Source organism: Ruditapes philippinarum, unplaced genomic scaffold, assembly GCF_026571515.1.
Source record: "Ruditapes philippinarum isolate M1 unplaced genomic scaffold, ASM2657151v2 ctg1667_1_1_1_1, whole genome shotgun sequence".
In the NCBI taxonomy this organism is placed as follows: Eukaryota; Metazoa; Mollusca; class Bivalvia; order Venerida; family Veneridae; genus Ruditapes; species Ruditapes philippinarum.
This window is the reverse complement of record NW_026866442.1, coordinates 207,311-279,399: the sequence shown is the minus strand read 5'-3', so window position 1 is coordinate 279,399 and position 72,089 is coordinate 207,311. Positions and strand designations below refer to the sequence as shown.

Below are 72,089 nucleotides of genomic sequence, written 5' to 3'. Positions count from 1 at the left end.
AGTGTAAGCTTATTTTGTATGCTGATGACAGCACTATACTTTTTTCTCATCATGATCCTGATTTTATTTCACAGAAATTAGGTAAAGCTCTAGAATCTTGTTCAGATTGGCTAGTTGATAATAAACTGTCTCTCCACTTAGGAAAAACTGAATGTATGATTTTTGGTCCAAAGAAAAAACTTAAAAAAGATTAATAATTTTAATATTATTTGTAATGGTCACACTATTGAATCTACTAAGACAGTCAAATATCTTGGTTTTGAAAATTGAAAATCTTCTGTCTGGAGAAGAAATTGTTAATACAGTCATATCTAAAGTAAACACTAAACTTAATTTTTTGTACAGAAACAGTAAATGTCTATCATTTAACTGTAGAAAATTGCTTTGTTCTGCTTTAATCCAATGTCATTTTGACTATTCTTGTTCGTCCTGGTACGAAAGTTTAAATAAAAGTCTGAAAAAGAAACTGCAGAGTAGCTCAAAAACAAAGTCATAAAGGTTTTATAAAAAGATTACCATCCAAGAACTAGTTTAACTCCTGATTTTACAGATGTTAAACATGTTTAAATTTGAAACAGAGTTAAACAAAACTGAGACTTAATCATATGCATCAAGATTTTTTATAAAAAGTGTCCAACTTACATGAAAAAATTTTGTTCTCTCGGATGTCCTGATATAACCAACTAACCAGACTAGATCAAATAAGTTTTTAATTTTTTCAAAATTCCTCTTTGTAATAAGACATGTAATAGCACCTTTTTCTTATAATGGTATTAAAGATTGGAATAGTTTGCCAGAATGAATGTAAAATGTAATATCAAAAATGCAAAAACTTTTATAATAAAAATTCTGTTAAAACCATCTTGCTTCAATATGGGCTGCGCAAACATCAAAAGTGATTTTTTATATATTACTAAGTGGCGACATATGTTCGCCAAACTTTATTGTTTTTAGTTATCTTATTTTTTCCTGTGCCTTTCTTTCTGTGATAATGCAAAACTACTGTGGTTGAATAATTTGAAAGGTTATCTCATTGTCTATTTTTTATTTGAGGAATGAATGTCTCTCTGGTTTCATCTTGTTTCCATCTATTTTGGTTAACAGGACCCCATTGGAAATAAGCACACCAGCTTAATGGCTATCCTTGTAACCATAGATCACTATTTAACAAACCCTTTGTATTGAAATTTTATTGAAATTCTTTTATTTCTTTTATATCATGTTTATCAGTAAACTTTAAACAATATTCTGTGATAATTATAATTCTGACTATTGTAGTCTTAAAACCTGTGATTTTATTAATTTATTATTTGGCTTCTTTTATTAAATACATTTATCCAATGCCTCATCTGATCTCAGTCATAAACTAAATTTGCTTTATTTATTATTAATATGAAATGAATATTTTAAATTTGGATAAACTGTTATTTTATATATATTTATTTAATATATATATATTATATATATCTTATTATGTAACTGTGGTCTATGTTGTTTGCTAAAATAAAAAAATAAATAAAATAAAAAAAAAAAATAAATAAATAAAAGATTCTGGAAGCTTTTCCTTTAATGTTATCCATTTCCCTTAATGTTATCCGTGGTAGAATCCTGTGTTTTTAATTTGTTTTCGTGTTTCTGTCAAATATTTAATTCCTTTATTTTACACTCAAGATTATAGTTTCGATTGTTATGATGCAGCCTCACTTAATATTAAGATTTGCCTCATAAATCCATCTGAATTTAATTGTTAGCAAATGTATATTTATGAAAATTTTCAATTTAAATTTTTTTAACCCAATTTGGGCTAACGGGAGAATTTCGTAGTGAATGCAAGGGAAAAAGTTTTTTACCCATTGCGCATAAAAAGGAAAACTTACCCAAACTTTTTTTCCTTTCGATTTAAACGCAAAAGATAGTTTTTAAATTTTGGGGGGCGATCGTTGCAAAATTTCCCGACAAAGTAAGGGGTTCTTTTTTAAAAAACTTTTTTAAAAAAGCGAACGGGGGAATTTTCTAGCAATTTTTAATTTTTATTCGTGCCCCAGGGAAATGATATGCCTCTAAAACCCGTTTTAAAAATTTAAGGACCCCCTTTCAAGTTTTCCCCTGGGGAACTTTTCAACTGAAATAAAATTGAGAAAAAACAAAATTTAAAAAGTTTGAAACTTTCCCCATAACACCACTTGTTTAACTATTGTACTGAAAAAATACAATGAAATGTTTAAAACTCGATACAGAAAATAGAACTTAAATAAAACGGAGAATTTCCTTTTTGCAATCGGTGGACAGGATTTCCTTGTCAAAAGGTTATGGCACCACTAAAAATCCGATTTCTAAGTTATTTCGGCCCCTAGCATTTCATAAACCCAATTAAAAATGAGCCCTTTTCACATCGGACCCAATTAAATTTTATTATAAAGTTTTATCATAACTGTAACTCGTTTAACTCTAAAAAATAGTGGATATTGTCCATAAACAATATTGACAAATAAATGTTTAATAACAATCAAACTATTAAATTAATGGAAGATATATTTTGTATTATACAATAAGTTGTACTGTTCGATGACTATGTTCCATCAGAGACCTAGATAACAGAGGATAAAAGCACTCCTATTATATCCATTGAAATATCACTTTTGCCAAAAAAAAATGGGAAAAATTTTTGGGGATTTTGGGAGCAATAAAACTTAAAGAATGTACTTTTATCCTTTTTAAATTTTTGAAAGGTAAAACTTTTATCATGGTGATGTTTTAAAAAAATTTTGGGAACTTTTCCCGCCTTTAAATTTTGAAAAAAATGGCAAACCCCTTAAAATTTTTTTTCATATGAACATTTTTTAAAAAAAAAATATTAAGTAGTTTTCTTTAAAAAAAGAATAAAACATTATTTTAAATTGGTTGAAAATATTTTTTACCTGAAGCCATGAAAAAATGTAATTTTTTCAGAAAATGTATTTTTAAAACGATTTTATACCCGGGTTTTAATAAGTTTATTTGCTAAAATTTTTAATTTTAAGGGCACGGTTTTTTTTAAACCCTGGCTAGGAATTACCCTTTATCTCTTTTATCTATTTTCCCCCCAAATCTTTTAAAGATTATGTTATGACAAAATTTTTATCTATAGTTTCTTTATCTATCTCAAAATTCTGTTTAAATAATGGTAATTTCGAAGTAATTAAATGTACCTGTGCAATCACAACATTGAATGAATAGCACCTTAAATTTTATTTTTTTTTATTGTTAATGATTGATACGTGTTCATGTCAAATTACCCACAGTAAAGTGGTAATGCAAATCACAACTGATCTATTATCAAATTTATATCTATTATCAAATTACCTACGGTAGTTTTTTTTTTATATTTTATTGCATTTTTGTTTGAAATATGAAAACAGTCTGTTATTTCATTTAGAATTAAGAAGAAAAAACACCTTAAAGGATTATATTTGTAAAAGGGTTAAGGGGCCGAAAAATTCTTTTTGCAAGTATCCCCTCCAGCTCGTCAGTTTACCGGTATCTTTTGGAACTTTTCAGCTCCTGGACGTTTTCTGCTCTAAGTCTTTTCACACGCCTAAATTTTAATCATAGCATGTGGATATGATCAGATATGAATACAAAACATGGGAGGAAGAATTTTCAAGTTTTGCACCAATGCGCCTCCAGCCAAATCTGGTAATATATCGATGGGCGGTTCTAGATATTTCATGTGGCAATCTTTGATACTGTCTCCAGCCCAAATCTGGTACGTAAAGAGATAAGCCCTTTTAGACTAGATATTTCATGGTGGCAATCTTTGACAATGTCTCCAGTCAAATTTGATACATATAAAATGTAGATAATGCGTTTTTGATATTTCACATAGCCAATTTCCTTTGGCAAAATTGTCTCTAGTCAAAACATGAAATCCCTTTCGAGATACGGAACGTTGTCTAGGATGTTTTCACGTAGCCAAAATCCTTTGACAATGTCCTCCAAAGGAAAATCTGGTACAGATAGAGATATACCGTTATTTGGGACCTATGATTCATGATATTTTCATTTAGCATCTTTTTGGGATAAGGGCCCCTTCAGCCCAAATCGGGGTTTTTATAAGAAGAGCTTTTCTAGTTTATGTAAATGTGCAATTTTTGACAATGTCCCCAGTCAAACATATGCCTTTAGAAAATAGGCTTTTCCTAGATAAAACGGGGAAAATTTTTGGGAAAAATGTTCCCAGCCCATATTTAGAAAATATTTTTTACTTTTAATTTGGCAATTTTTGACAAGTTCCCGTCAAATCTGGTTAAATATAGAAAAATATCCCATTGGGAATTTAAGAAATTTTTAACAATTTGTTTTTCATTTCAAAAAAGGGTATAAAAAAGAGAAAAGACGTTAGTTTTTTTCATTTTGGAAATTTTTTGAAATGTTCCATCAAATTTGGTGCAAAATAGATTTTTTTTATTAAATTTTTTCACTTAAGCAATTTTAGCAAATGCCCTCTAGTCAAACTGAATGCCCTTTAGAGATAGGGCGTTCCTAGATATTTCACGTGGCAATCTTTGACAATGTCTCCCGCCAAATCTGGTACAGAATAAGAGATAACGTTATTGATATTTCAAGTGCAATCATTGACATTGTCTCTAGTTAACAACATGAATGCCGTTTAGAGATTTGCGTTCTAATGAATATTTAAAAAATGTGGCAAATCTTTGACAATGGTCTCCAGCCAATCTTGGTACAGATAGAGATATTGCGTTATTTGATATTATCATGTAGTCAATCTTTTGACATTGGACTCCTAAGTCAAAGACATGATGCCTTTAGAGATGGGCGGGGTTCTAGATATTTCATGTAGCAATCTTTGACATTGTCCTCCCTGCCAAAAATCTGGTGACATATATAGTATTATGTGTTCTAGAAATATTTCATGTGGCAATCTTTGACAATGTCTCCTGCCAAAAATCTGGTACAGATATAGATATGTGTTCTAGATATTTCATGTAGCATCTCTTGACAATGTTTTCCCCCTTTTTAAATCCCCCCCTGCCCAAATCTGGTACATTAGAGCCCATTTGCGTTCCCTAGATATTCATGTTGGCAAAATTTTGATCAAAATGTCTGCCTATTCAAATCTGGTTTACATTACTATAGAGATTTTTGCGTTCTTGAATGTTTCACGTAGCAATCGTTTGGGGCAATGTTTCTAGTCAAACATGATGCCCTTTTAAGAGATAGGCGTTCTAGATATTTCACGTGGCAATCTTTGACAATTTGTCTCCCAGCCAATTCTGGCATATATAGAGATAGGGTGTTCTTGATATTCCAATTGAACAATCTTGACAATGTCTCCCTCAAATCTGGTTAAAAATATAGATATAGCATTCATGATTTTTAAGCACTTTGACAATTTTTCCAGTAAATTTATTTTTTAAATAAAAAGGGTTCTAGTATTTCATGGGAAATTTTTGGACAATTTCCCCCGGGTTTAAAATTTGGGGGCATTTTTGATTTATGCGTTATTGATATTTAAACTGGGCAATTTTTAGAAAATGTCCTATAAAAAAAAACATGATGTTTTTGAGATAGGCGTTTAGATATTTCACGGGGCCCAATCTTTCCCCAATTTTTCCCAGCCAAATTTTTGGTAAGAAAAGAGATATACTTTAATTTGAAAATTTAAAGTGGCAATCTTTGACTTTGCCCTCTAGTTAAACATGTCCCTTTTAAGGGGCGTTCTGATATTTAAATGGGGCAACCCTTTGACAATGTTTCCAGCCAAAACCCGGGGTACAGATAGAGAAAATACTTTTTGATATTTCATGTAGCAATTTTGACTTTTGGGACCCTGGGTCAAACATGATCTTTTAGAGAGGGCGTTCTAGATTTTTTCATGTAAAGAATTTTTGGGGCATTGTCCCCTATAAAATTTGGGTCCCAATATAGAAAAAGCGTTTTGATTTTTAGTAGAATTTTTGGGGAAAGTCTCAAAGGTCAAACATGAGCCCTTTAAAAGATAGGCGTTCTAGAAAATTTCCCCACGTGGCAATTCTGAAAAAATGTCTCCTATAAAAATCGGGCACTTTAAAGAGATAGGGGTTTTCCCTTAAATATTTCTTGTGGCAATTCTTTGACAAGTTTTTCCCTAAAATCGGGTTAATTTTTAAGATAAAAATGCATTATAAAATTTTAATTAGCATTTTTGACAATGTCTTCATCAAATATGGAAATAAAAAGAGAAAAAACGTTCTAGATTTTTCATGGGGGCAATCTTTGACAATGCCCCAGCCCAAATTTTTGGTTTAAAATTATGCGTTATTGACATTTCATTTTAGCAATCTTTGGGGAAAATGCCCTCTAGTCAAAACATAAATCCCTTTTTTAAGTTTATGGGGGCCGTTTGATTTTTTCACGGGGGCAAATTTAAAAACAATGTGCCCCACCCAAAGGATCGCTTAGAGAACGTTATTGATATTAAAGGGCAATCTTTGGGCTTTCCCTCAGTTAAAACCAGCGGGCCTTTAAGATTTGCGTTCTAGATTTTTTCATGGGGGGAAAATTTTTGGCATCTGTCCCCAAATAAAAACGGGGTACATATAGAGAATGCTTTTCATATTTTTCTTCTTTTTGGCCCCCAAACATGAATGCCTTTAGAAAATGGGCGTTATTTCATGGGGAAAACCCCCTTTGGGCATTAAAACAAAAAAATCAAATTTTGGAAAATTTATAGAGTTTTGCGTTCTTGATATTTAAAAGAACGGAAAATTTCCCTTTTAAAGTCAAACATGATTTTAAAAGGGGATAGGCGTTCTGAAAAGTAAACGTAAAAAATTTTCTTTGACAATTCTCCACCCAAAATTGGAAAACATTTTAAAAATATTGGTTTTTTGAAAATTTCTTGTAGCAATCTTTGACAATTCTTAAAACCATAAATTTTTTAAAATATATGAAAATTTTCAAAAATTTTCCATTTAGCGTCTTGGCCCAATGTTTTTCGTCAAATGGTATATAAGAAAATAAAACGTTCAGATGTTCCATGTGTCAATTTTTTGACAATGTCTCCAGTCAAATTTGATACATTTTTTAGATATATGCGTTTTTTGGTATTTAAACGGTAAAATTTTTTGGCAATTCCTCCCCCAAACATAGGCCTTTAAGATAGGCGTTTAGATATTTCACGTGGAATCTTTGCCCAAGGGCCCCAGAAAAATCTGGAAACATATAGGATATAAGTTATTGAAATTTCAAGTGGCAACCAATTAAAAATTTGTCCTAGCCCAAACGGGATCCCTTTTAGGGGGGATTTTTCTAGAATTTCATGTGGCAATTTTTGGCATTTCTCCTTTCAAATCGGGTTAAAAAATGAAAGAATATGCGTTAAATGATTTTTCATGTAGCAATTTTTGACTATTTTCCACCCCAAATCTGGTCCATATAGAAAAATTTGCTTTTGGTAGATTTTTCCATGGGAAACTTTGACAAGATTTGCAAATAAAATATGGGAAACATATAGAAAATTTTGCGTTTTTGATTTTTTTAAAAGCAATTTTTGGGCCAATGTGTCAAATTCAAACATAAATGCTAAAGAGAATAACGTTCAGATATTTTCAATGTGCAATCTTTGACAATGTCTTCTATCAAAATCTGGTACATATAGAGATTTGGTTCATACCGTGTCTCAACGCTCCAAAGCCAATGTTCTCAAGTCAAACATTGATGCCTTTAAAAATGGCGTTCTAGATTCTATGTGGTTCATCTTTGACAATAAGTCCTATTCAATCTCGGTACATATAGAGATATAAACGGTTCTTGAGATATTCAAGTGGCAATCATTGACAGACTGTCTCTAGTCAAACATGATGCCTTTTAAAGATCAGGAGCGTTCTAGATATTTTTATGTGGCAATCTTAAATGACAATACTTCTATCAAATCTGGTATATATAGAAATATATTACGATCATTGAAATAATTCAATCAATGTAGGCAATCTTTGACAATGTCTCCACCAAACTTGTACATATATTCAGACAGGCGTTCTTTAATTTTTAATGTTGCAATCTTGCGCGCCAATGTCTTGTGTCAAATCTGGTACCCTGTAACTATTGTTTCAAGACATGAAATTGTGACAATCTTTGAAATTGGGAGACGTACATTGTCAAAGAATGCCACATTTTTAATGTCTAAAACAAAAGTCCGTAACAGGTTACCCAGAAAAATTTGACTGGAGAACATTGGTCAAAGATTGCCAACATAAAAATATCAAGAACGCCTATCTCTAAAAGGCACCAGTTTTACTGGAGTCATCGTCAAAAGATTGACACATGAAAAAAAAGCGCAATATCTCAATATTACCCGGATTTGGCTAGGGAGAGATTGAGGCCAAAAGATTGCAAACAATTAAATGATATAAACAACTGCTATCTTAAGCAGGTAGCCTGATTTGTCTAATATATTGTCAAAGATTGACAAATTATATATAGTCAAAGACTGAATAGTCTCGTCCACATAATTTCTAGATTTCACAGGAGATAATTGCAAAGCCCTGCCCCATTCGTATCGGGGAAAGCCACCTGAAAGGATATCAGATGTGCCCCGGAGACATTGTAAAGATTGCCAACACTAAATATCTGGAGAGATCAAATCTAAAAGATTGTCACATTTATTTATCGGAACAAGCCTGCCTCAAAAAAAGGTGCCCTGTTTTGGGCCCTGGAGACATTGAAAGATTGCCATTTAAATCTAACAACTGCTATGCTTTACAGGTACCTGATTTGTCTAATATATTGTCAAAAATTGAACAAATAAATATCAAGACTGCACGTCTCTACATGTTTTTAGATTTCACAGGAGGAATATTGCAAAGCCTGCCACATTCGTATCGGAAACGGTTGTACCCTGAAAGGATATCAGATTGTGGCCAGAGACTATTGTCAAAGATTTTCCACACTAAATTCGGGGAGAGTAAAATCTCAATGAAACCCCCATTTCACTGGCGCCACTCCCAAAATTTGCAACTTTACAATATCTACAACCTCAATGTTTTACGGGAACTAGTTTGGTTCTGGAGACATTAGTAAAATCCCGGGTTTATTCCCCCACATTAAAATATCAAGAACACATACCCCCTTACATTCCCCGATTTCGCTGAAAATTTAAATTCTAGAATGTCACATGTTAAATTTTAAAACGCCATTCTCTAAAAAACCAAAGATTTCCCTTTCAAAGACATTGCCCAAAGTCGCCACTTTAAAAATCCCTTGGAGCGTCAATGCCATTTGAAACCAAAAATTTTCAGTGAGGGCCCATTTCCCAAAAAAAATTGCCAAACATGAAATACTAAATCGCTTATTTCAAAATTTATTAGTTTTGCTGGTGAAATTGTCAATTTTTGTCAAAAATATAAAAATCCTAGGACATGTTTCAAAAAGAACACATTATTTGAGCTGACGGAATGTCCAATGCTTGGCCTAAATTTATTCAAGAAGGCTAGCTAATGCAAATTTTATCCAGGAGTTATTGCCAACGTATTGCCACATGTTATATCTTAAAACTCAGGTAAGCATAGTAGGCTGGATACATTCCCTAAGACACATAAAAAACATAAAAGTAACCGCATATCTTTACAACATACTAGATTGGCTTGAGACATTATCATAGATTGCTCATGAAATAATAGAGAACGTCTATAAACCTACAGTCACCGGATATGGCTGCAGAAATTGTCCAAAGATTGCCATATGAAATATTTAGAACTATTGATCTCTACAGGTACCAGATTTGACAGAGAAAATTGTCAAAGATTTGGCCAACATTTAAATATCAAGAAACGGCATATCTCTAACATATCTAGATTTCCGAGATGGAAATATTTCAAAGATTGCCGCCATGAAAAAGGTATCTAGAACCTTGCCTCAAAAGGTGCCAGATTTACCGGAAAACATTGTCAAATAATTCCACGTGAAAATATTAGAACGCCTAATATCTAAAGGCACCAGTTTGCCTGGAGACATAGCTAACATTGCCACATAAAAACATCAAGAACGCATATATTCTCTACTGGTGTACACAGATTTTAGGCATGAGATATTATCATGGATTGGGCTCATGAAATATATAGAACGTCTACTCAACAGGGCACTGTTTGAATTGCGCTGGAGATATTGTTAAAGTTTACCACGATAAAACATATAAACGTCCTATTTTTTCGGGACCAGATTTGACTGGATACATTGTCAAAGAATGCCCAACATAAAAATCAAAAAGCCTGTCTCAAAAGGTCCCAGATTAGCAAATTTCCACTGAAAAAGGGCCCCAATAATTTTGGTCAAAATACTTTTTAAAAGGGAAAAAATTTTTAAAGGTTTTTATCATTTACAAATCAAAAAAATTTCAAAAATAAAATTTTAAATTTGTTAAATATTTAAAATTTAAACAAATTTTTTTGGGTTTGAAGTTTTTTTTTTCAAATCAATGAACCTTTCAAACCCTCTTAAAATCCCCTTTATGTTTAACTTTCATAGTCAAATTTCCTTCTTTTTCTTTAGCATTTTAAATTTTTTTTTTAACCCTAACCCCACAATCTTCTTTTGTCCCATTACAGTTTAAAAGGGGGAAAGGGCCGGCAAAATGTGCCTTTAAATGTAAAAAAAAAAACGGGAAATTTAAATTTTGCCCTTTATTACCCCTGCCAACAAATTGAACACTATGACCAACTTACCTGGAGTTGACTAAAAGCGCAAAGAAAATTACAAACAGACCAACAAAACAATGTTTTTTGCACATCTTGAAACAATCTAAACGACATACAAGTATATTTGGAAAATGTTTTTTCAAAACATGAAAAAGGGGTTTGCGACACAAACTTACACTGCATCTATATTATGTTATATAGTGACGGCAATACCAGAACATATGTTCCAAACAGATCGATGAAAATATATGTGTCTTGCACATCTTTACGTACAAACTAAATTTAAAAATGATCGATGAAAACTTGTATGAGTAGTTGGCGACACAAACTTACACAGCAGTTTTATTATGTTATATGGTAACGGAAATGGCGTAACGTAAATTACAAAACAGAGTGAAAATAAATGAGTCTTGCACAGCTTCATCCCATTTGCAAGACATATTCCAAATCTGAATATGTTTGCTCAAAAACTGTGGGAGAAGTTTGTGACATAAACTTGAAGCGAAAATGTATTATGTGGCTCGATAACAAAAAAGAGAGTAACGTAAAGCAGTAAATATATGGCCTGCACACCTTCAACCCACCTGAAAGACATATACTAAATTTTAAAATGTTTGCTAGAGAACTGTAGGAGTAGTTCGCCTCAAATCTTACTTAGTCTGTACCTATATTACGTTATTTTAGCAACGTGAATAATGTAATGTTAGTTATAAACAGCATAATGATAAGTGTGACTTGCACATACATGTATTTAACCATGATCTACAAGTCATATACAAAATTTGAAAATGTTTCCTCAAAAACTGTGTGTTTGTGACACAAACGGAAGGACTTATTCTATTGTTACGGAATGGACTTTTGTTCTTTTGTGTTCTGTTTACAGTTTAAGTCATCCCCCACCTCTTTTCGGTAGCCCGGAAGGACGAAGGGTAAACTTATAGTCACCTCTGGTAAAACCATTTATATAAAAATGAACTTTTATTTGTTTGCAAATTAACCAATGAACTTTAAAAAGCCATGTTCATTTATGTTTTGGAATTAACCGAATTCATAAAATGAATTTCACAAATGATTTTATTTTCAAAACGTATTTAATCATTATTATTATAACAATATATAATTTTAAAAAATAATTTAGATGCCCGAATGAAAAAAAGCCAACTTTTTTTTAAATATCAATTTCTATGCTTATAACACAATTTACGCAAGCGCAATGCACGTTCAAACACAAATGAATACCAGTTTATATGAGAGAATAACGCTATAAAACTATCTGATAATTTAGTGGTAGCACACCTTCACAACGATCCCTTCACCAAGATGACAACGATTGCAAAAAGTGACACCCAATAAAACGTGTTTTCAGTCGTAGAACTACAACAGTACGTTTACACAGTAACATGTTTAAAATGACAAAAGTAGATTCACAAAGTTAAACGATTTTAACTCATGCATGACGCCCCGCCTCTCTCTGAGTATTTACGATCTTCTATTACGGTAATGTACGGACAGGTATAATACCCGTGGCCTCTCTCATATTTCTCAATAAAGTGAAGGAAAACACGGCGTCCATTCTAACTTTTTTTATTTCTATAAAAAGTCAAATATTTTTGGTATCAAATGAAAGATTACTCCATAAGCTTTCTATGAGTGCCTCAGAAATAAAAATGAATTAAATAGATGTATTGAAATGTTTGTTTCAAAAATTTTCATTTTTCCTCTGAAAATGACACTTTCGAATTTATGGAGGCTATTTGTTGCCAAAAATCCAGCCTTGTTGATCTGAGTTGAACAGTTTGTTAATGGAAAAAATACAATTGTATTTCTTTGTATGTAAACTCCAATGTTGCATACTTGGATTGAGTTTGCCGATTTAACATTGTTAACATGCATTTCAACAAAATACATTTTGTTAAACGACAAAACATTAACTGATAGTAGCAATACCAAGTGTTCGAATACTCAAAACAGAAGTTACATTCTTAGCTTTACATTGTCGAACCATCATGATTCAGATCAGCATAATCCAGCTTTACACGTTTTTCAATACGAGATAAAATAAGCTCCGCCCATTTCCCCGCCCACTAAATCATCGTAAATAAACGTATTTTCCGCTCATTTTCGGTATTTACCGTCGGCGACAAGAAGCGGCGTAGTTTCCGTTTATCATACATTTTAGGTCTTTAGTTCTACAATCAACATCAGCGGACTTTAAAGGAATATAGGCATATACGTTTTAAAACGTTGTAGACACCACATTTCCCGGAAAAAATAAAAAAAAAAAAAAAAAAAAAAAAAAACACCAGGTTACATACTGTCTGAGGATAAATATTTTTCAAGGAAGTGAAAACTATTGAAAAGACTATATTCAACGACAAATAAATTTTACTGGTGGTATTCCAATTAGCATAGGAATGAGTAACATTTACAGTTAAGCTGCCACCTTACCACTTTCAAATTTTCAAGTCTACATCTGATAGAGATTTTGATATGACTAATTACTAATACAGACCAAATTCTGGCTGTTGTCTTTCCTAGTAGTATAAAAGTAGTTCTCTGTTTTTGATTATATAGACAGCAAATCTTGACGGCAAATCTAGGTAACAGCTAAAGACAGCATGTATACACATATTTTAGCTATTGATTCAGCACAATGCATGAAAAGACCTTAACCTACGCCAGCTTACATATATCTAACAATAAAAGGCTAAATCACATCCTATGACTCAAAATACCTCCCAATGGAGGTAAACACAGTTGCCAGGATACACTGAATATTTATTTCAACATTAAAATGGGACAAATTCACAAGTTTTGGTTATACAACGGAATTATCGATAGTAAACTTTGCATTGTTTCTTGTTTATACACTTGGTCAAAAATGAGTTTTTCTACAATCCAACATAGCCCTTAAAAGAAAGAAGGCACAGGCTTATTGTTCAGTTCTCTTTATTTGTGTTGCCAAAAGTGCCTTCCATGTATCGCATTCTAGTACTATTTGCTGAAGGTAAAAAAAAAAAATATGCATATGAGTATTGCCGTGGCTCACAAAATCCTATCTATGATATCAATGATCAGTGATGTGTGTCATTATATATGGGAAACATATATTTTATTTCACCAACTTTAGTTTTTGCATATTATTATGCTCATTATCAGTAAATACGTTGTTACATTTTTACATTATATCTTAACCAATTTTGCATTACTTGAATATCCTGTACTAGAATACGTTTTAACAGAATCAGAGGATGTTCAAAGTCAAGATTGATGTAACAGTTTCTATATAATTTGAAATATTTTTGTACAAGCAAGAGTTACCTCTCTTTATATTCTGCTTTCGTGAAATTGGCTCCGCCTATTAATTTCCGTCTATTTCCGTGATAATTCCATATATGGAAGTTGCAAAATCGTTTACAAATGTTAATCGCGTTAGAATGTAAAAGGAAAGTGTGGTGTTGTAAACCTAAGTGTGTCAAGTTGATGCAGTTACATTCTCAACGTCATGATGCACAGCATTAAACGTATTGTGTACGTTCTATCGTTTACATTTCTACATGTCGCAAAGTTGAAATTATACATTTATAAATACAGTTTGCAATTTATCTAAGTTGCATGTTAACAGCTTTCATTTTATCAAATCGAGATAATCAAAATGCTTAATACCAGTGCAGTATGTAACTCTCGGATCGACAATTAGATGTTTACAGCTGTTTAGTAGAACCGAAGTATGCATTGTCAAGTTTCAAAGGCTGGATTTTTGGCAACGAATAGCCTCTATACGAATTGGTTAGAAAAACACGGCGTTCCCTCCAAACTTTTTTTTTATCTCGTAATCAATTTTGATAATTTTGGATTGAAATAAAAGTGTGCTTCATACGATTTATGATATATAATTATATAATGCCTAAAAATAAGAATGAATTAAATCAAAATGAATTAACTTTTCGTTTTAAAGTTTATCATGTTACTTTCTGTAAAATAGAGAAAATAAGAATCCCTAAAGAACGCTCAAAACGACAAAATTGAGAATGTTGCAGTTGAGCCTGTTCATGGACGGTAATGGAAAGTGCAAGTTACTTTCCACGCCCCCTAGCACCGGCTTAAGCAAAATTCAATATTTAACATGAGCTGGTACAATTTTGAATTTTGAAACATCCGCAGAAGTGTTAATATGGCGATTATCATGGAACCTTCAATGTGACACGTAAGTGCCATTCCATGAAAAACGGCACATGGTCCCCAAGTAAAAAAACAAAACACACACTCTGAAATTCAGCAAGAGAAACATGTCGCCCCCTACTAAATCTTTATTTTATTTCTTGGTCAATTTTGATAATTTTAGTTTCAAGTAAAAGAATCCTCCATGAACTTTCTAGTGATGCCTAAAAATGAAATTTAATTACGTAGACGTATTAAAAATTTTGTTTCAAACTAATCGTTGTTTATTTTTTCTCTCTTAAAATAGAGAAAAACAGAATCCCTAAAGAAAGTTCAACACAACAATATTGAAAATGTTGCAGGCTCGGTTTGATTGAGCCTGTTCATGGACGGTACTGGAAAGTGCAAGTTACCGTCCACGCCCACCAGCACCGGCACTCATATATTCGGCAAGAAAATCACGTCGCTTCCTTAAGATACTTTATTTAAAAAAGAAAATGAACAAGTACATTAAAAATCTGGAAATAAAGTGATCCCTTGGAAGCATTGATCACAACAAAATTACATAAGAATTGAAGACTCGGTTTGATTGAGACTGTACATGAGGAATAATGAACAAGTGCAACATCCCTCACGCCCCCTAGCATCGGCTTGAGCGGTTCTCAATTCTAAACACTTAATAGCACTGGCATCGACCAGAAAAATATAACAACACTGAAGTGAAGTACGGGACAACTTTTTACAGCTGCCACACGGCACTTGACACCTGCTGTTATGAAGTATAAAAATCTGGAAACAAAGTGAGCCCTCGGAAGCATTAATCAAAACAAAATTACATAAGAATTGCAGACTCGGTTTGATTGAGTCTGTACATGAGGGATAATGAACAAGTGCAAAAAGTTTTTATTCATACTGAAAATACCTTATTAAAGATTGTACATATGTGCTACGGATAAGTATTTTCTTGATTTCGAAAAGGAAATCTAGGTGGCCGCTTTAAAATCCTATTTTTGCAAATACTTGCATAGTTTTTGTTGAAAATGAAATTTGTGCCAATATATTTTTCAATGATACCAATAAAAATATTGGATGGTTTTTAGATTATCAATAAAATTACTCCCTTGAAGTTGGTCATTGTTTCCCCTAAAAATTTCCATATCGCCGATGTTTCTCAGGAAAACACAATGTTAAATAATAAGTTAATGCATAAGTTTTCTTCATCATAAATGGTAAAATCAGCAATTTTCAAGTGAAGTTGCTATCGACAAAACTTTTGTAACAAATGTAACAAATATACATTGTATGTTATGAAAAATGCCGTATGTTGTCCTTAAGTTTTATTTAGAGATACGGGAGAGGCGCCGTTTTATACCTGTCCGCAATAGAAGTTCGTAAATACTCAGAGAGGGGCGGGGCGTTATGCTTGACTTAAAATCGTTTAACTTTGTGAATCTGCTTTTGTCATTTTAAACACGTTACTGTGTTGACGTACTGTTGTAGTTCTACAACTGGTAACACGTTTTCTTAAACTCTATTTTCTGTATTTAAGATTTACATTTCATTCGTATATTTCAAATCTATAAGTGTGCAAACATGCATATGTATTGCATGCAATGGAAGATACGAACTTGTGAATTTGTTGTCGTTTTAGATGTTAGGTCAGTTTATACGATCTATATGTAAACTTGTTATATAAAGGCGGGAACCTTCAATTAAAAGATTGAATTAAGAGACATATTATGTGCTATGCACGGGTACAATAAAAAATGGTAGACATACAAGTTCGCATTTTCAAAAGTAATTTTAGAAAGGAACACTTTACATGTCTGGAATTTTGGCAACGAACGCCCTCCATAATAAATATTTCTAAAAATCATTTGTTGAGGCTGTGACAAAAATTAATTTCGGTGCTAGGTTGAGTGCATTTCAGTTCTTACATAAACTCGTTTAAAATACATTTCTAGCTACCATATAGATCTTTATGATAATCAAAATTTATCGCTTAACGATCTACATGTAGCTAAAGTTGTTAAAAACTTAAAATGATTACGATGTTTTAGTAAAGGTTTAGAAACGTTTTCATTTTGCGTGCGTTTTAGCGTGCGTATATCGTTTAGCGTATTTCGTTTAGCGTATATCGTTTTGCGTGCGTCTGCGTATTTCGTTTCGTTATAAATGCGTGCGTATATAACGTGCGTTCGTATAGCGTGTAACGTGCGTTGTAGGAGCACATTTGTCTCGGAGCACATTTGTCTTACGTAAGACCAATGCGGTCGCATTTGTCCCACATGAGACAAATGGGACCTCAAATGTCTACCCAAAAAAAACTCATTTGTGTGACAAATGTGCTCCGATCAAGTTTTTTAAGGGACAAGAAAGCACATTTGTCTCATGTGTTTTTAAGGGACAAGAAAGCACATTTGTCTCATGTCATTTTTTATGAATTATTTGTCACATTATTCCCACGGCAGAAATTCTTTTTTTGAATCGAGTTTCGCCGTTTTACCTCATGTCAAGTGTAATCATCAATAGGTTTGCTTATGCTTTCTTTATGAAAACCTTAAGTGAACTAATAATCATAATATCTCTAATTCAAGTAATTGTTTGGCTTAACCTGAAGGCATACACTGAAACAAATTAAATCCCGTTTACGATAGTACAATGGTGACAGCGCGGTGGCACGATGTTACGTTGATGAAAACGCGATGGTGCGATGGTGAAAACATAATGATACGATCGTGAAACAACGACTGACGATGGTGAAACAACGAAGGTTCGATGATGAAAACGTGATGATACTATGGTGAAAGACGATGTTACGATGGCGAAAATACGATGGTAAGATATGATGAAACTGCGATGGCATGATGATGAAAACGCGATATTATTTTCTCTATCGTGTCATCGCATCATCGTGATTTCACCATCGTGTCATCGTGTTTTAATCTTCGTACCATCTCAATTTCACCTTTGTACCATTGCGCATAGCTGTTCAGGGAGTCAAAAATGTTACTTATGTCCAAACGGAACACCGTAATCGGTTGATATTGAATGATACAATATCGTGAATCGTTTCGCATCTCGCCGAAATATCGCGTCTCGCTTCGCATCTCGTTCGTCGACGCGAGACAAGAAATTGATTCCAGGTCATATACCGCTAAGTAGTATTCCCTTTATAGTCTACATAAAATCACCTAAAGGCCCATTATGGCTGAGAAATGCTTTCATTTGTATTCCTTAAAAGCTTTGTATTTTTGATATACTTTTATAGCTCCAAAAAAACTCATTGGCTAATTACCTAAAGCATTTTTCATCTGCTGCTTTTTTGCAGTTTGTACAGTTGAAGTAATTTAGAATTTTGTATTGAAGTCAAAATACTACATTGTTTACATTTTGCCACTTTTATGACGCATTATTTCACATTTATCGCGAATTTCTTTAGATTACAAGCATCTAACTTCCTCAGAAATCATTATTTGAATATAAATAAATTCATACTTGTTCTATTTAAAGAAGTAAAAAAATTTATTCATTTCTGAAATCTCGTTGTACGGGATACTTCGACATTGCGAGATCTCGTGTTACAATATCGTGCCTCGCTTCGTGTCTCATCGGAATGTCGCGTCTCGCACGATTCTTAGTGGTCCGATATTCCATAATTATGGGATTACCCGGATTATTTTAGTAACTCATACATGTTGTAAGTGCTTTTTCAATGGCGGATCTGAAAGCCGAAATTCTTGGAAAATGACGATTTTTACATACATATATTTCTGATGAAAACAAAATACGTGTGTTATGGTCTTCTTATTTCCTTAAATAAGGGCCTCCGTGGCCGATTGATTAAAAAAAAAACACTTGTCCCTAACCGCTGTAGGTTCGACATATACACGGGGCATTGAACTATTCATCGAACTTTGCGAGGATCCCGGTCAGTGTCCAAATGCGGAATAGATATCCACGTGCGCACGTCATTGCTATCGCGTGCGCACGTAATAGTATCGCGTGGCCACGTAAGTGCTCACGTAATAAATAAGAAAATTTTATGTCTCCTTTATGCCACCGTAGATACTACCGTATTTTTGCTAAGAATATTCCTAGTGCCATAAATCACGTATAAAACTTTAAGCATTGAAAAAAAAGGTATCACTATTAATAACGATAAGAATAGACTTGCTGCATTTGTGTTTAGGTTCTGGATGATGCACTTGTAGAAATTTTAATTGTGACATGCAGAACAAGGATATTCTTTAATATATGACTCCTATGCAATGGCAGGAAGTTTTAGACTGACCGGAAGTGACCTAAAAACGGTATTATAAATACAGAAACCACAGAAAAATGGCTGGTAGCCAAAAACAGATGGGCATAATTATTACCTTTTAAGAATTTTATGGAAAAATGTGAGACAAATGTGCTTCGAGTGTCCTTTCTATTGTGTGTCGAACACATCTGTCTCATTTCCAATTTGTTGCAAATATAAATGTTTACGAACACATCGGTCACACTTTGTGAGACAAATGTGCTCCGAGACAAATGTGCTCCTACACTGCACGCCTCCAGATGAGCAAAAATTTTCAAGAAAATCAATATTGAGAAAATGTAACATGCAGAACAAGGATATTCTTTAATATATGACTCCTATGCAATGGCAGGAAGTTTTAGACTGACCGGAAGTGACCTAAAAACGGTATTATAAATACAGAAAACAAAGAAAAATGGCTGGTAGCCAAAAACAGATGGGCATAATTATTACCTTTTAAGAATTTTATGGAAAAATGTGAGACAAATGTGCTTCGAGTGTCCTTTCTATTGTGTGTCGAACACATCTGTCTCATTTCCAATTTGTTGCAAATATAAATGTTTACGAACACATCGGTCACACTTTGTGAGACAAATGTGCTCCGAGACAAATGTGCTCCTACACTGCACGCCTCCAGATGAGCAAAAATTTTCAAGAAAATCAATATTGAGAAAATGTACTAAAATTTAAGAAAGACAAAATCATTCAAGATTCAAATGATATTTTACATGATCTATGTAGTTTTAGACTGAAATATGGTGATACAATGCTGCATTATATCACCATATTTCTACTGCGTTACTAACGCAGTAAGGGTTGTTTTTGCATATGCAGACAACTTTTTGGTAATTTTCTTGGATATTAAGTACCGATTGCAATGTATGAATTGCTTTATTTGCTCATCTCACAATATTTTACTTTTAAATACATTTCCAAAATTTTCATGAAAATTAACATGAATCTGGAGGCGTGCTGCTGTAAATAAGAAAAAAATTTAGATATTCCAACAAATGACACAAGAGATAATAACTAATATGCTTTAAAGCGAACCATGTACAGTAGAAAGTTTCACAATGTGTTTGAATATTTTTGCATACATTAAATGTTTCGTCGATCACAATATTAATGAGAATAATATGCAAGATATCTCTCGCACACTAAATAGACATTTTCTGCTTGATATCTAATTTTACTAAAGTGATATCAATTTGTTTTCATTCTTACATGAAATATTGTATTGATACTACATCGCAGCTAATACGTTGCTTAATACTGTATACACATATTTAATATTCCTATCAACTATAATTATGATTTTTGCTTATCATTATGTTTAGTAAAAGAAAAAACAAAGGATTAATCAGAGAGAGAAAGAGGGGGGAAGAGAGGGGGTCAAGGGGGTGTAATGAGAGAGAACTAATTAATATACAGTATATACATGTTGATGAGTACACAGCATCAGCTGTATCGCAACAATTACCTTCAGCTCCAGGTATAAGAGCGATATTTCAGTTTGTTACACTTCCAGATGTTAAACTTATCTGGAACTTTTCTGTTCTTGAAACATTTATATCGTTACAAAAATACACCAGTTGAACAAACATTACAGCGAGATAGATAATATGTCAGTATAGTTTAACTTGATTTACGTGCCATGCTTTATGAAGAGTAACCAAGAGAGAATACGTCTGGCCTATTTGCTATTTTGTAAGCAAATGTTTTATATCTGCATATTAAACAGTGTATGAACAGTTTATACAATGAGTTAATTAGTGTAAATATTTGTTTCAATGATGATGAATTTCATTATAAATGGTGGGAATATTATGTAGCGAATAAAGCCGCTGTGAGAAGGATTATTTGCTTAAGTTGAAAAAATGCAAGCAGTTTTCGAAAGCGGAAAACAAAACTCCATGACTTTGTTCAAAATGCCTTGTTAGAACAATTTTAAGTGGACACATACTTCATGAAGATTGGGTATCAAATAGGTCATTGTGTTTACTGCAATAAGTCGCAAACATTTAACGAAAATGTGTGAAACAAATGGCGACTTAGACAATGTTACTTTAGCAATGAGGGAGAATCCGGTGGATGTTTTAAATTCGTCTTGCGGAAATATAACACAAGATGGCGGCTACGCGGGAAATTCTTCACGTGGTGGTGGTAACGGCAGAAGTTTCGCTAGTTATCAAAAATTTTCATGTGGTTACTGCGACACAGCATGTATATACAGCGCCATTGAGACATTGTTTATCATTGGAATAGTGGCAAACATGTTTGTTATAACACGAGTCGTTCGTGATCGGAAGTTACGTGACCCGACATTTGTTGCTATAGCAGCTTTAGCTATTTCTGATTTATTGTTTCTTACTCTAAATCTGACAACATCATTTGAAAGAGTTATCTTATCTGTCACGTGCTCATCTCCAGTTATAATTAGTTCACCATATTATATTCTGAAATCCGTTTTCTGGTTCTCCGCAAATACACACGTGGCTTTGCTGGCAGTTTTGAGGTATATTACGTTGGCTTATCCTTTAATAGCTAATGCGTTTCTAACAATTAAAAAGGTGATAATATCGTCTGTAGTTGTGTGGATAATTGGAACAATAATTACAGGAAGTCTAACAGCACTTATTGGAGCACGAATTATTCTGGCTGGACGATCCCAGGAATTTTTGCTATTTTTATGGCTATCGGTTTACTTTTTACCATTGATTATAATATGCGTTCTTCATATTTTGAAAATATTCCTGGTCAAAGGTTCCATAACTGTCACAACAACTGAAACTACCCGGATGTCGATACAGCGCATGTCAAAAATAGTTATTGTTGTTATCGTAATGGCGGCTGTTCTTCCATTACCGAGACTTATACATAAATGCTTAAAACTTGCTGGACGAGATGTATATCCACCTAGTGATTTTCGAACACATTTTGGTGAAATTGCGGATTGTTTATTTCTTATAAACAATTTCATCAATCCGTTCATTTATGGATTTATGTCTGAAAAGTTTCGCGGAAGCTTAAAGGCGATGTTCTCTTGTTTACCTGGGGTTAATGAGGACAGTATTGTCACGTCTGATACACCATTGTCATCAAGAAAGATGAATTACAATCTAGGGGAAATGCCGAGAAAATACAGTTACGCTGATAGTTTGGACAGTGTTAATGGTGTGTAACTAAACTGATATCTTATTGTTGATATTCTTTAATGGTATCAACATATATATCTATACCGTGTGCTACTATATATAATAACACAATACAAACAAAGATATCGTTATAAACAGTATCATATGTAAAGTGATATAATGTGCTACAATGTAAATAGACTAATGTATGATTGATATCAAATGCTGAAATACTGTGCTACAATTTAAATTGACTAATGTATAATTGATATCAAATACTGAAATAACGTGCTACAATGTAAATAAACTAAAGTATAATTGATATCAGTACTGAAAAAATGTGCTACAATGTAAATTAATTGAAATATAATTGAAATCAATACTGTAATAATATGCTACAATGTAAATAGACTCAAGTATAATTGATATCAAATATTGAAATAATGTGCTGTGCTATAATTTAAAGACATTTTCTACAGTTTTATGAAAATTTAATCCTTTCATAGAATTTTCTAAATTTTTTGTATGGTTAGTAAAATTTAATGGCAAATTCAAAAATAAAAATAAAGATTTCTTGTAAAATGGCAGTTTCCATGGTAACCGTATATATCAAAACTGTCAAAATAGCCAAACTGTGTTATAACAAATAGAAAATGTATAAGATAGCTTAATACACACAACAAGCATTGTTAAATGCAAAGATAACCTTATCCAATGATTCTGTATAAAACAAATGATAATCTCAACATATTTCTTTAAAAAATGAGTTTTCCATGCTTGTAAACTGAAAAAAATGAGAAAAATAAACATGTTTTCTGTGAATAATTAAAGATATTGAAACATTTCTTTCATAGGATTTTCTAAAATTTATGTATGTTGTGTAAAATTTAATGACAAATTCAAAAATAAAAAGAAAAATATATGTTGGCGTGTTGGATTTTTTTAAAAATGGCAGTTTCCATGGAAACCGAATACCTCAAAACTGTCAAAATAGCCCAACTGTGTTATAAAAATGTATAAGACAGCTTATTACACACACAATAAGCATACTTTTACACAAAACTTGCATTATCTAAGGGTTCTGTATAAAACAAACGATAATCTGAACATATTTCTTTTAAAAATGAGTTTTTCATGCCTCTTAACTGAACAGAAAATGGGAAAAATAAACATAAATTCTGTAAATAATTAAAGCTATCAAAATATTTCTTTCATAGAATTTTCTACATTTTTGATATATCAAGAAACATTTTATGGTGGCTTCAAAAATAGAAATAAAAAAATGTTGATGCGTTATTTTTCTTTGTAAACGGGCAGTTTCCATGGTTACCGCACATGCCAATTGTCAAAATTACCACGCTTTCTTAAGAAATATCAGTGCTATACTAAATATATTGTCATATAAACAACAAAAACATGTTGTTATATAAAGTTCTATTTCTTTTGATGTTATATGAAGTAAATGATACTGAATATGTTTTTAAAACAAGTTATATAAAGCCATATTATTTCTTTACTTGACTAACATACCCGAACAGTAAGCAAGTATTCAGAAATTTACAAAGAAAATAATGAAAATTGGAACATTTCTTAGATATTATTTTTGTTATTTTTTCTGCTGAACTTTGCCAAATTAACTTTGAAGCGGTGCTGCCTAGCTATATGCTCGACATATTTTCTTTCTGAATTAAATTATACAGGAATTGAATACTAAGAAAGTTGTAGTCTATATTTAAAAGTATGGAATTCACGTTTGATTTTGAGGTTTCACTGAAGAATGGCATAGAACAGTAATTATTTATTTTTTATATTAGTTTTTTCCATTTATTTATATTTTGGGTTTGCATGAAATTAGCTCAGTTTAGAAAGCAAGTTAATATATCCATGAAAGAAGCAATTATTATAGACTTTGCTTTTATAAATGACTTTATATTGTGACATCTGAGGGTTCATGTTTCTATGCAATTCACTCATTATACAATTTCTACTACATCAAATACGGTTATTTTTATGGAAGTATTTTCGATCTATTTTTGCATACATGAAACATCCAACATGGGAAATACAATTATCTATAGTAAGTATTCATTGAACCTTTTTATTAAACACGGCTGCTTACGACTGTCATCGCGTGGAATAGATGTATTTTGCTGATTTCGTGTCTGTTGATAACAATTAACTTTCATTTTCATCTTTGTATTGTTTGCGCATGCGTTTAATTTTATCTCGGTCATTGTTTAATAGTCGGATTTGTATTATTATGCGTATCATATTACCGGCTCTTTTATTTACACTGCGCATGTGCAGCGGCTCTATCCCGGCTCCCTAACATGCATTGTACATGTATATGGGCTCATCTTCGGCTCATTTACATGTACTGCGCATGAGCATCAGCTCGGACACGGTGACTGCACATGCGCGCTATCGGCTCGAAACGCCCAAAATCAGTTACGAGCAGTCGTCTTCTAGATTTTCTTATGAGCAAAAGCATTGTTTCATCTCTCTTTAAAAAATATTCTTAAATAATTAAATTTCTGAATTTGAGGTAAAGTTAATCAAATTATATCACATTTAAATAGTTTAGATCTTTGCGTAAATTTTTATGTCCAGCTTTTTGGGACATTTATTCCAAAATATTCAACTTTTAAACTTTGTTTTTATTTCGAGGTCTGACAGTCCGCGTAGTAGTCAAACTTTAAATATTATTGATAAATTGTTGCACCTTTTAATTCTTAATATAATTGTTACTTAAATAAATTATTTGAACTGTTTATCGATAGTGTAATTATTGTGTTAAACTACGACTCTCCAGCCGGTGACATTTATTTTTAGTCACCGTCATCAACCATAGAGACAAGACTTTGTGTCTTCGTCTGAATTTCTACATCAACAATCATCACTCGAGATTATAGAACAACACAGAGAACAACATAAACATCATACTTGATTAGAATAAGTCCGCTACCATTTAGAGAGATTTTCCCCGCCCGTTTTTATAAACCGTCTAGTGACGGCCGACGCGAGTACAGCATCTACAAAACCCCCTAAAAAATATATAAATTCAACAAACTAAGTAAAAAGTAGAATCTACAACTAACATACGAACTAGAGCCCCGTGCTCGCGTCGCAATATTTCCTTTACATTATAAGAATCTCTTAATGTAGTCTTATGAATAATGTATGTGTTCGCTTAAAAGATAAAGTTTGACAATGTAAAGATATTCTCCACGTACAGTTTACATTCAAGATTGTTATATCGATTTAAATGTTTTACAGTTTTTAAGTTCATGTTTATTTGTCTAGATAGTTTTTTTTTACTTATTGAATGTATGTACTAAAATTGAGAAAAATGGAATCCCTCAAGGAAGTCCAAAACAGGCAAAATTGAAAATGTTGCAGGCTCGGTTTGATTGAGCCTATTCATGGACAGTACTGAAAAGTGCACGCTACTATCCACGCACCTTTAGCACCGGCTTAAGCAGTATTCAACATTTAAAAATGCTATGGTAAAATTTTGAATTTAGAAACATCCGCAGATGTGTTCATACGGCGGTTATCATAAAACATTCAGTGCAAAAACATTAAATACTGATATGAAAATCAAAACAGATGACGAAACATGAGTAACAAGACATTACTAGATTGACGTGTATTATTACATATCTTCTGAAATAGAAACTAATGAAATAAAAGGGAAACCTTCTTGAACGCCCAGAACGACAAAGTTTCAGTAAAATGATAACTGAAAACGGATAACTAATGGTAAATGCAGTCTTCCATCCATGCACCATAGCTACCGCTTTTAAAAGCAAACATGGACTTCTGGTTTTATTTAGCGTGTTGATATCCGTTTGACATGACTTGATAAAAGAATGACATTTGTTTAATTTGTCGTTTTTGGTGGGAAGGTAGGTTGGTCAATAGGTAGATGGTTTTGTGCGTTACTTAAATATGTTTATTAGGCCTACATGTGTATGGAGGGCGTTCGTTGCCAAAATTCCAGACATGTAAAGTGTTCCTTTTTAAAATGACTTTTGAAAATGCGAACTTGTACGCCTACCTTTTTTATTGTATGCCTCTTAATTCAATCTTTTAATTGAAGGTTTCCGCCTTTATATAACAAGTTTACATATATATCGTAACAACTGACCTAACATCTAAAACGACAACAAATTTACAAGTTCGTATCTTCCATTGCATGCAATACATACGCATGTTTGCACACTTATAGATCTGTAATATACAAATGAAATGTAAAACTGGAATACGGAAAATAGAGTTTAAGAAAACGTGTTACCAGTTGTAGAACTACAAGAGTACGTTAACACAGTAACATGTTTAAAATGACAAAAGTAGATTCACAAAGTTAAACGATTTTAAGTCAAGCATAACGCCCCGCCCCTCTCGGAGTATTTACGACCTTCTATTGCGGACAGGTATAAAACGGCGCCTCTCCCATATTTTTAAATAAAACTGAAGGACAACATACGGCATTTTTCATAACATATATATGTTGCATTTGTTACAAAAGTTTTGTCACTAGCAACATCACTTGAAAATTGCTGATTTTACCATTTATGATGAAGATAACTTGTGCATTACCTTATTATTTAACATCGTGTTCTTATCAGTTACAAATTATTTATCATTTTAGTGATTAGCCTGTCCGTGCTATGCCTAGTGCCCTGTCCTGTGTTTTGTTTGGGGTCCGCCTGGGCTTCTTGCCACTTGTTCTTGTTGCTGGGTCATGTAGGGTTGCGTTCATTGAGCGCCGCCTTTCCTTGTTGATCTTGTTTATCATATATTCCTGAGAAACATCGGCGATTTGGAAATTTTTAGGGGAAACAATGACCAACTTCAAGGGAGTAATTTTATTGATAATGTAAAAACCATCCGATATTCTTATTGGTATCATTGAAAAATGTATTGGCACAAATTTCACTTTCAACAAAAACTATGCAAGTATTTGCAAAAATAGGATTTTAAAGCGGCCACCGAGATTTCCTTTCCGAAATCAAGAAAATACTTATCCGTAGCACATATGTACAATCTTTAATAAGGTATTTTCAGTATGAATAAAAACTTTTTGCACTTGTTCATTATCCCTCATGTACAGACTCAATCAAACCGAGTCTGCAATTCTTATGTAATTTTGTAGTGATTAATGCTTCCGAGGGATCATTTTGTTTTCAGATTTTAATACTTCACAACAGCAGGTGCCAAGTGCCGTGTGGCAGTTGTAAAAAGTTGCCCCGTACTTCACTTCAGTGTTTTTCTGGTCCTTCGGGATCATTGATGCCAGCGCTATTAAGTGTTGAGAATTGAGTACCGTTCAAGCCGGTGCTAGGGGGCGTGAGGGATGTTGCACTTGTTCATTATCCCTCATGTGCAGACTCAATCAAACCGAATCTGCAATTCTTATGTAATTTTCCGCCGCCTTTCCTTGATGATCGTGTTTATTATTAAAATTGACCAAGAAATAAAAAAAAGTAAGTATAGGGGGCGCCATGTTTCTGAATTTCAGAGTGTGTTTTTTTTTTACTTGGGGATCATATGCCGTTTTTCATGGTATGGCACTTACGTGTCACATTGAAGGTTCCATGATAAACGCCATATTAAATCATCTGCGGATGTTTCAAAATTGTACCAGTTCATGTTGAATTTTGCTTAAACCGGTGCTAGGGGGCATGGACGATAACTTGCTCTTTCCATTACCGTCCATGAGCAGGCTCAATCAAACCGGGCCTGCAACATTCTCAATTTTGTCGTTTTGAGCGTTCTTTAGGGATTCTTATTTTCTCTATTTTACAAAAAGTAACATGATAAACTTTTTAACGAAAGTTAATTCAGTTTGATTTAATTCATTTTTATTTTTAGGCATTATATAATTATATATCATAAATCGTATGAAGCACACTTTTATTTCAATCCAAAATTATCAAAATATATTACGAACTTAAAAAAAAAGTTTGGAGGGAACGCCGTGTTTTTCTTACCAATTCGAGAGTGTTATTTTCAGAGTAAAAAAACCTAAAAATTCCATATATCTATTTAATTCATTTTTATTTCCGAGGCACTCATAGAAAGCTTATGGAGTAGTCTTTCATTTGATACCAATAATATTGGACTTTTAATAGAAATAAAAAAAGTTAGAATGGACGCCGTGTTTTCCTTCACTTTATTGAGAAATAGGAGAGAGGCGACGGGTATTATACCTGTCCGTACATTTCCGTGATAGAAGATCGCAAATACTCAGAGAGAGGCGGGGCGTCATGCATGACTTAGAATCGTCTAACTTTGTGAATCTACTTTTGTCATTTTAAACATGTAACTGTGTAAACGTACTGTTGTAGTTCTACGACTGGAACACGTTTTATTAAATTATATTTTCTGCATTCGAGTTTTACATTTCATTTGTGTTTTTTCAGGTACAGATATATATCTACAAGTGTGTAAACATGCTTATGTATTATATGCAATGGTAGATACGAACTTGTAAATGTGTTGTTGTTCTCCATTTTAGGTCAGTTGTTAAGATTTACATGTAAACGTGTTATTTAAAAGCGGGTGCCTTCAATTAAAAGATTGGATTAAGAGGCATATCATTTGCTGTGCACGAATGCAATAAAAAATGCTAGACATACATGTTCGCATTTTCAAAAGTAGTTTTCAAAAGGAACACATTACATGTCTGGAATTTTGGCAACGATCGCCCTCCATACATGTGTGCAGTTTGGTCGGGTAGGGAAGGGTATATATCAGTATACGTTGTACATAAAAATGACACGATGCTATATGTTAATTCTATTTATATTAATTCAATATATTTCGAAAAATATTTATATTATTATTTTATTTTATTATATTCAAAAACCTGTATTATTTTTAGTATCTTGACAAACGCAGTAAATTTAACGGCGCATATAATATACATGTAATTTATAAAAGCATAAAGTTTCATCATGAACGACAAGGATCCCCGCACTGTTAAAAGTCCATCTAAATTTAGATATTTATTATTCTCTGATTACTATAAAGTATATTTGTTATATAGCTATTTTAAGTATTTAGTAATTATCTAAGATTTACCAATTATATATTAATAAGGTATAACTATGAAACAAACTCTGGTATACACGGCTGTAAATTAACTAGCCACATAAAGATAAAACTTAGATAAACTATTGATGTAAAATTTATAATATTTTAATCGGAAAAGTAGCATGCACAAAAAAGGAAGTAAATTACATCTAGGGTTTACAGCTAAGTTTAAAGCAGCATATCTCTCAATTATATTTTTATTTTAAGTTTACGGATAGTTTGATTAAATTGAGCCCGATGTACTTGCCATTAGCATATATAATATATCGATTACTTGTTACATATGAGCCGCGTCACGACAAAACCAAAATAAGGGGTTTGTGACCAGCATGGATCCAGACCAGCCTGCGCATCCGCGCAGTCTGATCAGGATCCATGCTGTTCGCTATAAGTTTCTTTACTTGTTATAGGGTCTGTAAGCGAACAGCATGGATCCTGATCAGACTGCACGGATGCGCAGGCTGGTCTGGATCCATGCTGGTCGCAAACCTAGTATGTTGGTTTTGTCGTGACGCTGCTCATAACAAATATACAATAATAGTTATAGGTCCGCTAGTTATGGAAAATACATATTGTGATGCATTCGTAAACTGTAATATCATTAAACATGCAAGTTTTACTTACATTTATTAAAATTGTTGATGGTCAGATATTATTTTATAACTATCCAATTGGAAAACTGGAAGTTTTCTCTCTCTCAGCTTTAAAGTAAATTACAACAAAAGGGGAGTTATTTATAAGGTAGTTTCCTCAATCAGAGAAAATGTATTACTCCCCTTTTAGATAGCGTAAAACATCCTTTAACTGAATCTAAACAAAAACTCTTAAAATATAAATTCTGAAATTAAAAGTTTGTTTACAAAAATTAAAAAGAAATTCTAAAATATAAAGTATTCATACCCCCATTCTAAAACTAAATTCCTGTATTCAACTTTCATGTTAATGTTGAACATATATGAATCACTTTGTTACATCTTTTGGGGAGCAGTTGCGTGTAGAATGAAGTGTAATTATCAGACTAATATAATTTTCACGGATAAATAAGTAATCCATGCAAAAGCATAAAATAATAATTATATATAAATAAATTCAAAGAATAAATAATAATCATATTTATGTACTTGTTGTATTAAATATATACTTTCAATTCAAATAATTTTGTCTTGATTTAGATTGTATTGTAATGTATTAAAGGCAATGAAAGGCATCGCCAGGAGAGAAAAGAAAAGAACGAGCGTTCTTTAGAAAGCCCTTCCAAAACTTCCATGTTTTTTCCAAATGCTTAATCGCTTAATGTGGATGTATATCCATCTTACAACAATTATTTGTATCATAGTTTGGAGACCTTTCTGTTGAAAATGTGTCCGAGTTAAATAATATACAAAATGCACAGTGTGTTTAATAGAGTGCAGGTATTAGTTACCCGCACTCCAGAGCATGCCCATTGATTGGCTAATTTTTGCTGCGGTTTACTAATTGTGACGGCAGAGAAAAGCGACGGAAATATCTTATTCAGATGGTTACTTTTTTCTGGGGTTTCATATTGTGACAACAAGGAACGTATTTTTATACGCCCCCTGGTACAAATCAGATAGCCTCGTGTTTCGATGCTCTTTTTATTACTTATTGTCTGTAATAATCTTCGAATATGTTTCCTTCCCTCTGAATAGATGTAAACTTATCATATCCAAATGAAATCCATTCGAATCAAACGCACTTTATTCTTCTCTCGCGTGAAATAAACAACTTTTGAAACAAATGGTGGTCGCTTTTAAAAACGACTCAGGATAGTATATTATCTTCTTCCGCAATTTCGCGAAAATTAATTTGGTATGGTGGAACTTTTCATCCTCAAGAATTGTTTGTTTTAATTATCAAAACAAGTGGTCATTCATAATTTTTGTTTAAAATGAATAATATCATAGCCATTTCATTTTTTTTAAGTTTATTTTTTAGCTCTAGACTTCATGTATTTATGAGAAATTCGTCTGAAATTGAGGCTGCTACCAGTGGGGAAAACAAATTTAGATATTCAATGTAATATTTAGGCTACGCCAACTCGTGAGAAAACTGTTTTTAAAGCTCACTCGATGACATAAAATTTCATCTTACAAAAAGCAAACATATATCCTCAGTCTATGTATTTGCTTTTTCATGTGTTTTTGTTTTGTTTGAAATTTAGAAGGGCTTATCTTGCTATTGCATTTTAAAGACAAAATATGGTATTCAAGGACAAATGTTTCGTGATGTTGCACTATTTATATTAACATTCAATAATAGCTTGTTTCCCACTGCAGATTTCTGCCGAAAATAAGATCTTCTAATAATAACAATATTGATTGTGTCAGCATGCTTTGAAGCAGGCAGACAAGTTGGTGTAAAATGCATTTTAACGAAACGAAAATTACATGACTGTTTTAAATCAATACTGAAATTACGTTTTAGTTAGTTTTAGGTTAACCCATTACGTTATATACACGCCTTTTAACGCCTCCCCCCCCCCCTTTTGTTGTCTCAAATGGTGAAAAATGCCTTATTTAGGCCCCAACACTTGTTTTTGTTTGAGAAATTTTGTTAAAAAAGTGACCTCTTTTTTGGCGCGGCCCCATGTGCCCCCTTCTGTTTGGGGGGTTTGAAGGGGGCGGAGTCCCCCTCATCGCCAAGAAAATTTTGGTCTTGTGAGAGGCTATAAATGACCCCAGATTGATCATAAGGTAACGTGTAAGCAACGCTGAAAAGCATTTGACTCTATCTCAATCCATTGAGAAGTTGCAGCACTTTGAAATCAATTTTGATGGAAAAAAATCAACGCAAAATAGTGATTTTTGGCAATTTTGAGATGTCCCCTCGTTGCCATAGTAACAGAAAATTTAGGCCTGAGCATGTTGTTACAAGGGCAATGGTCCAGTCAATATTTGTGCCAAGTTTGATTAGTGTTGAAGTAGTTTTTATAGTGTTATAGCAATTTGAACTTGTAACGGGAGACTTTTCAATGAAAACAGCCATTTTTCACAAAATGCTCATGAAGTAATGGGTTAAATCGTACAATTCATCTCAGTGTAAAAGGAAAATTATAGACTTAATATACAATACCTCTACATCACCAAAATAAAAACTTCTGGGCTTATCTACCACTCTATCTTGACTTGACTTTAAATTGTGTTATTTGAGGTAAACATTGACGTGGCGTCGGCGGGTCTTCCATTTTTAATAAGCACAACTCTGTATACCTTAAACTAATTGCCAATTAATTTTAAAAAGATATATCGGTATCGACATTTACCATCACATCTCTTTGCAAAATGATGAAACTATGCTAAATCACGTGACATATACAGGAATAACATTACATGTTTCCAGATTCTTCATAACAATAGAAATATGAAGGCGGTACCTGAATATACCAAATAATAAAAAAGCAACATATATTACGCTCAAATTTGATAATTGAAAATATCTAAAGTTGTTGTACGGTCTTATTTTTAAATACAAAATAAACATCATTTGAGTATACACTGCTAGAAGATATGTGACGGTAATAATAAGTTAATGCTGTATGACTACATAATGTCGCTTAAAAAACGTGCAGGCTTTTTTGAAGAAAGTACCAAACTAACATGACCAATAATGTAGCTTTCAAATCATTGTTTAAGCATTCTCTTTCTCAAATTAGATATATTCAGTAAGAATATCCTAGATTTCAATAAAAGTCTGCAATAAGAATGTTTAAACTAGAGGTTAGTATAATTTATTTCTAAAAGAATTGCATGTAAAATAATTCATACAATTATCTTCCGATCTGGGATTTTGGTGAGAACAAAACATATCAAAAAGTTTTAATATATTCACAACTATTATTGTAAATCTGTTATCTTTAATATAAGAACACATTGACCTACTACATTTTTATATTGAAAGAAATCAGTTGTAATCATTAAGCATCAGATATCATTATCGTATAATTAATTATCAAACTCCACAGTTCATTAATTAAATTACGATAACGAAAATATCTTATATATATATAAAAAGTCACCTTTTATTTCGTTAAACACACAATTAAAGTTTTTTTATTCACCAAAAAGAAACCCTTTAGGACCATATTGTCCCTAAAAAATGAGTTTATTTTCTTCTTTCAAATGGGAGAAAGTATGTTTTATACTATTCACAATGTTGTTTTAGAACATGCTTTGAAACTGGAGAAAGAAGTACAAAACGTGGAATTATTTGAGTAGCCAGTTGTAAACAAAGTGGTTCAGCAATATCGTCAATGACGTACTTTTTACAACTGTAACAAGACACCAAAAATATAAAAAGGTATCAATTTTGGATCTAATGTACCTTTAAATTCATCCAGTTAATTTGAAATAATAACAATTTTTATTTGTGAACAATTTTATTTGTGAACGGCATGCTAATATTTAAACGTATTTAGCCTTTACCACGCCAAAATATCTTTAACTGGCTTGTCAATGCCGGGTATTTCAATTTTGACAAGACCATTTAGCATTGTATGGAATGTTATATTTTTTCAAATATGGACCGACTAATAGGCGAACAGTGCAGACCATGATATCATATAGACCGTCCTAGACTGGTGGCTAGTCCTGCTTTGGTTCTGTAGCCGTCAGTAGGCTTCGTGTTAAATATTGCCGACGTATGCCGAGCCGAAGTGACTTGGGACTTTCACACGACGCATTCGATTTTACAAAAAGCTATATTTAAAACTACATAAAACACAACTTGGCAAAAGCACTACTTAGAGACATTTCATCCGTGGTACGAAGACACTAATCAGTACAAATCCCGGATGATGATAACAATACAACAAAATAATTGAACAAATATAACAACCCTGTAGATGAAATAGTACAAGAAACCTCTCATTATTCTCTCATATCTATGGGTACTACATTATTACAAGGAATTTTATCTGATAGTATCATGGTTTATTACAATAATAACCTAAAATTATATCAAGCTGAATTGATCTGCATGTTGCAGACCTCGAACACGAGGCGCCTGTAAAATTGATGTATTTGTTTATCAAAAAACATATAACATTTTCATGCATGTTATATGACATAATATCTCAATTTGCTCAATTTTGTCCGATGACAAATTCAAATAGATTATTTCAATTTAATTTTGGTCACTTTGAAGACTTAAAAAAGGGCTGTTTACTGATAGGAGGGTAATTCAAAACGTTATTTAGCAAACGCTCTGCCATTCACATCTTTAAGCATTATACCTACTGTACAGATACTTTCTTATTTTCATGAAAGTTTTGAAAATGTATCTAAAAGTAAAATATTGCGAAATAAAGTTAATATTAAGTTATTTACACACGGCAAACGGAACTTATTGATAACATGTATTTGAGTCTTGCGCATTAGAAATACATGTAAAGTGATAAATGTAAAAACTGAAATATAATCATAGATGACGCACAACATGTTAATTATTACTTTAATATTGAACCTTTTAACGTTCCTTAAAATCGTAGTACATTTTTCTCAAGTTTGATTTTCTTCTTTTTTATATTGGCTCATCTTAGGGTATGCAGCTTTAATGTACCTACATATGTACGACAATTATCGGAACATGCCTTATGCATACAGTACAATCAACAAATCTATACAACATGTGTACATATAACAAGTATGTGAAAATTACAAAAGGAGGTCACGATCCGAGCACGCTAACAGTAAAACAAATGACGTTGATGACGTTGCAAAATAAGCTGTTGGACGTGACAATTTTTTCTACAAGAACACTTCAGGATTACTCATCTATGGTTCTTGAGAAATGTTGGTTTTCAGGTACAGATGTTTAATATTAAATTAACTGACTTTTTTTTGAGATGACAGTTTTATTACATGCATATCAATTTGCTTTTGGTCTGTTGGAATAATAACTTCTGTATACATGTAAATATCAATTTGTGTGGATTTTGAGTACATTTACACATATCAGATTGTTTTGGCCTGTTAAAATGTTTAAGTCAGGTTTTATAATGTAATGAATTATGTTTATTTACAATGTAGGTTTAAACATATCAGTAACCTGATTTATAATATCTAAACATCTTAAAACTTTTAATGCTTATTTATTTTGGTCTGTTGAAAGATAGAAAATAAATATTCATCAAATGGATTTGATATTCCTTTGATATCTAAATATATCTGAAACAATTTGACTATTTGATTTGATCTCTCAGAAAACAAATCAATCAAAATCAATGTTTTGTAGAATTAAGTCGCGTGAAGAATTATGTCTGGTCAATACCAAAAACAAAATGACCGGCTACTTTTGGAATTGAGACTGTAAGAAAGTTTATTATGAATTGTTTGAATATGAACAAATTATATGCGAATCGAATTTTTTACAGTTCGTTGAGCAAAGAAGTGTGCTATTATGCTTTGTAACACCGCACTTTGGGGTCAAACGCACTTTGGGGTCCGACCCCAAAGTGCGTTACGTACTTTGGGGTCCGACCCCATAGTGCGTTACGCACTTTGGGGTCCAATTTCGACACCAAAGTGCGTTAAACAGGTACATATGCATTTTTTAACATCAGGCAAACGACCGCACTTTGGGGTCATAGAAAATTAAAGTTCATTATGTTTTAAATAATATATTGTAGTCAAAGCCAATGGTAAACAAAAAAATCACGGCATTAAATAGACACAAACATGTGCCCTGAATTATAGTAGAATCAATAGGGATTTAAATGATCTTGATTAGTAAGTGAAGAACTTTCACCAAATAAATCACCAAATAAAGAATTTGTATCAATTATTAAGCTTAAAATATTTTTTCTCAAACTTTCCATTTATTTTAAAAGAATGTACACCTTTCATTAATTCCATTGTTTTTAGCTAAATGCATTATTTTCCCGTTTTTTATTTACACATTTTTAAGAAATATGATAGTCTTAGCATAGACAAAGGTATAAATTCTGGGAAATCTTAGTAAGACATTTCAGTAAAAAATGTGCCTGATAATATGTTGTAAGGGCCATTTATTTAGCTAAATGTGACATAGGTGTAGATGCGGCTTTAAGTAGTAGTCCGTACAGGCAGTACTAAAATTATCAACTATTTAAGTAGTCGCACATTAAGAGCGGAGCTTAAGAATAATGTAAAATTCTCTTTGGGGGTATAGAGGGGATTGTGGGGTATTGATCCCCCCGAGGGTTAAAAATAACGTTTTAAAGGCACATTATGCTTTTATTTGTTTTTCTTAAAAGCTTTTTTTATTTTGATGTTCTTCTATATTATCCAAAAATACACATTGGCCATTTACCTGAACCATCTTTTTCATCTGTTGCTTTTTGGCAATGATGAGTACAGTATAGTGAATTAGTATTTTATATGGAAGTCAAATACTACAGTGTTCGTTTCTTTTATGACGAATAATATCACAGTTATCGCTACTTTATTCAGATAACAAGCATCTTACATTTCTCAGATACAATATTTTTAACATTATAAAATTCATGTTTGCTCTTTCTTAAGAAGTATGTAAGATTTCCCATAAAAAAGCCTCTGGCGAACGGTTGTTACGGAGCTTACAAAAACCCTTAAGTTTGTTGATAAGCTTAATAATGTTTTTGTAAAAATCACTATTTATAGTCCGATCGAAAAAAAATTTCACCAGAAAATTGCAATAGAGTATATTTATAGTTCTTTGGAAAAAGACATTAACTGCATTTTTTTTCATTTCCAACATATTTAACATGGGGCTCAATATGGCACCAAAAGTTATCAAGTAAAATTAATGACCGACAGAACGGGATACTTTTCGCAGCATCTTTTAATTCTAGGAATACACAATTTCTGTACTAGAGTATTTTGAACGGTGGCATAAAAGTGGCATGTGTATTTTTTTTTATACTTTTTTTTGTTTTTCGAACATATTTTTGTTTGTTTGTCGTAGATATTTTTTTACATGTAGTTTTGAATAAATACTTTTTTTAGTTTTGCATACATATTCTTTTTTAGTTTGCATTCATATTTTATTTTAGTTTTGCATACATATTCTTTTTTAGTTTGCATACATATTTTATTTTAGTTTTTTTGTTCATATTTTATTTTAGTTTTTTCGTACATATTTTTACATGACGCCATTTGCAAAGTAGAGGTTTGGATAATTACACCATTTGTTAAACACCATTTTCAAACACTTCGCCATCTGTAAATTACAGTACCCCATTTGCAAATGCCATTTGCAAATACCAACATTTTCATTTTTTAGTATCCGCAATAACCCAAAGAAAGGTTCTGCATATGGTCTCGTTGTGGTTAACATTTGTCACAAGGTGCCTTAAAATCCTTCATGGGGTTTCGGAGATAAGAAGTGGACATGAAACCCAAGTCTTTATCCTTTGACCTGTAGCTGTGACCCCGACCTTGAGCCGGCACACCTGGCATAAAACTCTGTGCATTATCTGGATGTGCTAAGGAATTGACCTAAGTTTCATAATTCTCAATTCAAAATAAAATATGAATGCAAAACTGAAGAAAAATATGTATGCAAAACTAAAATAAAATATGTATACAAAACTAAAAACAATAAATGCAAATGTCACTTTTATGCCACCGTAATTTTGTTATATGTACACAATTTTTAGATATTTCAAGTGGTAACATTAATGAAACTTTTATCACTTAAGCATCATAAAGTATTGACCACCATCTTGAACTCCAATTCAAATATTCCAATGTCGCAGATAGAAAATACTCAGTATTTAAGCAGAACTCAGATGACGCATTTAGACCTCTTTAACCCAAAGTGCGTTGATATGTAGCATATTAACGCACTTTGGGGTCAATTTCTCGATTTTGATCCCAAAGTGCGTTTGACCCCAAAGTGCGGTGCGAAGTTTAACGCACTTTGGGGTCGGACCCCAAAGTGCGTTTGACCCCAAAGTGCGGTGTTACAATGCTTGTACGCTTTTTTGTTGCTATTTTCTGTTATTGTAAACTTCGAGAATAATTGTGTTTTTTGGTGCGTTCAGTACATGAACTAATATTATGACTAATTTCGACTAATTACGCTTCTTTCAGTCATTTCCTAGGAGGAAATTCTCCTACAATAGGTCAAAATCTTCAGAGCATACTAGTACATATACAAGTATAATGCGTAAAAACCTGCAATTAAATCATTTTTCATATTTACAATACAATGCCATTTAATTGTTCTCAAAGTAAAAACTTTCTGAAGGCAATTACAATTGTAAAATAACAACTAGATAAATTTGTTTATCTCTTTAAAAGTTTCCTACTTTATTACTCATATTGATTGTTTCATCAATACAAATCAAAATCATTATAAATAAAACACTGGCACAGCGAGGAAAACATGAGCCACGTCGCAACAAAACCAACATAGTGGGTTTGCGACCAGCATGGATCCAGATCAGCCTGCACATCCGCGCAGTCTGATCAGGATCCATGCTGTTCGCTATCAGTTTGGTAAGCGAACAGGATGGATCCTGATCAGACTGCGCGAATGCGAAGGCTGGTCTGGATCCATGCTGGTCGCAAACCCATTATGTTGGTTTTGTCATGACGCGGCTCATATGCTGTTATATACATGTTTATCTAAAAAAGGGGTGTAAAACCTAAAACATTTAGTCCTTAAATGCATACTTAAACACGTTTTTGTTAAAACTTTTATCTAAAACAAGTAGAACAATGCATCTTGCAGTGCAATCGATTGCGTATCTATAAGAGAACATACTTTTGAAACTACATGTATAATTACGTAAACATAAAGAAGCAAAATTAATACATGTAGTGTAAAGGCCCATTATGCCTTCGTAATGCTTTAATTTTTATTTTTCAAAAGCTTTTTATTTTCAGTGTACTGTTATAGTATCTAAAGTTTTACCCATAGGCCTCATTACCTGAACAATCTTTTGCGTCTGTTGCTGTTTGGCAATAAGTACTGCTATAATTATTTAGTATTTTGTATGGAAGTCATTATACTACTTTGTTTACATGTTGCTACTTTTATGACACATTCATCGCTACTTTTTCATGTTAAAAGCATCTAACATGCTATAAAACAATTATTTTAACGTTATAAAGTTCATGTTTGCCCTTTCTAAATAAGTTATAAAATATTAATTTCTGAGGCATAATGTGCCTTTAATGTGAATGTCTAGGTCATATATAAATGCTCGTTTTCTGAAAACTAAACATTATATTGTAGTGCCAAAATCTTTACGGTATCATTACAAATTTCCGTACATTTAATTTAATTAGTTTATTTTCTTATCTCACCCAATATGGACAAAGCCATTCAACATTTTTAGGGAAGATTTCAAAAATAAAAGCGAATAGTGCAGGTCGTAAATCAGACGGTACGGAAATACAGGATGATCTTGTTTGTTTTTCTGGTCACACGGTAAACTGCCGCTGGGTTTGATAATGATTAAATAAAAGGTTCGTCATTTGCTATTATAATATCAACGATAATTTGAGTCAAATGAGGCCTGATTCTTATCAGGAACAAGTAAACGCACGCAACCTTATAATTATACAAGTGGGTCCAGATTTTCACCACACACGCAACCATATATATCCGAGTAGACGAAAAATCTCTTTGGTTCTATGTTTTGAATTAATTGCCAGCTGTAGCAATTTTGACCTTTACAGAGGACATAAGATCGATTGAGGATAAAGAGTTAATAAGAATAATTTACCCTTAAAGATTAGTGTAATAGACAAGCAACTGATTTAAGACAAATTACAAAATTTATTCAACACAGCGTTCTTCATAAGGAAGACGGATTTCCCGCACAGAAATAACCAGGCTCACGTTATTAGATATTGATAAATGGTGTTCCTTGACATTGAGACAGCGTTCAATGCTATCTGAAAAGCCGATAGTGTATTTCAAACGTGTTTCCTGTGGCGTGCGCATGCGCAATTGTTGTATTTCTAGAGAAAAAAGCAATACCTACCATATGGAGAACTGTATGGTTTAAGTAAATGACAATAACTATGTCTTAAATCTGTTTATAAACGTTATATATGATATGCACGGATAACTTGTACTGTACGTTTATTGGCCGACTGGGAATACAGCTTTACATTGTGTTCGTAAACAGATACATGCGTGGCAGCTGACACTGATTTTATCTATATGTATATACAGTGTCAGTGAGAGTATATACATGCTGTCAACGTTTTACCTTTAAAGGTAAGCTGAATTTATCTCACATCATGTATATGTATTAATATATCATGTATAAAATTGCATGTTTATGATTAATATTTTGTAGAAATGCATTTAGAGACCAATTAAAGCTTCACAAATGCAAAATTAATACCGTTATGAAAGTCAAAACAGCACTTTGTTGTCATTCTGCTACTTGTTGTAAGTTTGTATTGCTAAAAGATTATAATTAGTTGAAAACGATAAAACAAATGACCAGCCATACTATTGAGGCATATTAAATAGCAATGAAACAGTATTAATTGGTGATGATGTAATGCTAAATTATCGATTTTGAAAACAAGTATTAGACTTGTTGTCTTATTTTACCAAAAAAAATGTTCTGACACTTTTTAGTTTTTACATGTAGAAAGTTCAACCAAATTGTGTTTCTTATAACAAAGTTTTGGTTGAAACTGGTTATATTTGTTCAAACTGAAATGTCGAAAGTGATATATAGCTTGTACAACAATAGTTTCTAGGTATATTGTAACTTAACTTCGGTAAATATTTCCATTATATTTTAGTCGCACTTTGGGTTAATCTTAGTACTGTTTCACTACTTGTAATAGACTTGGTAAGCGAACAGCATGGATCCTGATCAGACTGCGCGGATGTGCAGGCTGGTCTGGATCCATGCTGGTCGCAAACCCATTATGTTGGTTTTGTCATGACACGCGCTCATTTGATTCTAATCAAAGATATCTTAAAGGCTACCAGGTGACAATATTGTTAATGGAAATATCCAGAAGTTTATTTCTTTAAATTTGCAAAAACCATCAAACACAATATCATTCTTAAACAGCAGAATGTGATAGAATTTAGCAAATATCTGAGTGGCACGATATACGGATATTATCCAAGGAAAAAAAAACACAAAAAAACTACTAGCCACCATGTGCATTACCTCTTCTAAACTTTACATTTCGTGATGGAAAATTTAGTTGACACAAGCTACATACGTATTTGTAGGTGATTCAATTTTATCGTTTTAAAATGGTACAGACAAGTGGATGGAAAACATTGTTTAGAAAAGCTTTTTCGTGAATTAGATTTCTTAATTTGATTTCTTAATTTGACTTCTTAATCACGAAATCTTAACAGGCGTACCAGGTGACCAATATTGTTAATGGAAATATCGCAGAATGTTTTATTTCTTTCAATTTGCATGTTTTTTTTTACGAAACAGTAACCATATTTCAACGTTGCCAAGCGGTGCCCATCTGTGTCCCATCGTCGTTTTGGTTTATCGGCCTTGTTCCTAATACCTTTTGTCGGTGTCTTTGTACGTGCATGTTGCTGTGTACTTAGAATTCATCCCTATATCAATGGTTTGGCTATTGTGTTTTTTTCTTTTAAACATCAAATTAAGAATTTTAGCAAAATCTGTTTTAGTTTATTATTAAAACTCGCTCAGATTTTTTTTGCTGTCAAGGTCAGTGAATTAGCTTTAGATTTCAAAAGATTGACAGCTAAAATGGTCAAAAACCAATCATTGATAATGCTGACTTAAATAAAAAAAGAAACATTTCCCCAACCTCTTTTATCAAAGAATGTTACCGATACATTACGAAGTCTATATATAGAACTTTTCGTTGGTCAAATGGGGTATGGATATTAAAGAAGAATTTTAAATTGAAATGAATACGGCAAAATGTACTTAATTTTTGACATTCACCTACAGACTTACTACTTATACATGGATAGGCATAATGTCACTTGAATGTCACTTGAATGTCACTAAAATTGCGATCGTAGTGTTTCAGTAACACTGTTTACTGTGTCCATTTACTAAAACTGTATGCCTAGCTGGCATGTTAAAATGCAGACAGGTTATTTCGATAACGTATAATAATCAGGTATATTTTCTCTGGAGGAGCATGCTATTACCTTCTCAAAAGCCAAATGTTCATGTAAATATACATTAAATAAATGTAGTGATAAAAGGAATTGAATGTTTATGTGGAACAGATGTTACCAACAAATATTGCATTTATTCAATGGTTGACATTTTGTATGATATTGAATATCAATAAAAGACTGTGAATGTTTACTAAAAGTTGTGTAAGGTAAGGATTTCTATCTTGACATCTTTGAAAGTTTATTGTTGTAAACATTTCAGGTTCTTTTATATTGTTCAATTATTTGTTTCCTTTTTTATTTTGTATTATTCTCATTTATGCATTGCATTAATCGAAGATGACTGAATCATCACATGTAAGACATGGTAACCATTGTCATTGCTATATTATTTTATAATAATTATCTTGTACATTGTATAAGGAGCTTTGGAATCCAATTGATGCGATGCATGTCACATGGGAAATAAGTGAATTGACGACCTTTATATTATAATGAATGAAACTATCTAGGTAATAGATAAATGAACTAGGCTATGATATACTATTATATAATTATATAACTTTATATTATACGAAGCGTTCACGTACGCATTTCTATGACACCATTAACATTAAGCAATTGGAAAGGGAGATAATCTTTGGTCTGAAATACTGCAATATGTAGAACAAAAAACAAACACAAACAAAATTTTGATGAATGTCTGTGGACCAATGTTTTGTGTGTTAAAACTTCATATTTTAAGTTGTTTAGCCTTGTTATTGCATATTTATTTGAATTCTGTATTCCTTATGTTACGTGATACAAGAATTAGCCACATTTAGAAGAATGTTTTTTATAACTAAAAATGAAACACAAGCATACTCGAAATAATCGTAGATATCACTTCCTTTCGAATAGAGCCGTCAAGAGAAGTTGTTGACGAAAAGAGCGTAGTGTATTGAGCGTTTCAGTAAATAGTGCTTCGTACTAGATTTGATGAGAAACTGTACTGTCGCATTTTGTCGGATAAAGTACCTCAATAAATGACACAAGGTAAAATGCGTCATTCATTACCACAATGACAAATAATAAATTATTGTCAATCTGTCCCTTCATTTATCGTTTTTCTGTCTATTCGGCTTTATTGTCTGTCGGTCTGTTGTTAGTCCTGATTAAATTCTATTAGAATTCTTTGAAACTTATTGAAATTATAATCATTAATGAACGGATAACATCTACTTATTTCGGGTAAATGAGTATAAAAATATAAGGTTTATTTTTTATATGTGCGGAGAAAGCTACGTCAGTGCTTTGTTTCAATATATCAGAAATGAAAACCGTATCAAAAATCATACACGGAATCATATGACGAAAAATCTTATGAATCATTATAACAAGAATTGTCTTCCTATGTTTACTTATGTTTATATCGTAGTGTGATATGTACCTGTCGCTGAATACAGCTGCTGCAGTTTTATTGTTTTAAAAGAAAATCCAAAATAAAATCTTCAGTTTTGAATTGATATTTTAGCGTTCTAAGTTTTCATTGTGTATAGGTGGACATTATTCGGACGAATGCTAATGTATTGAATTTAGAATGACTTATCAAAAGAAAAATATATCTAGTGGATATTTGTTACTTCATGAATACATGTAATTACATATTCAGTGTATATTCTATACATATGAAAATATTGTAACGAGTGAGCATAAGTATATTAAAATGAATCCACGTTTTTTACATGAAGGCACTGGGTATTTTTTTAAGAGATCTGTAAATCATTTGCTGAAGGTCTGGATCAACAAGCTGTGTACAAAATTACAGTTTATTTTCTTATTCAGATTTTTTGTTTGTTTTTGTTTTGTTTCTGTTAAGGCTAAAAATTAGACTACAATCGAATTTTCAATTGGATTCTAAGCATATCTTTTTATTATATTTTGTTTATGTTTCTGTTATTGATGCACCAGTTAATCTTTGTAAGAGTTTCATTTATGTCTCTAAAGCTTTTGGATCTCATTGAGACGTCTTTAAAGTAAACATTTATAACTTTGTTTAGCGCGCCTAGATGACTGTTCGTTGCATGTTATTCACGTACAGCCGACAAAATAACTGATTTCATATAGTTACGAAGATTACTTTCCCTTCCTTTAATACAAATATACACAAATCATCTATAACAGACATGCAGAGCCACATTTTCCGTTATGCACAAACAACTACGCATACGCACACATTGAACATTGCCTGTATTGGTAATATAATGAATGAATTGAAGTAAGTGTTAAATTTTGCAATGTTGTGCATTTCCAAGAAAACTATCATTTAAGGTATTGATTTTAATAAATAGCCTCGTTTCAATTTAATAAGAATGCAGGAATAAAAACTTTGATACAGCCGGGTAGGCTGCACATACGTTTAGGCTAGTCGTGCTGTATATCGTTGTTTAGCAAACTTCTTAAAGTTTTCACTTGATACCCGTAGAATTGCCGATGATTTTTTTCCAATTTCAAAACTGGATGCGGTCTTTACACTCATTCAGTAGAAAAAAAAAACATTTAAAATCTCTTTAGCCGGTGCTACGGAGAGGGCGTAATATCTCTAGTATTGCCAATTAATTATTCTTAGTACAAAGCGGGATATGTACATTACACTGATTCAACAGAATATTTCCCGAAATAAGCAAACAAAAATCAATCAATCATTGAAAAACTCTAAAGCTGGTGTTACGGGGGGGGGGGGGGGGCGTGATAGATATTGCATATTTTATTGTCTCTCACGAAAAGACGTATTTAAGCTAAGAGTCTACAAGTTTTATCTCTTTGCTTTGTTTTTATTGTTCTCGGTGAAAAAATTTAAGTAGGTATAGTTGTAGGTAATTTAAATGTTTCACTACGAGACAATAATTATTTGAAGTTTTTTACAGAACGTGTAAATGGTTGCATATTTGTTGTTTTGCATCTGATAGTTTTGCTGCACAATGCAGATGTTCAATTTGTCGAAAATCTATTACTTCCGCTTGCGTGAACAGACGCTTGGTTTTTAGATTATAGTGTTAGACAAAATACTCCTTAGGGATTATTAGAAATAGTAGCATGACTTAAATAACACATCAAATTAAACGCCATGACAAGATGGGATATAACTGTCATTAAAGTTATTGGTTCATGTTTTATTGCAATTCTGTTGCCTCACAGTTTTGTTTCATTGTGATGCCATAAGTATTTACGAATAAAAACGTTTGAGCTGTCAATAATTGTCATAAAAATGTAGCGAGGGTAACCTTGAATTGGGATCAAATAGATTGTTGAAGGTTGTATTATATACATGTCGATAATGTAATCGCATGGTGTAATTACTGTTTCCAAATTGGAAATATTTTGTCCATAGCAAAACATAATGTAGTTTAGCAAAACAATTGTCAACAACTTTCTCTAGAATAAAGGGGAAAACAGTTCAATGTTGCAATATATTGATCAACATCATTATTAGAAAATGTCAGGTTTTATCTTTTTACTCATTTAACGGATATTGGTTAAATTTGCCGAAAACAAATTGCTTGGCAAAATACAAATTTAATTTAATTCTTAAAAGAAACATTTTCATTTGACACGCAGCGATTCATTTTTTTTTTATTTTTGCATCTGCCTTTTACCAATTTGTTGCCAGTGCCATCGGTGAAATATTGACTTTTATAGCAAACGTATTTTTAAAGATCATTTAAACAGACATGGGATAGACGAACGATACTAACTGACAAACAAGAACAGAAGACTAATAATATCTGTCATATTTTGCGGTTCGGATCGGAATATCCGTCCCGAGGTGACCCGCCCATTGGGCGGTAACGAGGCTTGCCGAGGGACGGATATTCCGATCCGAACCGCAAACATATGTCAGATATTTTTTCATGCATATTCTACCATATTCGTTATATTTTAAATTATTTATCTTTATTTCCAATGAAAATTTACATCATTACAACCGTGACTACTTTCATTCAACAGCGAATGAATTACAAAATCATTCATAACGGTAAAATGACGTCATCTTTATGTGCCATTGTACAGCACGCGACTCATCTGGAACCCCCCATGCCAGATGAAATTTCCGGCATGGGTAAAACTAACGGAAACGCCAGTCTGATATGCAAGAAAATAAAATACAGAGCTCCTAGTTATGTCATACATTAGATTATCATTACTTAAAAATATTGAAATAACAATTTTTTGGTAAAGTCCAAATATTAAGTCCTCTAAGTTATTTTGTTACAAAAGGACCAGGTTTTTTTTATATCTCCACTAAATTTTCATTAAAGCCATGCATGATTACAGACTCAGAAAAAATACCTCGCGCCAATTGTTTGGACCATTGGTAACCGTCGTATGGCAAATCTGGGGATGTTTTTAAATGTTGAAATATGTTAAAGTCGGTACTAGGGGGCGTGGGCGATAACTAGCACTTACATTACCGTCCATGAACAGGCTCAATCAAACCGAGCCTGCAACATTTACAATTTTGTCGTTTTATGCGTTCTTAAAGGGAATTCCGATTTTTTAAATATTTTTTTTTAGCCTTTGACTAATAATAAGTCTATGCATATATTTCTTCAGTGACGATTTATATTACAATGTTATAAATATGCTATTCGCTCGCAAATTCTGTTTTAAATGATGGACGGTTGGCATTTACCTTCTGGGGAAAAATGTTTAGTACTGTTACTTACTCTAGCTACACTTCTTAGATAATTGCCCGCCGGCATATGACTACAATTATGGTGATAAAGTCAGCACCTAAAACGAATAAAACAGACAAACAGACACGAACAGACATTAACAGACACACTATGTGAGGAATTTTACCATGTATGAGCCGTTGTATAGCCATCACAAAGGTAGCAAAACTCACATAAAAGTTTATAATATTGCTTGAGCAGGTGTAATGCACTGGTGTCTGGAGCTTTGTGGGACAAAAAACTGACTTATCCTTACAAATACACCTTCGTGTTATAATTGGTTAAGTAATAGAAAGAGCACCGAAACACGAGGCTATCTGATTTGTACGAGGGGGCGTAGCCCCCGAGTATTAATCAGATTGCTGAGTGTTTTGGTGTTCTTTCTCTTTTGTATCATAGTCAAACATAAAAGCACGTTCCCTGTTGACACAATATGAAACCCCGGCAAAAATGAACCAATGAACGAACATCTGAATATGACATTTCTGTCGCTTTCCCTTTCTCTGCCGTCACAATATGTAAACCCCAGCAAAAATGAGCCAATCAATGGACATGCTCTGGAGTGCGGGTAACTAATACCCGCACTCCAGTTAACGCACTGTGCATGTATATGTATACGATTTAAACCTGACACATTTTCAACAGAAAGGTCCCCAAACTATGATACAACTACTGTTACTGTTGTTGTTTTTGTCTTCTCTTCATTGTATTGCTAACACCGTCTCGTGACATTATACTATTTAGAATTCCGCTTCAGTCGGTGCTAGTGGGCGTGAACAAACTATAAGAAAAGCAAAGTCATTTACAAACATACTCAATCAAACACAGTTTGCAATACTTTCATTTTTACTATTTTGAGAGCGAATTTCAATTTTTTTTTCTCTCACAATTATAGTGTTGTTTAGGTCAGTTTTGAAACAAACCCCTTATGATGTTATTTTTTATCTGAAGTCGAGTAAAAATATGCAATGATATTCGACAGAGAAAATACAGTTTTATAATTTCTGATACCGTTATTGATTTCCAGAAGATTCTAAGAAAAGCATGATTAAGATATCAACCCCAGCTTTTTAATGAAATAAAACAGATTAAAAGTCTTGGAGAGACGACTTACAGTCTGAAACATGGAACGGACTAAATTACTGAAAATAAGCAACGGGGATCATTTCAAGATGAAATTTTGTTTATGAAGAATATGCTTGTGTGTTTGTTTTGTTGGTTGGTTCATTGGTTTGTACGACGATTTTAACACAATCTTTATCATATTTCGGTAATGGGTTCACTTAACCGGCTAACTAACCAGTAAATTAACAAATTCGCAGCAAGTCACCGAATACTTATCAAACATGATTTTTTTATCAGCGGTAAATCACAAAAACGCCCAATAGACTTCATGTCCGAGATAAACAATCACGGAGAAATTTCTATTTATCGGAACTTGAATACATGTAGCAAGAATTCAAAGTTTTATTTAACTGAAGTACATAAAGAGCCTGAGAAATATTTTGAAATATTCCATCTTTGATTACTGCACAGCAGAGACAAATTATTACTATCGATTATATAGTTGTTATTGTGATAAAATGTTGTTTAGCTCGCTTGGATTTTAAATAAATATTTCATAGCGAGTCGCAGTGTATTAAATGACGTATTGAATTGCGCAATTAATATTGCATTGTTAGTTATACATTTACATTTATGAAAGCAGTGTTATGATACTTTATTTTTGCTAATGATGTTTTTGCTCATCAAATATGAATGTTTCTGTAAATCACCTCAAGTCTATGACATAATGTCAAATGCAACATTTCTAACGCCGTCTAGCACCGACTTAATCAGTATTTATTCTTCGAAACAATAAATGATCCCGAGGGACCAGAAAATATAGCAACGCTAGAGAAATACGAGGCAAGTTTATAACAGCAGCCATACAGCACCTGTCAATATAAAAATCTGGAATATGCGATATCCCTTGAGAGTAATAAAGAGTTTAAAAAGTGAAAATTTCAGACCTTGTACATGTTAACCTGTTCGGTTTGTTCATATGCGTTTTGTCCTGTTCGTCATGTTTTGTTTTCTATTGCATTGTACCGCCTTTAATAAATATGACATGCTTCGATTTATTCCATGAAAGTTTCGTGAAGCAAATGACGTTTTTTTTTTGCTTTTGTTTTTTTGTTGTTTTTTGTTGTTGTTTTTTTTAACGGGGGGGGGGGTATAAAACACCAACATTTTATCTCAGGTTCACTTCCGTTCATTGTTTCATGCACGAACGGGTACTTGGAAAGATTCACCGACGTTCGGACGTTCGGTCTCCGGCGAGTTGCAAGTGGTTAATAAACAGTGAACGACCTTAACCAGTCGGACACGGATGCCCAAAATAGTACATTTGTACTAGTATTAATCAATGCATTAAGTACCAAGTTAAAAGTAATATCTTTAAAGGTTATGAAAAAAATGAACCGTCATTTGTACCGGCTTACTGACCCATTCAGATCATAAAATGTCACGTGGTTAAGGCATCGGGATAAAGTTAAACCTAAAAGTATGAATGTCGTGAAATGCAAGAACAAAACGTATCTGTAATACCACTATAACTAGCGGTATAATGACAAACAAAACATAAGTGACATTATCTCAGTCTATTGAAAGAGGATTACTGAACAATTCGGATTTAAAAAGCAAGGTACATGTATAATCGTATATTCAGAAAATAGGTTACTAAGATGAATTATACAAAGATTATATAGTCAGCAGTGATGAAGAAAATGTGTTTTTTGTGATTGAATCAGGTCAAGAAAAAGTCATAGTTTTTCCAGTTTACGCACTACATGTATCTGTATATATACACTAATATAAATAATAAAACACATCTACATTTTCCATTTTTCTTCTTTTGTCTTTATGATATGTCTTTGCAAAAAATCATGCGTATTTTCACCTGAAAATTTGATCATATGAAGTACTTTTAGTTTTAAAAAATGTTTCTCGTAATGCAATTACATGAAGAAAAAAATACCGCTGTGTTGCTTTGTTGGTGTGGAATGATGAAAATATGTAGACTATGAGATTTTTGGTGTTTTTTTTATTCACATTATTTCGATGAAAATACCATGTTATTGTCCATACATATAGAATTATAGACGTTCTAAGACAGTGTGCATTTATCAGTGTTTCTATAGCCAGATAGATTGTGTATAAATACGATTTTCCTATATGTGTAAATCTCAAATTGGTCAAACTACATTACCTTTTAAAATATTTGTGTAATTTACCTGTTTACAAATGCCATTTATTTTAAGGTGATTCCGTTTTGTCAGTCATTTTATATTTTAACCATGTGTGTCCAAAGTGAAAGTAGCTATGACAATTGTTTTAAAAAAGAACAGAAGCCTTAACATTGATGTACCATTGGCATTAATACTTCAAAGGGTATACATGTAGGAATAATATTAATAAAATTAAAACATATATTAACAATTAAATTATACACCACTTAAGCGTCACCTACTTCCACTTAACAACCACTTGGAACTCGAATCAAACAAGGCTTGCCTTTTTCTTTCTTTCTTAGCCTTGTCTGAAATTTTTGTAACATCAGACACTTGTTTGGTATTCTATTTATCATGTTTGCAATTAAAAATGCGTTTCTTTATTTTTATTTCAAATGAAATAAAAATCTATCAAAAACTTCTCGGATTCATGCTGCACGTATTAATTAATATGTCAAGGTCATATCTTTAAGAAATAGTCTCAAATGTTTTTAATCAAATCTAAGACTTTAAAATCCAAAAATGTATTCGATTCAAATTATATCAGTTTAATATTTTCAAACGACATGTAGTAAGAGATAACATATTCAATTTTCTTCATTTTATTTCAATATGTATTGATGAGGTATCAAATAAAGCTGAGGGTGACGGATAAAGCTAAATTTATCAGGCATGCATTTTATAAACAGAAATCAATGTAATGACATGATATAAAACACATCTACTTTCTGTGATCACAACAGATGATCCAAGTTCAATTATATCAGTTTTTATTTGTTAGGGTCATCAGACCAAACAAATAATGATAGCGAAATTTTAGAGTCTAATGCTGTTCATTGCAAATGCCTAAAGTAGTCCACTTTTTTGAAGCGGTTACTTCCCTTTATATGTACACTAACGCCGAAAAATTCAGGGGAGATCAATGCGTAAAGATTGTCAAATGACAGGCGCATTAATTTTCAGGCAAAATAGTTCCCGAATGGTCGAAGATTTCTAATATTGTTTAATTCTTTATAGATATACATGCTTACAGTAAGCTCCATGATAATTTACATCTGTGTCTAGCGTCGAAATAATAAGAGTTACAAACCCTAATTTGGAATAACATGGTTTTCTTCGGACCATTTATATATAACTTCACCGTGGCCGAGGGGTTTGCACGCTCGCTTATGAATCGAGAGGTTTCCAGTTCAAATCCCAGTTGAGGCAACTCATTTTTTTTAAGTCAAATAAACATTGAATTGACTATCAGTGTACATGTTGCAATTAGTCTTATAGCCAATTTACTACAGTTAAAACACTGGAAAGCATTGGTGGCACTATACAAAAACAAATTGGTTTATAATCTCACAACCTTCACCTTTCTGACATTCTGAGACCCAAACAAATTCAGCGCCTTCTGTGCTTTGATTAATGAATGATACAGTGATCGGAAGTATATTTTTTGTTATTGCAATGTGTCGCATGCACGTGACTTGGTAAATACTTGCAATAAATGATACAGGGAAACAAGAACATGAAGAAATGATTGTTATCAGAATTAATCATACGCATTGATATAATGTATATATACTTACAAATACAGTGATTGAATTTCTAAACTGCTTCTTACACATGTGTATTGATGAAATGCTAAGTGTGAAAAGCCCAATGCTTCTAAATGGGAATGAATACACAATTAAATATTATGTCCCGAGCACATGTTGCTACCAAATCAATAACTAAATGTATATTCCTCTAGCCTTTCTATCCTTGATTACATAGCATTAAGTATTGTATTCACAAACATGAATAAATCATAAAGAATCTAAGCGACACTTGGTTAGATTCACATACATTCATCATTAAAATGCAGTAAATACTCTGAATTTGTTGTTTTCCATTTAATATCTTGAACAACAGCAGACTACTGTACAATTTATTATGTCCGTGTAAAATTGTCATTGTAAATCGCTATATAACATAATGATTTTGTTTGTTTATTGATAGTTCCCGATATTTACAATATTTACCTCCCTTGCCAAAAATGGCAGTGATTTAAAATGGCGGCCAATATTTTGGGTCGATATTCAATAAATGAGTATGTTTTGTTAATCACTTTTGAATAACTGTTCATTATATTGTTGCTCTATCATAACCATATTCATATTTAATTTATATGCCTTAGTTTTTAGTAAAATCTTGAATCTTGAAATCTTGAGTCTATCACACAAAATTTACAGGCAAACTGGTTAAGTTTTTGTTCAAATATCTTGACTTCTTGCCTTTTTAACGTTTGAAAACATAATTTCATTCTATATTTTCAGGGTTAGGGAGATATATTTACAACCAAAACGATTCAACAGTACTCTTTATGCGGAAAACCAATCTCAAGAAAGACATAGATCAGATTCATGACAAAAAAGGCAGTCTGGGTTGAATAATGAAGACAAATCTAATGTTTCTGTACCCGAGGGAAACAAGTTCCTGAAAATCTGATAAGACCTGGAGTCGTCAATTTGCCCGTCATCGGTGATAATATTGTGAGAATCTGAGACGTGTCCGTAATTTATTTAGTGAATAAAGTAATTGAAAATTCTGCACTGATTAGGACGTGTTTTTGTCAATAATGCACAGTTTGTGGTAGAATTTATAAACAAACGGAAGAGTTATTTTAAATTTTAAAGATTTAGCTGAGCTTATGGTTGGCTACTAGATGCATAACTTGAAATCATCTGCTTTAATTTAAGCTACGTTTCATTCAAATATTCATTTAGACCAAAGAAATAATATGTGAACTTTAGTTAAGTTATTTTGGTCTCGTTTCATTCAAATAATCATTTAACATTTGGTTTAACGAATAAACAGTGTGCTCGGTTATAAGGTTTCAGTAATTTAGTATATATTATACTAGTATGTCTATAAAATCAGCAGAGAAACCGCTACCATCTTATTTGGATTCGAACTTTTCTCTCATAAGTCATTCATCTTCAGTAGACAGTCTGGACTATTCAGATGAGGGGTTTGTGTTCGATGACGAAATTACCCCAACTGAGGTTAAAATGACAGACAGTTTAGAGGATAAATCCAAAACAGCAAATGAGAGAAATATGGGAAATATAGAAACCACTAAAGACAGTTTAGAAGATAATGTCAACAGAGAAAATGGAACCGATCCAAAACATGATGACAATTCAAAGAAGAAGGCAGACGATAATATTCAAAAGAAAGAACAAAAACAAAATAAAAGTAAAATACCTAAAAGCAAAACGTTTGATACAAGCTCGTCTGTGTTTAATAGCCAAAAACCTGGATTTAAATTTCAAGACGATATCCCTGGCGGAAGTAATCGCAATCATGTGTTCATGACATCACAAGAATGCATGGTAGTGCCCGGATGTAGTAAGCTTCCAAGGGAAACAATTGCAAGTCGATTGCGATTTGAGAAACAACATTCACAGGACAAAGGTGCATCACATAGTAATATTACATCCCCTGGAAGTAGTGAGGGGTACCATAGGGGGTGTTTTCCGGATGGATACCAGACACCGTCACAAAGAAAGGACCTTTTGATAAGAGATTTAAGGCGTCAAGTGAGAGAAATGAAAATCACGTGCGAAGAAAAAGACCGCGAAATATCAATGTACAAGCAACATGTTGATGAAGAAACGTCGAAGGTATGGTGCACGTTTTTTATTCATTGATTATATATATTCATATTTCCGACTCTAACACAATACCATAGCAATCCAAGGCATTTTTATTTACGTTCTTAGGTATGGAAACTATTGACCGCTTTCAAATTATGTGTAGAAATCAAAGTTGAAAAACGTCTAATACGGGTAAAATGTTTGGTCAAGCGATTCGTGGCGGTAAATTTCAATTTCTTCTCAGACCAAATAATATTTCCCTCTTGTTTTAGGCGAATTCTACAGTGCTTTTATCCTTTCTGTTATCCATAATCAGAATTACATTAAACAGTTCGGTAACATGGAAAAGTCGGAATGTAAAAAGTCATATTTTGAGAGCGATTGATAATACATGTAATATGAGCGGAACCGGAAATAGAGATAAGAATTAGCCTCATACGCCAACTCCGGATTCATAAGTTTTCATATTTGTTGTTGTAATGGAAACCTAATACATTTATTGGCCTGCGACAAAGGGGTTTGTCCTTTCAAGCAGGCCAACAACCGATTGCTATTACAAAATCATTCACAATTAATGCGAAAATCCTGCTCAAAATATCAATGATGTCACTAGGACGCCGAGTTGCAGACGGTATATTCGTCTTATTTGAAAATGTACATTACAAGCGTTTATATGATAATACTCATACTAGAGTCAAAGCCTTTGACTATATTGATTTGAATGCATCACTAAACAATAATATGATGTCACGCTGAAATCACAATGTAATTATTGCGATACTAAGATTCATACGATTTGTTTCAATATTGAAAAATCACATTTTGTTACTTATATTGTGATACTAATGTATCTCGATTTAGTCAGTATCGTACGGTATCGTGATTTTTCAACTTAAATATACAGTTTTAGCGTTTTCTCACATCACGATTTCGCATATCCAGATTTGACCTTATGGATTTATACACGATGCAAGCTTAGTTTAGTAAAACTCGTTCATTCTGTTTGAAATGAAGTATCAATTAATTCTTTGCGCCATTAGTTTTTCGTCCTTAATCTCTTTACGTTCCTTCAAAGAATAAATATTGGTTACTGTCTGTTCTGTAATTACACGTTAAGTTTCATTGAACAATTGTAATTATTGGTTAAAGTTTGTTTACGACATAATAGCATTACAAATACGTGCTTAAACGCGTTTTCTTCTTCGTTTGCATGGTATATGTCTATTAAATCAATGGCTAAGATAGGGTTTCATCTATTAAATTGAATTGTTGTGTTTTAAACTTCATCGTCTTCCTGCTGAACATTGAATTTTTTTCTGCAGCTGGTGGCTTTATTTCATTCTGTTTTTTTTCTTTCTGCAATTGAATGTAGAATGTGTAGCATTGAGTCTTGGCAAATGATTAAGCAAGGAATTGTCTCTGCAAATGATAAAGCAGGAATATAAATATCATCGTGATTAGCTATAGGTTTCCTTTAGATGATGTTAGGTCAATATAGTCATACAATATGATGAAATCTAGATCTTGTTAATGAACTTGTAAGCTTTTTAGAAGTCATGATGAATTTGTATTTGGTCGCTTTCTCATAACACTTATAGTACATGTAAATTGGTTGGTCTTGTAAAATATAAAATACTTTTACCGTCTATTGTTTGATTTATTAGACTTTGAAAATATCAGGAATTTGATAATAAATTTGGCATAACTTAGCCAATAAATACCGATAATAATTTTATAATTAAAATAAAACACTTTTTTCTTACCAAGAGTGATACGAGAGACATAAAAATAATATTTTAAGAAGAAAAAAATCAAAAAAAAAATCTGCCTCATCTGGGGCTTGAACCCACGTCCCTCGGTTTCTTTACAGTAGACCGTAGTTCTAGCCTCTTCAAAGTCGAGTTAATGCATTAGGTGGGTCATGCGTTAACTACACAAAGTCACCTTTGCATATACGATGTCGTACATAACGTTTGAGAAACGAGATCGTTAAGGTGTCCTTCCAGACAATGAAATAAGGACATCTTAGTTATACCTTAGCAATTTCGTAAGTTTAGTCACAACTTTAAGATACGAGAATTTTTCGAGACAACCACCCCCGGTTAGTTATCCTGAAAAGATTGAGTAGGATTGTTCGCCGGATATTTCCAAAACGTGTTTATTCGGCATAAAGAAACAACAGAAAATAAACTATATGTATATAACAATTCAAAACGCAAATAAACGCATACAAAGTGATATTCATTGTAGGAGTGTCCTCCTCCCAAACTTATAAAAGTGTTGTTTTATTTACATGTAATTTTGTTGATTCAAACTTTTAATGTTTAGTATGGATGTTTCGTCATATTGTGTTTTTTTTTTCGCATAAAAATGCGACATGCATGGAATAAGTAGTATATTTAAATATCTAAAATCAATTTTGAAGTTGCATTTCAGTTACTTATGAGCAGTACAAGAATGTCCAAAGCATTTGTCTCCGAACGACGTTGCTTTGTAAGATTCCGGGTTAAAGCAGTTTAACTACCAAAATTTGTTGAATTATTTGTCATGGAAAATGCTGTTGAAAAAAAATAAAAAAATAATCCTTTTTATTGCTAGTCTTTCTTGCAAAACATACAAAAGACGCTATTTTTTGTGTTATATACTTGTATAATATGATTGATACTATGATCAAAGTGTGCATTTTTGTGTTTCCCCTCAAATGGATAACAAATTTTTCTTGCCAAACATACAAGAGATATTATTTTTATGTGTTACATACTTGTATAATATTATATATACTATGATTAAGTTGTGCATTTTAGTCTTTCCCCTCAAATGGAGAGAGAGAAAGAAAAAAATCGAACAACTTCAAGTTACCTATTGTTTCATTATTTAATACTTTGAGCTTTACGCAATGCATGCTTACATTATCTTACAATGACATGTACAAAACTGCATTCAATGTGTTTCTTTTTGCAACAACAAGCTCTTTGGTGTCATTTGTGATTGGTTTATCATACAATCGACTTGTATTATTTCCCGACAATTTCTGAGACACATTTCATACCTTCTCGAGGGAGTTGTCAACATTTTATGACGCATTATTCTTGAGTGAAAGCAAGGTCAGTAGATATTGCTGTTCCTTGGAGAAAAATAATGCTTACTGCAGTAATGTCCGAGACCAATGACAAAATAATCTCAATTAGGCTACTGTTCCAAATGTCTCTAATACTGTATCTATTTTCCTTGATTTTTCGGAACGTATCTTAATTCAAAGCAGCGCGTGATAGATGAAAACTAAAATTGAGTTAAATTATGTTACGAAGCGTTTTAATTTCGAAGGCAAGAGAAGCCGCGAATTTCTTCATTTTTTAATGGATGTTCGCACACCCGGGCAGAGCGATTGAACTTTCTATGCCACGCCATGGATGACTGCTATATACATGTATATAAATTGTTCTTTTAAGGATATCGAACTCTTAGATCTTAATTACATAATTCTTAGCCTTCTAATAGCGTTTGCAAGCAGTTTGGTACCAGGCTAGATGCCGAGTAACTACCGGGTGCCTAGCTGTTCAGATTGCAGTTAAAACAATAGTTTATTTCAATCAAACATATATACATTATGCTACAAAAAGGATTGAGTAGAAAACTGAAAGAAAGCTAGAAGGTGTTTGACAGTCATAGTTTATTTCTTATGATTAGAAAAGAAGAAAAAATAAGCAGACTGCATTTTAGCAGACGACAATTTTGTCAGCATGCAAATGGTCAACAACCCAAGGGAACTTAAACGCATGACATGTTAGACATTTCGACCCCTCGATATTTTGACTCATAACGACCTTTTGATGAGTTTTCAATCCCTTAACTCTTCAATCCCTATTCATGTGATTTTCGACCCCTAACGGATAAGACATTACCATACGTTAAGAATTTAAATAACAGAAATAATGAAACTCAATAGGTTTAGGGCACTGAAATAGCTTTCACGTGCAATGAATCGAATTCAATATGCATCAAGTAATTTGTCTATGTAAATTTCTAGAGACACTGCTCCTCTCGTGGAAGATTGAATTCTGGATGTACTACTAGCATACGAGTTACTAATTATATAAAAGGAATCTAATAATAATTGTTGCAGAATTACAGAAATCAGAATCCTTTTGGGGGAATACAAATCGAAGGCATATCTAGCGAACAACACGTCTAGCTGGCACTGATTATCTACGGAACGTTACGTGACTTAAATAAACATATAGTTTCTGGCGAGAACTTGTTTTGTTTTTCTATGTAATACGGAATATAGTTGTAACAATTATTGCTCCGTATCATCTATTGTTATTTATTATTCTTTGTCGTAACCGGTATAAACCAGTAAAAGCAAGATCGTACGCGACTATTGGAATGGAATCTGTTTCCAGGAGTTGTTCTGTAAAATATTTTTGTCTTATTAATACGTACATTTGTTTAAAGTTTTACTTCTTCTATGTGTCTAGCCGCGATTCAAAGTCGACTACGCACAATTTTAAAGGTTATAGCTTTCGTTTTTGTTCTTCACTTATTTTATTTATTTATTTATTTATTTAATTTGTATGCTTTTTATGTTATAAATTATTTTGTTTGATTTTCATTTAAAACAGCTGAGATATTTTGGTGAGGTTATATTTTAATTCATATTTTGATGAGGATGTATTTTTAGTTTGATAAGATTATTTATTTTTATACTTTGATGACAGTTTATTTATATTAAGATGAGGATTTTATTTATATTTTAGCTTGTTCAAGCTAAAGACGCGGAGTTAGACAGAGTAAGAGAGGAATTAAAACAAGTAAAACAAAGCTATGACGACATTTCCAACTTCTGTGAAGAATCTGTGACGGCCGCTACAATATTGGAGAGAAAAGCTACAGATTTGAAGGTAAAGTTTGGAATATATGTTATTATTTTTTAAATTGATGTTTATTTGTTGTTTTTTATGTTCTTGATTGTCCGTCCGTCCATAAGTTATTTCGTGTCAGCTCTGTACGGTTTTAACCGAATGAAGGATTTTGAAATTAATTGTCCGAAAGGTTAATTGTAATGAAATAATGTTTAACGAGCAGGCCTTTTCGGATTCAGGTCAAGGTCACACTTTGTCAGTATAGATTTGGAAATTTCTTGTCCGCTCTGAAAGGAAATGGAAACTTTTTGACTAAACGATTGACCATAATGAGAACAGCGCGGGCTTTCTTGTACTCAGGTCAAGGTCGCACTTTGTCATTTCGTATGAATTTCAACATTTTGTGTTTAAAGCTATATCATATGAACCGATGGAAAGGAATTTATATCAATTGACAAACATGAAATATATAAAAAGCATGTGTGAAACACAGTTTTTGGCTTTACTAAATCAAGGTTAATATCAAGATAACATTAAGTAACTCTGTAATTAATATTCTTTATTTAAAGATTCATATGATGGGAAAATATTCTGATTTTTAGGGTAGCGGTTAGAGGGTAAAGCTCCAGAGCAAATTTTATTTTTCGTTTCGTGTTTCTTCCTTTCTTGCATCGAGTGCTAAGGTAAAATGGAAAGTCAGCATTGTCACAACGGAACAGCGTATTATGAATAAGGTTTTGGACTTTCACGACAATCGCAACTACTCGGCCCTTTCCGTCAGTCTTCGGATAAGGACCTCGAACACAATAGTATGAATACACAGAACGGATGCGGTATTTCGGTCTAACCTACGCTAAGAAACTAAACATGTAAACAAATAGTAATTTAATGCTGGGAGTTGTTGACAAGTTTATTTCCAATATATGTAGTAAAAGTCCACCTAAAATAAGTGAATTCATAGGTACAAAAGCAAACAATACATTATTTATATATTTATTATTATGGTTGTAGAAACCGAAAGTACAAAAAACCAACCTGTTGACATTTAGTCGGATTTGTTTAAAATTGAACATCAGTGGGCATATTTAAATTACAAATTGTTGTCAGACATATTTTCTAGCAAAAGAGTACCGGAACAGACATTAGATGTCAAATATATACATTCGTTTTACATTATCTCTGTTTCTGTTTACACCTGAAACCACGTGGCAGAACTACTTTCAATCCGTATTGTTTCCGAGGTTATTATAGATAATAGCCGAGGCAGTTCCGAATGCTTTCACGAATGAGTCTCCATTAATTGAAATATTAATTTTGATTCCTAAAACAAGTTTGTATTTAAGCAAATTGTGTTTGCTTGGTGGTGCTCTTGTTGCCTGTGTGGATGTTTCCGTTTATTATGTTGTTGCTTTTGTTTCAAGCATGGGTGTTGTTTTTATTGTCTTCTATTCGTTTTGCTATTGTTGTTGCTGATCATGTTGTATCCCCAAGGGATATTTTAATGTGAGTGAATGTGAATTCTATCTGTATTTAAATGACTGAATCAATGAAAATAAATCAGAAACCCTTACTTTAATTTTAAGAATTCTGCTATACGTGATTTTTAATTTTAAAGGATTGGAATAACGTTAATTGGAAACATGTAACAGCTTCGAATCGATGAAACGGACTGCTCTCAAATGATTGAAGTCTAAACAGATAGTTCACGATTTTACAAATTAAGCTCAGTTTACAAAAGTTTTGCCATTTTTTGGGTCATTATTCATAATATGGTACATAAGAAATAAGTAAACACATGATTAAGGCGAATGGTCTGATTGTTCTACCTATGAAAAGCAAAATATTGCAAAAAAAATAATCAAACGGATTTTTTATATCAGTTTTCATGTAGTTGATATAGACTTGTTATAGATTTTTTTTTAAATCCGAAGCACGTGATGTAGATGGAATGACTTTACACATCAGTGTTGTTATATTTTTTGGTCCTTCGGGGTCATTGAGTCCAGCACTTTTAAGTGTTGACAATTGAGTACCGCTCAGGCCGGTGCTAGGGGGCGTGAGGGATGTTGCACTTTTCATTATCCCTCACGTACAGACTCAATCAAACCGAGTCTGCAATTTTCATGTAGTTTTGCTGTTTTTAATACTTCCGAGGGATCATTTTTTCTAGATTTTTATAAATGACGGCCAATGGAGATAATGCAAAATATGTGAAAAGCACCTTTTGAAGGTCAGACAATCATATCGATTTTCCCATAGAAGAAATACATTATAAGAAATGGCCCCTAAACCTTCTTTAAATACTAAATATGTGATTTTCTTTGAGAATTAAGTGCCAAATGTTATATAGGGGAAGCCAACCATTATAATTGTTTTTACAAAATGACTTCAGATAGGGTGATCTTTTCATTGAATGTTTCAAAGTTTCTGATCACAGGACTGACGTATACTGTTTTATTTAAAATGTAACTTTCCTAATGAAAAATTATCTCAGAGACTTATGAAATATTTAATTTTCTTAGGAAACTAATGTTGCTTTTACATAAAAACATCACATTATCATCCAATCACCTGATCTCCCATTGAACGCTATGGTTTTCGCTGCACTTTTTTACAAAACGAGAGTCTGACCTAAAAATGTCACAACAAAACTGTCCTGAAACTGTAACAGTATACAGTCAGCTCTGGGAAACAAGCATGATTAAAGTTCTATAACATTACTAGAAATGCATTAGGTTCCAGGGATTGATTTTGCCGTGCATCAGACAATTACGAATGGAGAAAATTCAGGAATTCCAGACCCATAGTGTTCATTTTCACTGTCGAGCGTTAATGGACGCCGTTTAATAATTCAACAACTCCAGTTTATTGTTCTGTTCTACTGTGTCGTAACCACTGGTTTAATATCATGCTAAAATAACAATATGAAAAACAGAAACAATTAAAAGAAAAGAAACGAGTAAAAACGAAAAAACTATTATTATACTATTATCCCCCCTCCAAAAAGTATTCCGTAACCGTCGCTCATAATTATTTTTTTTCTTAAGTCAATTATTCGCAACAACAAAGAAATCCAGTGAGATTAGATTTTTTACGTATCCGTTAGTTTCACAACACATTTGAAATATAAATATTATCAAAAATTGAATATTGAAAATTAAATGACGCAAGATAAACCATCTTCTTGCTGCATAATGCTTTGAAATGAAAAACAATATTCGCAAAAACATTAAAAGAAAACAACAACAAAATAACATAACGCAAAACAAGATTTGATTTTAAATGATGATAAAGATAGTCAATGCACACTTTTCAATAATATGATTATAGGAAGAAAAAACTGTTATTCAATCACTCTGGAATACAAAAAAATATAACATGATTTTTGGTCAGTGAATGATTGGCATGAATAAATAAATGAATAAAGCTATATTTAATGCATTATTTCTTTAAGAAAAGAAAACAACCCCTACACCCCTACTCCGAGAAAGGGATAACATCATGCTCTTTCCATAATCTAATGGTCAATTTTCAAAAGAATTTAACAAAAAATATTAGAATGAATACTATAATATATGCAAACAGAACAGAATGTTTCCGAACAAAATGAACCATGTGCTATTTTAAATAGGGCTTCAATCTAGTATTAACTGGACGTCATTCTTTATATTATCACTTAAACCGCGGCGCAGGAGTAATAAAGCCATGTTAATAAAAACCGAAATTACACCCTAGTGTAAATAACACTTTACGTGGACGCATTTGCGCTGTATGAACATAAGCGTTAAAGCGCCGCTTATGTTAGCGTTAAACGTAATAGACCGCGTCATTGAAAAATTACTTTTTAAAACACTTAAAACTTTCTTATTTTATATAGTGATAAATAGAATTTTATATTCGTGTAGATTCAAAACTAAATTTATTGAACTCGTTGAATAAAACAATAATATGCTCGCCAGAGGCTCACATAATATGATTTTATTCAACTCGTTCAATAAATTTAGTATTAAACTACACTCATTCAATATCCTCTATGTACGAACCTTGAAACTTGAAATATTTGTGTACTTTTATTTAAGTATTATGCATGTTTTGTTAGCAACGGCTATTACATTTGTAAATATATTTCTTTTCCTTTAAAAAAACTAAACATAAAATATCCAAAGTGTAAGGAAATATATGGAATATAAATAATTGTAAAATGTATAAAAACTCGGTCGTGGAAACGTAACTCTAACAGTAGTATTTCAGAATCGTTTCAAGAGCTATTGGTTTTGAAATCAGTATTTTTTATTTGTAGTTTGTTTTAGACTTTCTGAGTTCCAAACATAGAGGGAGCTTTCACTGACGTGTGAAACAGACATTTAGTCAATATTGTGTATGTAATTCATACAGAAATATTTTAGTTTTGATCTTTTCTGGTTGTTTTAGTCTTTGTTAAGCAAAAGCAATTTTTTTTTGAAAACGTGAGGTTTGGATTTAAGGCTCTATCGTTGAATAAGGTATTTTTAATTTTTATTTTTAAATGATGTTAGATATTTGGATATTTTGTTTTTCTAAGTTATCTCATCTGTGTCTATTGTAATTTTTACTAATTTTTTATATATTATTTAATTTTTACTTTCTATTTAACAAAATGTGATTTTGAATTGGCTAACTCGGAATTCCTGACACGAGTTTAGTTTTGTTCAACCCTAATAAATTGAATTGAGATATTGTAAAGAAGACATATCAGTTGTTGAACATCAGTCAGTTATTAAAACCGACCTTGAAGAAAATTTAGCGGATATTGACTTCTTTGATTCTAAAACAGCCAACAAAGTGAAGGTTCTAGCCCTCGCAAAGATATAGGAACTGGTTTAATGCGCCCCGCACTGACCAGTTGAAGATAGCAAACACTATTTTGGGGCACCAAAAAGTACATAGGACAAGACGGGAGGTTACAAATATAGACTATTTTCTCCGATATCACACCTCCATTTACACCCATTGCCACCCCACCCAAGGGAGGATTACAGTTGACTTGTTGTATGTAATGAATGTTCGTATATGAGCTAGATTTATTACCAAATATTTGTTTTTGATTTTGGTTAAACGTTTACAAAATTTAAAACAAACAACAGGCAAATAACTGAATAGATAAAAAAAAAAAGTTACAAAAATTACTTTCCCTTTTCAGAGTGCAATGGATGGATCGTGAGAAACAACCAAAAAATTTTAATTTCGAATTTGTATTCAAGGGGGACAAGACTCTTGCGAGAAATTTGAACCCGGAAGAAGAGGTAAGTTGTTGGGGTTTTTTATTTAAATGTTGTAGTTTTAGCTCGTTGGTTTTAAAAAATAATACACTGTTTGTTAAAAAATTTAAATGAAAATGGTATTTTGTTTCCTGGTAATTATATTTAGCTGAAAAAATGAAACAATTTATTCAAAGGAAGAAATTTCTACGTGTGTTACAAAAATTGTTATGTGTTTAAAAATTTTAATTTTATGTGCGGAACATTTGCCAGGATTCTACGCACTTTGTGTTTGAAGATAAAACACAATTAGATAAACTTGATAAACTAATTTGATATAAATAAAGAACAAGGCGGATTTTTTTTAGAAAAAATTGTGCTGCCTGCCAGTTTAGGTGCAAGTTGTTTTTTACAACATTTTTCCTGAACTGTATTCATGAATTAAAACGCTTCATAAATATAAATCTTTCAGTTGTAACAAAACAGTTCAGGAATTTTATAGGGGCTTTAAATAAAAATAAGTGCTGACCATGATCAGACGGCTTGGTTGTGCTGGCTGATATTGGTCTAGTGCTGGTCGACTGGTCGAATAGGTTAGATTCTGTAGCCACTATCAGGGTTTGTGGTATTCATTTATACACCCCATTATAAACAGCAATAATTCTCTTCATTTTCTGTATTTATTAATTTAAAACAACTTTTTACAAACATTTTCTACAAAATGCTTCCCTTTTTCGGGTTGGGAACTTTGATAAGTATTAAAAATTTTTTTTTCATTCCTTTAAAAATTAAATTTTGATTTTTAAGGGTAAATATTTTATCTTTCCCCAATTAGCTACATATATGTTATTAAATTTAAAATATATAATAATTTTATATTTTCAACTGTTTCTTTTAAATTTATTTACCATTTTATTTTTCTTTTTCCCTTCGCTAAAGAGACTTGCGGGCCCCTGGGGTTTTGAAAGGGTTTAAACTTATCTGAACTCGTAAAAAAAATTTCCCTTTGGGACGGAGCTTAAAATTCCCAAATGGAGCGATCAGCGACAAAAAAGCTACCATGATGATCCCCGACCGGAAAGGGAACCCGGAAAACGAATTGCGTTTTTTAAGGGGATTCCTTTTTTCCCTTTAAATAACAACGAAAAAAGGTTGGGAAACCATCATTTGGGCAATGGTAAATTTTTTCCCAAAACCGGACCCGGGAATAAAAAATTTCAGAAAAAGCAAGCTTATGAATGTTTAAAAAACGAAAAAGGGAAAAAAATCAAAACGAAAAAAAATTTTGTGAAGAAAAAAGTGTTTTTAGGGGAAACGGGTTGTTTTTTAAATTAATTTACGAAGAAAATTCGTTGTTGTCGTCGGAATTTTATTTTAAATTACATCAAATTTTTGTAACTAAAATATTCCCTTTTAACTTATTTAATCGCTGTGAATGATTAAATTAAAAAATCAAAAAAAACTTTAATGGAAAGGTAAAATTTTAAAGTCTGTTGTAGGTTTAAAAATTATTGTTTTAAAAAATGGTTCGATTTACATTTTAAAAATTCATTTTGGGGCCTGCCGGGAAGAGCGGCCCAAAAAAACCAAACAAACAAATGTTTTTTTAAATTTCCCTGCCCATTTAAAAATTTAAATGTTTTTAAAAGGGGGTTTTCCTTTAAAAGAAAAAAAGGGCGTATTTCAAAATTTTTTAAAAATTATGTAAAATTTTTTTCCTTTTTGCGCCCCCGTTAAACCCGTTTGTCTGTCTTTCCATACGATTTTTACCTTAACCGACAATTTGGGTTTTTAAACCAATAAGTTCAAACTGTATCAAGGGCTACCACAACTTATCGAAAAAACGTATAGAACTTGGTAAAAAACAAAAAAAAATGCTTTCATTTTTCCAATTTTAAAATCCTTTTTAGCACTTTTTGAAAATTTTAATAGTTAACTAAACCGACACTTTGGGGTTTATCTAAAAGTCAACTGTCAAATGGCTTCAAATTCACCCCTTCTATCGATACGAAGTACAACTTGCTTAACTTATTATAACTGGTCCCCCTTTTTCCCAAAGAGTCTTTTTTATGCCCCCCTTTGTTCTTGTCCGGAGCAAAACTTAAAAACCCTTGGAGATAATTGTTTAAACTTCATACAAGTGGTAGAAGGCATTGAGGGGGAGTGCAGTGTTAAAGAACCATAACTCTATTTTGCCCGGTTTTGAATAACCCTCCCCTTTTTAGAAAAATCTTGTCCAGGACATAGCTGTAAAACTATAAAGTGATATGAACATGAAACTTTGAAGGTAGATATATCTCAATGGGGTAAATGTGCAGTGCACAAATATCATAACTCTGCCTTGCCTTATTTTGGGTTATTGCCTTTTTGTTTATTTTTACTTTTTTGAACTTTGTTTGGGACATAACTCTAAATTTAGAGAGATATCAACATGAAACTTTGTTGGTGATAGATCTCATTGAGTAAAAAGAAATGTACAAAAAACATAAACTCTGTTTTGCCCCAATTTTTGAATTATCTCCCCTTTATCTTGTCCGGGGAAATAAATCTAAAATTACAAGAGATTTCAACATGAAACTTTGAAGGTAGATAGATCTCAATGGGAAGACGTGTAGTGCACAAGAACTCCGCCTTGCCAAATTTTGTAATTATTGCACTTTTTTTACATTTTTACATTTTGAACTTTATCCGGGGAAATGTACTCCGAACCAAAAGAGGTATCAACAAGAAACTTTGTAGGTTGATAGATCCATTGATTAGAAGTGCAGTGCAAAGAACAGTAACTCTGCCTTGCCTAATTTTGGAATTATTGCACTTTGAACCTTGGGACATAACTCTGAAACTACAAGAGGTGTACTTTCCTGTGTCCAAAACCTATTCGGGGAGCATCATCCGGCTCAAACCGGGCTCTTGTTTATCTCTTTGACAAAATAATCCTGGTATGGTTAACCTATTCCGACAAGTTGATATATCCTATAGTTTTCCTAGCAACCTTATTTGTATTTTCCATATATTTAATGGTTTAGGATCACTTTCATGATCAATGAATAAAATAAATGTTTACACGTTGCCTCAAACTGACTTTATAAATTGATGCTTAGTGTAGTCCTCAACATCATTTGGATGTAGTTACGAGTCATGCCTTACAGATGTCATTTATATTTAGTAGAAACATAACGTGGATAGTCTTCAGCCAGTGGTAAGTAAGGTCAAAGGCACAAGTGTTTAAATAAGATTTTTTGATTTGTTCATACATCCTTTATTTATTGACATACTTTTTGGCAGGACGATAATTTTGCGGTTCTGAGCTAGGGATAAGTGGGGTCAAGATCAAGAGTGCTGATAGGCATTTTTTCACATTGCTCATACAGCCTTCATTTATTGATGATTATAAAGGATGGTCAAGAATTTGGTTCGGGGGCATTTGTTTTAATCAGACACGTTCTTGTTTGAGTGGGTTTTAAAGTAACAATTCTAAAGATACAATAAGTAGTCCTACAAAGTTAGACATTGTTAACTCGTTGATGAGCATTATTGCAGGACTGCATTTATAGGACTGCTTAGTGTTTTTTTTTTATTCAAGTGCGGTTTTGCAGAAGAATTTAACATCATAGTGTCCTCAACTTCGGCAAAGACGAACGGATTAAAACCCAACAGGTAATGTTGTTGGCCTATTGGTCTAAAATATTTAAATAAAATCTAAGTTTTTGACTATGAAATCTACCCTAGGAGAATTGATAATAATTTAATTTTCATACGCAATTAAATGGTCTTTTTATTGCCATCTAGGGCCCTATAAAACTAATCTTAAAGGGGGAAGGTCTAGTCATTTTAATATCGAAATATACTTAATAGTGCTTCTCCTCTTATGGAATAAAGCTGCAATGGCTCTATATTTATTTAAAGTTTGAAAATGGTTTAAAAAACAGTAAAGTTATTTTGAAGTGAAAAAATAAGTATCCGTACTATACACATTTCAAACAGCACTTTCAGTCCAAATGGTATGTAATATTTTAGCAAAATAATGTCAAAAATTATGCACACACAAAAAAAACAACAAAAAAAAACAACGTTAGTCACGCATAGAAATATTGCGAAAAATACTGCAAAATCAGTTCATTTGTGCCAAACTATTAACAGAATGTAAATACCTTCCTTAAAATTTATAGTAAATCTTAAGTTTGATTTTCTTTCAATATTTTAGCTCACATCTAGAGGCATTTGCAGCTTTTAATATATATAATATTTTATATTTTTTATTTGATAATAAAAGGGCATCTTTGGGCAGTCTAAGATCATATGCCAGCAAAGAAAACTAACTGCGATAAAGAGTTATACAAAAAACCACACTTTTCTAGAAACTTTTCAAGATCTAGTTGTTTGTTTTTTGGCATTTTTGTATTATCTGGTAAGCTAATTGTAATATCTTTCTCCAAAAACAAAAAGCTGGCAGAAAAGAAAAGTCGCCGACCTTATGACGCTTCTGGAAAGTGACATCGCTGCAAAAGAGTAGTTTCTGTAATAAATCTACAATTTTTGATAAAAGATTCTGTTACTATATATATTCGGTATAGAATTAAACAATTTTAATTAGAGAAAGCAAATGCTGGGGCAATTAATTAAATTTTAAATGACATTATATTTAATGCGTGAAAATTGTTGAGATTGAACAAACTGTACGCATCAAGCGCACTATTTCAGCATGAATTTTCGACAGCTTTTCCCCCAAAATATTGAAAACCATAAAATTAAAAAAATAATAATTGCTGTAACTAAGACGGTTCCGTACCGCAAAAACGGTACTTAGATGGACTTTTGCGGCCAAAATGGGTTTTCCCCCCCCAAATTTTAAAAATTTTCGGAAAAAATTTGCCCATTTAATTTTTTTTTTTTAAAAAATTTTAATAAATTTTTTTTAGTTTTATTTTACCCAGTTATTTTTTCAGGGTTTTTTTTAAATTTTGGGTTTTTTAAATTTTAAACTTTTCACCTGAATATTCCTTTTTCCCTTTCTGCCATCCCCAAAATTTTCTTTAATCACCCAAAATATAAAATATCTGCCCCCTTTTTTTCTTCTTTTAATACCCCCAAACCCTTTACCTCTTCAATTTGAAATTTTTTAAAGAAATTTTGCCCTAAAATTTTAAAAAAGGATTATACTTTTAAAAATTTTAACCCGAAAAATCGCAAAAAAAACCCGGGGTTTCCCCCTGTAAAACTTTTCTTTTTTTTTCTTTTTCCCTTCTTAAAAAAGTTTTTTTTTTAAAAACCAAAAAAATGGAAAAAATTAAAACCCCCAATTTTTTTTATGGTAAAACACATAAATCTAAATTTTCCTAAAAATTTAAAAATTGAAACTTTTTAAGCTATTTTGAATTTAAAACTGCCTTTTTTGTTATCAATAACAGTAAATTTTTATAATTTTTAAAACAGGGAAAGGACATTTAAAAGTTTAATTAAAAATTTACCCCTTAAATGCATTAAAATTTTCCTAAATTTCCCAATGGAAATTTTTTCTTTAAAAATTTCCAAAATTTTTTTTTTACCATTTGGGTAATTTTAACCCTTTGATGAAATTAAATACTTATCAACCCCTTTTTTTACATTTTTTTAATTTCAATGCTTCCCCTTTATTGGGGGTTTTAGGGATTTCAAATTAAAAACCCCCTTTACCTTTTGTTTTTTCAAATAAAATTTTTAAAAAAGGGGTTAATTATAAAAATTAATTTTTGGAAAAATTAAAAAAACCCCTTACTTACTATTTTTGAATTTTTTGTTTTTTTCAAACCCAAATAAAAAGCTTTTTTTATCTTTGCCCTTTCGAAAAAATTTTTTTTATAAAAATACTCTAAAAACATTTGCCCAACGCTGCCCCTTTCCCCCGCGCCAAAAAAGCCCTTTTCTTAAATTAAAAGCTGCAAAAGCCCCCTTTCCCTCCCCTTAAAATGAACGGAAAAAAAAACCTCCATGGGAAAGGGGGCCCAAAAAAAATTCCCCCCTTTTTTTGCAAATTAATTTTACATTCAAAAAAATTTAAAATTTTTAAATTTTTTTTTTTCAAACCCCCAAAACCCCTTTTTGGGGTTAATCCCTTTTTTTATTTAAAAATTTCAAAATTTTAAATTTTTTTTTTAAAACCCTTGACTTTTTTCCCCTTCTGCGGTTGGGTTAATTTTATTTAAAAATCATCCCAAAAAAACACCCCTTTGCAATTTTTTTTTTTTTTAGAAAAAAAAACCCTTGGGTTTTTAAAAAAGGATACAAAAATAGCCATTTAAAGTTATTTTCCCCTTTAAACCCTTTTTGAAACAAAAAAATAAAAATGCAGAAAAAAAAAATAATTATTTAAAAAATTTTTAATTTAAGAAAAAATGGGCAAAGCAGCAAAAAAATCTCCCGCAAAACTTTCCCGTCGATACCCCAAAATTTTTAATGGTACATTTTGTCAAAATTTCCCCCCGTTTTTTTTGCGGGGGCGGGACGTTTTTGCCCTTTTTAAGAATTATCCCGCCCAAAGAAAAAAAAAAAGGGGAAAAAAATTTTTTCCCCCCTTTGTTTATTTAAAGGAAAATAAAAAAGAATTTAAAAATAATTATTTAAATCTACAATTTTAATAAAAGTTAACTTAACATCAAGACGATCTAAACTCTGGTAATCTAATCAGAATGAGTATTTCAAGCAATATTTATGAAAATAGCTGAAATAGATGAAAAAAACAACAATATCTGCAGATGAAATACGTACGTGCAAGATTTATCTTGTGCATTTGCAATAATGCCAGTATGTTTTGAAAATTTATTAGATTATTAATCAAAAATCTATTATTTTCGTCTTTATTTGCTTCGTTGCAAAGTCGGAATTTCAACTAAAATATCTTTGACGTAAATAAATATTTCTCTTGATACCGAAGTTATTTTGCATTAATGACACACTTTTGAGAGCTACTAGTATTCTTTATTGAGAAATCATTGTAAGCTTATTTTCTACACAAGCATAGGGTACAACGATCATTTCGCTTGTTACAAAAAGGACCATATATGTAACGAAACAAACATACAACCATGGCACAATGTATAAATAACAAACATGCAACTTGAAGAACATATCTCACAAATCAAACATTCAATCACTTACACATATTTTACGAATTAAACATGCAACCAGGAGAACTTATCTAACAAACATCTCACTAGGTGAACATATCTAACAAACATGCGACTAGGCGAACATATCTAACAAACATGCAACCAGGTGAACATATCTAACAAACACGCAACCAGGTGAACATATCTAACAAACATGTAACCAGGAGAACATATCTAACAAACATACCACCAGGTGAACATATCTAACGAACATGTAACCAGGTGAACATATCTTATAAACATGCCACCAGGAGAACATATCTAACAAACATGTAACAGGAGAACATATGAAACAAAAATGCTACTTGGAGAACATATCTAACAAACATGTAACCAGGAGAACATATCTAACAAACATGCCACCAGGTGAACATATCTAACAAACATGTAACCAGGAGAACATATCTAAGAAACATGCCACCAGGCTAACATATCTAACGAACATGTAAACAGGAGAACATATCTAACAAACATACCACCAGATGAACATATCTAACAAACATGCATCCAGGCGAACATATCTAACAAACATGCCACAATGTGAACATATCTAAGAAACATGCAACGAGGCGAACATATCTAACAAACATGTCACCAGGTGAACATATCTAACAAACATGCATCCAGGCGAACATATCTAACAAACATGCCACAATGTGAACATATCTAAGAAACATGCAACGAGGCGAACATATCTAACAAACATGCAACCAGGTGAACATATTTAACAAACATGTAACCAGGAGAACATATCTAACAAACATGCTA

At 32.3% G+C, this 72,089-nt stretch overlaps 2 protein-coding genes across 3 annotated transcripts; both read left to right on the top strand.

Annotated features, from left to right (window-relative positions):
- The first annotated feature begins 20,734 nt into the window (after positions 1-20,734).
- On the top strand, positions 20,735-23,193 carry LOC132732470 (adrenocorticotropic hormone receptor-like). The gene has a single exon (XM_060718889.1). The coding sequence runs from the start codon at positions 21,168-21,170 to the stop codon at positions 22,317-22,319; it is 1,152 nt and encodes a 383-aa protein (XP_060574872.1). The 5' UTR covers positions 20,735-21,167; the 3' UTR covers positions 22,320-23,193.
- Positions 23,194-40,311: 17,118 nt separating this feature from the next.
- LOC132732471 (uncharacterized) lies at positions 40,312-64,147 on the top strand. Of its 2 annotated transcripts, none has more exons than XM_060718890.1 (4): positions 40,312-40,586; positions 52,755-54,104; positions 58,835-58,978; positions 64,119-64,147. In XM_060718890.1, the coding sequence occupies exons 2-4, from the start codon at positions 53,343-53,345 to the stop codon at positions 64,137-64,139; spliced, it is 927 nt and encodes a 308-aa protein (XP_060574873.1). In that variant the 5' UTR covers positions 40,312-40,586; positions 52,755-53,342; the 3' UTR covers positions 64,140-64,147. The 2 variants fall into 2 exon arrangements, with proteins under 2 accessions (XP_060574873.1, XP_060574874.1); XM_060718891.1 differs by lacking the exon at positions 40,312-40,586 and adding an exon at positions 49,706-49,862.
- The last annotated feature ends 7,942 nt before the right edge of the window (positions 64,148-72,089 follow it).

Coding starts and splice junctions, on each gene's coding strand:
- LOC132732470 (XM_060718889.1), top strand. CDS start 21,168: ATGTGTGAAACAAATGGCGACTTAGACAATGTTACTTTAGCAATGAGG.
- LOC132732471 (XM_060718890.1), top strand. CDS start 53,343: ATGTCTATAAAATCAGCAGAGAAACCGCTACCATCTTATTTGGATTCG. Junction 54,105..58,834: donor TTGATGAAGAAACGTCGAAG/GTATGGTGCACG, acceptor TTTATATTTTAG/CTTGTTCAAGCTAAAGACGC. Junction 58,979..64,118: donor GAAAAGCTACAGATTTGAAG/GTAAAGTTTGGA, acceptor TTCCCTTTTCAG/AGTGCAATGGATGGATCGTG.